The sequence below is a fragment of the Microtus oregoni genome, unplaced genomic scaffold (genome assembly GCF_018167655.1).
Source record: "Microtus oregoni isolate MIOR12 unplaced genomic scaffold, Mior012 000002F_ref0000024, whole genome shotgun sequence".
In the NCBI taxonomy this organism is placed as follows: domain Eukaryota; kingdom Metazoa; phylum Chordata; class Mammalia; order Rodentia; family Cricetidae; genus Microtus; species Microtus oregoni.
Genome location: NW_024543061.1, coordinates 29,125,335 through 29,197,423, shown reverse-complemented (window position 1 = coordinate 29,197,423; position 72,089 = coordinate 29,125,335). Strand labels below are relative to the sequence as shown.

General features: G+C 45.8%; 2 protein-coding genes across 3 annotated transcripts; both read right to left on the bottom strand.

Moving 5' to 3' along the window:
• Window positions 1–18,950: 18,950 nt before the first annotated feature.
• Hmces (5-hydroxymethylcytosine binding, ES cell specific) lies at window positions 18,951–39,205 on the bottom strand. 2 transcript variants are annotated; one of them, XM_041637072.1, is made up of 7 exons: window positions 39,142–39,205; window positions 38,217–38,419; window positions 34,090–34,233; window positions 29,234–29,359; window positions 24,516–24,694; window positions 22,334–22,526; window positions 18,952–20,011 (listed from the first exon to the last, which is right to left on the bottom strand). In XM_041637072.1, exons 2-7 carry the CDS (start codon window positions 38,397–38,399, stop codon window positions 19,775–19,777), a joined length of 1,062 nt encoding a protein of 353 aa, XP_041493006.1. In that variant the 5' UTR covers window positions 38,400–38,419; window positions 39,142–39,205; the 3' UTR covers window positions 18,952–19,774. The 2 variants fall into 2 exon arrangements, with proteins under 2 accessions (XP_041493013.1, XP_041493006.1); XM_041637079.1 differs by lacking the exons at window positions 34,090–34,233; window positions 39,142–39,205 and having other exon boundaries at window positions 18,951–20,011; window positions 38,217–38,763.
• Window positions 39,206–39,471: 266 nt separating this feature from the next.
• On the bottom strand, window positions 39,472–67,075 carry Copg1 (COPI coat complex subunit gamma 1). Its single transcript, XM_041637324.1, has 24 exons — window positions 66,925–67,075; window positions 65,849–65,901; window positions 65,101–65,181; window positions 64,800–64,871; window positions 64,563–64,642; window positions 62,481–62,556; window positions 62,189–62,281; window positions 61,776–61,862; window positions 60,569–60,726; window positions 60,348–60,481; window positions 58,739–58,806; window positions 58,388–58,576; window positions 56,285–56,380; window positions 51,090–51,333; window positions 49,887–49,962; window positions 48,995–49,098; window positions 47,916–48,041; window positions 47,584–47,652; window positions 45,599–45,741; window positions 45,184–45,355; window positions 44,539–44,636; window positions 43,503–43,641; window positions 43,130–43,228; window positions 39,472–41,651 (listed from the first exon to the last, which is right to left on the bottom strand). The coding sequence occupies exons 1-24, from the start codon at window positions 66,959–66,961 to the stop codon at window positions 41,521–41,523; spliced, it is 2,625 nt and encodes an 874-aa protein (XP_041493258.1). The 5' UTR covers window positions 66,962–67,075; the 3' UTR covers window positions 39,472–41,520.
• Window positions 67,076–72,089: the final 5,014 nt, after the last annotated feature.

The following is a 72,089-nucleotide window of genomic DNA, read 5'->3' as shown; positions in this document are numbered from 1 at the left end:
AATGTACACACCAATGTACACACCTGACAATGTACACACAAGACAATGTACACACGAGACAATGTACACACCAGACAATGTATACTCCTGACAATGTACACATCAGACAATGTACACACCTGACAATGTACACACCAGACAATGTATACACAAGACAATGTACACACCTGACAATGTACACACCAGACAATGTACACACCTGACAATGTACACACCAGACAATGTACACACCAGACAATGTACACACCAGACAATGTACACATCAGACAATGTACACAACAGACAATGTGCACACCAGACAATGTGCACACCAGACAATGTACACACCAGACAATGTACACACAAGACAATGTACACACCTGACAATGTACACAAAAGATAATGTAAACACCAGACAATGTACACACCAGACAATGTGCACTCCTGACAATGTACACAGTAGACAATGTACACACCTGACAATGTACACACGAGACAATGTACACACAAGACAATGTACACACGAGACAATGTACACACCAGACAATGTACACACCAGACAATGTGCACTCCTGACAATGTACACAGTAGACAATGTACACACCTGACAATGTACACACGAGACAATGTATACACAAGACAATGTACATACCTGACAATGTACACACCAGACAATGTACACACCTGACAATGTACACACCAGACAATGTACACACCAGACAATGTACACACCAGACAATGTACACACCAGACAATGTACACACCTGACAATGTACACACCTGACAATGTACACACCTGACAATGTACACACCAATGTACCACCAGACAATGTACACACAAGACAATGTACACACCAGACAATGTAGACACCAGACAATGTACACACCAGACAATGTACACACCAGACAATGTACACACCAGACAATGTACACACCAGACAATGTACACACATGACAATGTACACACATGACAATGTACACACCTGACAATGTACACACCAGACAATGTGCACATCAGACAATGTGCACACCAGACAATGTGCACACCTGACAATGTACACACCAATGTACACACCTGACAATGTACACACAAGAAATGTACACACCAGACAATGTACACAACAGACAATGTACACACCTGACAATGTACACAGCAGACAATGTATACACTAGGCAATGTACACACCTGACAATGTACACACGACAATGTACACACCAGACAATGTACACACCTGACAATGTACACACAAGACAATGTACACACCAGACAATGTACACACAAGACAATGTATACACCAGACAATGTACACACCAGACAATGTACACACCTGACAATGTGCACACCAGACAATGTGCACACCAGACAATGTGCACAGCAGACAAAGTTCACACCAGACAATGTACACACCAGTCAAGGTACACACCAGACAATGTACGAACCAGACAATGTATACAGCAGACAATGTACACACCTGACAATGTACACACCAAACAATGTACACACAAGACAATGTACACACAAGACAATGTATACACCAGACAATGTATACACAAGACAATGTACACACAAGACAATGTACACACCAGACAATGTACACACCAGACAATGTACATACCACACAATGTATACACAAGACAATGTACACACAAGACAATGTACACACGAGACAATGTACACACCAATGTACACACCAGACAATGTACACACCAGACAATGTATACACAAGACAATGTACACACCAGACAATGTACACACCAGACAATGTACACACCAGACAATGCATAAACAAGACAATGTACACACAAGACAATGTACACACGATACAATGTACACACCAATGTACACACCAGACAATGTACACACCAGACAATGTATACACAAGACTAGGTACACACCTGACAATGTACACCCCTGACAATGTACACACAAGACAATGTACACACCAGAGAATGTACACTCCAGACAATGTACACACGAGACAATGTACACACCAATGTACACACCTGACAATGTACACAACAGACAATGTACACACCTGACAATGTACACACCAATGTACACACCTGACAATGTACACACCTGACAATGTACACACCAGACAATGTACACACCAGACAATGTACACACCAGACAATGTACACATCAGACAATGTGCACACCAGACAATGTGCACACCAGACAATGTGCACACCAGACAATGTACACACCTGACAATGTACACACCAATGTACACACCTGACAATGTACACACCTGACAATGTACACACCAGACAATGTACACAACAGACAATGTACACACCTGACAATGGACACACCAGACAATGTATACACTAGGCAATGTACACACCTGACAATGTACACACGACAATGTACACACCAGACAATGTACACACCTGACAATGTACACACAAGACAATGTACACACCAGACAATGTACACACAAGACAATGTATACACCAGACAATGTACACAAAAGACAATGTACACACCTGCCAAAGTGCACACCAGACAATGTGCACACCAGACAATGTGCACAGCAGACAATGTTCACACCAGACAATGTACACACCATACAAGGTACACACCAGACAATGTACGAACCACACAATGTATACACCAGACAATGTACACACCTGACAATGTACACACCAAACAATGTACACACAAGACAATGTACACACAAGACAATGTACACACCAGACAATGTACACACCAGACAATGTACACACAAGACAATGTACACACAAGACAATGTACACACCAGACAATGTACACACAAGACAATGTACACACAAGACAATGTACACACCAGACAATGTACACACCAGACAATGTACACACCAGACAATGTATACACAAGACAATGTACATACAAGACAATGTACACACGAAAAAATGTACACACCAATGTACACACCAGACAATGTACACACCAGAGAATGTTTACACAAGACAGTGTACACACCAGACAATGTACACACCAGACAATGTACACACCAGACAATGCATACACAAGACAATGTACACACAAGACAATGTACACATGAGACAATGTACACACCAATGTACACACCAGACAATGTACACACCAGACAATGTATACACAAGACTATGTACACACCTGACAATGTACACCCCTGACAATGTACACACAAGACAATGTACACACCAGACAATGTACACACCAGACAATGTACACACGAGACAATGTACACACCAATGTACACACCTGACAATGTACACACAAGACAATGTACACACAAGACAATGTACACACCTGACAATGTAAATACAAGACAATGTTAACACCAGACAAAGTACACACGAGACAATGTACACACCAATGTACACACCTGACAATGTACACACAAGACAATGTACACACGAGACAATGTACACACCAGACAATGTATACTCCTGACAATGTACACATCAGACAATGTACACACCTGACAATGTACACACCAGACAATGTATACACAAGACAATGTACACACCTGACAATGTACACACCAGACAATGTACACACCTGACAATGTACACACCAGACAATGTACACACCAGACAATGTACACACCAGACAATGTACACATCAGACAATGTACACACCAGACAATGTGCACACCAGACAATGTGCACACCAGACAATGTACACACCAGACAATGTACACACAAGTCAATGTACACACCTGACAATGTACACAAAAGACAATGTATACACCAGACAATGTACACACCAGACAATGTACACACGAGACAATGTACACACCAATGTACACACCTGAAAATGTACACACCAATGTACACACCTGACAATGTACACACAATACAATGTACACACCAGAAAATGTACACACCAGACAATGTACACTCCTGACAATGTACACACCAGACAATGTACACACCTGACAATGTACACACCAGACAATGTATACACAAGACAATGTACACACCTGACAATGTACACACCAGACAATGTACACACCTGACAATGTACACACCATACAGTGTACACACCAGACAATGTATACACCAGACAATGTACACATCAGACAATGTACACACCAGACAATGTGCACACCAGACAATGTGCACACCAGACAATGTACACACCAGACAATGTACACACCTGACAATGTACACACCAATGTACACACTTGACAATGTACACACATGACAATGTACACACCAGACAAAGTACACACAAGACAATGTACACACCTGACAATGTACACACCAGACAATGTACACACCAGACAATGTACACACAAGACAATGTACACACCAGAAAATGTACACACCAGACAATGTACACATCAGACAATGTACACACCAGACAATGTACATACCAGACAATGTATACACCAGACAATGTATACACAAGACAATGTATACACCTGACAATGTACACTAAAGGCAATGTACACACAAGACAATGTGCACACCAGACAATGTACACACCAGACAATGTACGAACCAGACAATGTATACACCAGACAATGTACACACCTGACAATGTAGACACCAAACAATGTACACACAAGACAATGTACACACAAGACAATGTACACACAAGTCAATGTACACACCAGACAATGTACACACGAGAAAATGTACACACAAGTCAATGTACACACCAGACAATGTATACACAAGACAATGTACACACAAGACAATGTACACACCAGACAATGTACACACCAGACAATGTACACACCAGACAATGTATACACAAGACAATGTACACACAAGACAATGTACACACGAGACAATATACACAGGAATGTACACACCAGACAATGTACACACCAGACAATGTATACACAAGACAATGTACACACCAGACAATGTACACACCAGACAATGTACACACCAGACAATGCATACACAAGACAATGTACACACAAGACAATGTACACACGAGACAGTGTACACACCAATGTACACACCAGACAATGTACACACCAGACAATGTTACACAAGACTAGGTACACACCTGACAATGTACACCCCTGACAATGTACACACAGGAAAATGTACACACCAGACAATGTACACACCAGACAATGTACACACGAGACAATGTACACACCAATGTACACACCTGACAATGTACACAAGACAGTGTACACACAAGACAATGTACACACCTGACAATGTACATACAAGACAATGTACACACCAGACAATGTAGACAGCAGACAATGTACACACCAGACAATGTACACACAAGACCACGTACACACAAGACAATGTACACACCTGACAATGTACACACCAATGTACACACCTGACAATGTACACACAAGACAATGTACACACCCGACAATGTACACACCCGACAATGTTCACACCAGACAATGTACACACCCGACAATGTACACACCCGACAATGTTCACACCAGACAATGTACACACCTGACAATGTACACACCAGACAATGTACACACCAGACAATGTACACACCTGACAATGTACACATTAATGTACACACCTGACAATGTACACACAAGACAATGTACACACCAGACAATGTACACAACAGACAATGTACACACCTGACAATGTTCACACCAGACAATGTATACACAAGGCAATGTACACACAAGACAATGTACACAGGACAATGTACACACCAGACAATGTACACACCTGACAATGTACACACAAGACATTGTACACACCAGAAAATGTACACACAAGACAATGTATACACCAGACAATGTACACACCTGACAATGTGCACACCAGACAATGTGCACACCAGACAATGTGCACACCAGACAATGTGCACACCAGACAATGTACAAACCAGACAATGTACGAACCAGACAATGTATACACCAGACAATGTACACACCTGACAATGTACACACCAAACAATGTACACACAAGACAATGTACACACAAGACAATGTACACACCAGACAATGTACACACCAGACAATGTATACACAAGACAATGTACACACCAGAAAATGTACACACCAGACAATGTACACACCAGACAATGTATACACAAGACAATGTACACACAAGACAATGTACACACGAGACAATATACACACCAATGTACACACCAGATAATGTACACACCAGACAATGTATACACAAGACAATGTACACACCTGACAATGTACACATCAATGGACACACCTGACAATGTACACACAAGACAATGTACACACCAGACAATGTACACACCAGACAATGTACACACGAGACAATGTACACACCAATGAACACACACCTGACAATGTACACACTTGACAATGTACACACAAGACAATGTACACACCTAACAATGTACACACAGGACAATGTACACACCAGACAATGTACACACCTGAAAATGTACACACCAATGTACACACCTGACAATGTACACACAAGACAATGTACACACCAGAAAATGTACACACCAGACAATGTACACACCAGACAATGTGCACACCAGACAATGTGCACACCAGACAATGTACACTCCAGACAATGTACACACAAGACAATGTACACACCTGACAATGTACATACAAGACAATGTACACACCAGACAATGTACACACGAGACAATGTACACACCAATGTACACACCTGACAATGTACAAACAAGACAATGTACACACCAGACAATGTACACACCAGACAATGTACACTCCTCACAATGTACACACCAGACAATGTACACACCTGACAATGTACACACCAGACAATGTATACACAAGACAATGTACACACCTGACAATGTACACACCAGACAATGTACACACCTGACAATGTACACACCATACAGTGTAAACACCAGACAATGTACACACCAGACAATGTACACATCAGACAATGTACACACCAGACAATGTGCACACCAGAAAATGTGCACACCAGACAATGTACAGACCAGACAATGTACACACCTGACAATGTACACACCAATGTACACACTTGACAATGTACACACATGACAATGTACACACCAGACAATGTACACACCAGACAATGTATACACAAGACAATGTACACACAAGACAATGTACACACAAGACAATGTACACACCAATGTACACACCAGACAATGTACACACCAGACAATGTCCACACCTGACAATGTACACACCAGACAATGTACACACCAGACAATGTACACACAAGACAATGTACACCCCTGACAATGTACACATCAATGTACACACCTGACAATGTACACACCAGACATTGTACACACCAGACAATGTACACATGAGACAATGTACACATGAGACAATGTACACACCAATGTACACACCTGGCAATGTACACACAAGACAATGTACACACAAGACAATGTACACACCTGACAATGTACACACAAGACAATGTATACACAAGACAATGTACACACCTGACAATGTACACACCAATGTACACACCTGACAATGTACACACAAGACAATGTACACACCAGACAATGTACACACCAGACAATGTACACACCTGACAAAGTACACACCAGACAATGTATACACCAGACAATGTACACAGAAGACAATGTACACACAAGACAATGTACACACCAGACAATGTACACACCAGACAATGTACACACAAGAAAATGTACACACAAGACAATGTACACACCAGACAATGTATACACAAGACAATGTACACACAAGACAATGTACACACCAGACAATGTACACACCAGGCAATGTACACACCAGACAATGTATACACAAGACAATGTACACACAAGACAATGTACACACCAGACAATGTACACACCAGACAATGTACACACCAGACAATGCATACACAAGACAATGTACACACGAGACAATGTACACACCAATGTACACACCAGACAATGTACACACCAGACAATGTTTACACAAGACTAGGTACACACCTGACAATGTACACCCCTGACAATGTACACACAAGACAATGTACACACCAGACAATGTACACACCAGACAATGTACACACGAGACAATGTACACACCAATGTACACACCTGACAATGTACACAAGACAATGTACACACAAGACAATGTACACACCTGACAATGTACACACAAGACAATGTACACACCAGACAATGTACACACGAGACAATGTACACACCAATGTACACACCTGACAATGTACACACCTGACAATGTACACACCTGACAATGTACACACCAGACAATGTACACACCAGACAATGCACACACCTGACAATGTACACACCAGACAATGTATACACAAGACAATGTACACACAAGACAATGTACACACCAGACAATGTACACACCAGACAATGTACACACCTGACAATGTACACACCAGACAATGTACACACCCCAGACAATGTGCACACCAGACAATGTGCACACCAGACAATGCACACACCTGACAATGTACACACCAGACAATGTATACACAAGACAATGTACACACAAGACAATGTACACACCAGCCAATGTACACACCTGACAATGTACACACCAATGTACCACCAGATAATGTACACACAAGACAATGTACACACCAGACAATGTAGACACCAGACAATGTACACACCAGACAATGTACACACAAGACAATGTACACACAAGACAATGTACACACCTGACAATGTACACACCTGACAATGTACACACCTGACAATGTACACACCTGACAATGTACACACCAGACCATGTACACACCAGACCATGTACACACCAGACAATGTACACACCTGACAACGTACACACAAGACAACGTACACACCAGACAACGTACACACCAGACATTGTACACACCAGACAATGTATACACCAGACAATGTACACACCTGACAAGGTACACACCAGACAATGTACACACCAGACAATGTACACACAAGACAATGTACACACCTGACAATGTACACACCAGACAATGTACACACCAGACAATGTGCACACCAGACAATGTGCACACCAGACAATGTGCACACCAGACAATGTATACACAAGACTAGGTACACACCTGACAATGTACACCCCTGACAAAGTACACACAAGACAATGTACACACCAGACAATGTACACACCAGACTATGTACACACGAGACAATGTACACACCAATGTACACACCTGACAATGTACACAAGACAATGTACAGACAAGACAATGTACACACCTGACAATGTACATACAAGACAATGTACACACCAGACAATGTACACACGAGACAATGTACACACCAATGTACACACCTGACAATGTACACACCTGACAATGTACACACCAGACAATGTACACACCAGACAATGCACACACCTGACAATGTACACACCAGACAATGTATACACAAGACAATGTACACACAAGACAATGTACACACCAGACAATGTACACACCAGACAATGTACACACCTGACAATGTACACACCTGACAATGTACACACCAGACAATGTTCACACCAGACAATATGCACATCAGACAATGTGCAAACCAGACAATGTGCACACCAGACAATGTGCACACCAGACAATGTGCACACCAGACAATGTACACACCAGACAATGTACACACCAGACAATGTACACACCAGACAATGTACACAAAGACAATTTACACACAAGACAATGTACACACCAGACAATGTACACACCAGACAATGTACACACAAGACAATGTACACACCAGACAATGTACACACAGACAATGTACACACCAGACAATGTACACACCAATGTACACACCATACAATGTACAAAACTGACAATGTACACACCAGACAATATACACTCCAGACAATGTATACACAAGACAATGTACACAAAAGACAATGTACACACCAGACAATGTACACACCAGACAATGTACACATCAGACAATGAACACACCAGACAATGTACATACCAGACAATGTATTCACCAGGCAATGTATACACAAGAAAATGTACACACCTGACAATGTACACACCAGACAATGTACACACAAGACAATGTACACACCAGCCAATGTACACACCTGACAATGTACACACCAATGTACCACCAGATAATGTACACACAAGACAATGTACACACCAGACAATGTAGACACCAGACAATGTACACACCAGACAATGTACACACAAGACAATGTACACACAAGACAATGTACACACCTGACAATGTACACACCTGACAATGTACACACCTGACAATGTACACACCAGACAATGTACACACCAGACCATGTACACACCAGACAATGTACACACCTGACAACGTACACACAAGACAACGTACACACCAGACAACGTACACACCAGACATTGTACACACCAGACAATGTATACACCAGACAATGTACACACCTGACAAGGTACACACCAGACAATGTACACACCAGACAATGTACACACAAGACAATGTACACACCTGACAATGTACACACCAGACAATGTACACACCAGACAATGTACACACCTGACAATGTACACACCAATGTACACACCTGACAATGTACACACCTGACAATGTCCACACCAGACAATGTATACAACAGACAATGTACACACCTGACAATGTACACACTAGACCATGTATACACTAGGCAATGTATACACCTGACAATGTACACACGACAATGTACACACCAGACAATGTACACAGCTGACAATGTACACACAAGACAATGTACACACTAGACAATGTACACACAAGACAATGTATACACCAGACAATGTACACACCAGACAATGTACACACCTGACAATGTGCACACTGACAATGTGCACACCAGAAAATGTGCACAGCAGACAATGTTCACACCAGATAATGTACACACCAGAAAAGGTACACATCAGACAATGTACGAACCAGACAATGTATACAGCAGACAATGTACACACCTGACAATGTACACACCAAACAATGTACACACAAGACAATGTACACACAAGACAATGTACACACCAGACAATGTACACACCAGAAAATGTACACACAAGACAATGTACACACAAGACAATGTACACACCAAACAATGTATACACAAGACAATCACACACAAGACAATGTACACACCAGACAATGTACACACCAGACAATGTACATACCAGACAATGTATACAAAAGACAATGTACACACAAGACAATGTACACACGAGACAATGTACACACCAATGTACACACCAGACAATGTACACACCAGACAATGTATACACAAGACAATGTACACACTAGACAATGTACACACCAGACAATGTACACACCAGACAATGCTTACACAAGACAATGTACACACAAGACAAGGTACACACGAGACAATGTACACACCAATGTACACACCAGACAATGTACACACCAGACAATGTATACACAAGACTAGGTACACACCTGACACTGTACACCCCTGACAAAGTACACACAAGACAATGTACACTCCAGACAATGTACACACCAGACTATGTACACACGAGACAATGTACACACCAATGTACACACCTGACAATGTACACACAAGACAATGTACACACAAGACAATGTACACACCTGACAATGTACATACAAGACAATGTACACAGCAGACAATGTACACACGAGACAATGTACACACCAATGTACACACCTGACAATGTACACACAAGACAATGTACACAACAGACAATGTACACACCAGACAATGTACACTCCTGACAATGTACACACCAGACAATGTACAGACCTGACAATGTAAACACGAGACAATGTAAACACAAGACAATGTACATACCTGACAATGTACACACCAGACAATGTACACACCTGACAATGTACACACCAGACAATGTACACACCAGACAATGTACACACCAGACAATGTACACACCTGACAATGTACACAACAGACAATGTACACACCTGACAATGTACACACCAATGTACCACCAGACAATGTACACACCAGACAATGTACACACCAGACAATGTACACACCAGACAATGTACACACAAGACAATGTACACACATGACAATGTACACACCTGACAATGTACACACCAGACAATGTGCACATCAGACAATGTGCAACCAGACAATGTGCACACCAGACAATGTGCACACCAGACAATGTGCACACCAGACAATGTACACACAAGACAATGTACACACCAGACAATGTACACACCTGACAATGTTCACACCAGACAATGTACACAGCAGACAATATACACACCAGACAATGTACGCACCTGACAATGTACACACCAATGTACACACCTGACAATGTACACACAAGAAATGTACACACCAGACAATGTACACAACAGACAATGTACACACCTGACAATGTACACACCAGACAATGTATACACTAGGCAATGTACACACCTGACAATGTACACACGACAATGTACACACCAGACAATGTACACACCTGACAATGTACACACAAGACAATGTACACACCAGACAATGTACACACAAGACAATGTATACACCAGACAATGTACACACCAGACAATGTACACACCTGACAATGTGCACACCAGACAATGTGCACACCAGACAATGTGCACAGCAGACAATGTTCACACCAGACAATGTACACACCAAACAATGTACACACAAGACAATGTACACACAAGACAATGTACACACAAGACAATGTACGAACCAGACAATGTATACACTAGGCAATGTACACACCTGACAATGTACACACGACAATGTACACACCAGACAATGTACACACCAGACAATGTACACACCAGACAATGCATACACAAGACAATGTACACACCAGACAATGTACACACCAGACAATGTATACACAAGACTATGTACACACCTGACAATGTACACCCCTGACAATGTACACACAAGACAATGTACACACCAGACAATGTACACACCAGACAATGTACACACGAGACAATGTACACACCAATGTACACACCTGACAATGTACACACAAGACAATGTACACACAAGACAATGTACACACCTGACAATGTACATACAAGACAATGTTCACACCAGACAATGTACACACGAGACAATGTACACACCAATGTACACACCTGACAATGTACACACCAGACAATGTACACACCAGACAATGTACGAACCAGACAATGTACACTCCTGACAATGTACACACCAGACAATGTACACACCTGACAATGTACACACCAGACAATGTATACACAAGACAATGTACACACCTGACAATGTACACACCAGACAATGTACACACCTGACAATGTACACACCACACAATGTACACACCAGACAATGTACACACCAGACAATGTACACATCACACAATGTACACACCAGACAATGTGCACACCAGACAATGTGCACACCAGACAATGTACACACCAGACAATGTACACACAAGACAATGTACACACCAGACAATGTACACACCAGACAATGTATACACAAGACAATGTACACACCAGACAATGTACACACCAGACAATGTACACACCAGACAATGTACACAGCTGACAATGTACACACCAGACAATGTACACACCAGACAATGTGCACACCAGACAATGTGCACACCAGACAATGTGCACACAAGACAATGTACACACCTGACAATGTACACACCAGACAATGTACACACCAGACAATGTACATACCAGACAATGTATACACCAGACAATGTATACACAAGACAATGTGTACACCTGACAATGTACACAAAGGCAATGTACACACAAGACAATGTGCACACCAGCAATGTACACACCAGACAATGTACGAACCAGACAATGTATACACCAGACAATGTACACACCTGACAATGTAGACACCAAACAATATACACACAAGACAATGTACACACAAGACAATGTACACACCAGACAATGTACACCCCAGACAATGTAGACAGCAGACAATGTACACACCAGACAATGTACACACAAGACCATGTACACACAAGACAATGTACACACCTGACAATGTACACACCAATGTACACACCTGACAATGTACACACAAGACATTGTACACACCCGACAATGTACACACCCGACAATGTTCACACCAGACAATGTACACACCCGACAATGTACACACCCGACAATGTTCACACCAGACAATGTACACACCTGACAATGTACACACCAGACAATGTACACACCAGACAATGTACACACCTGACAATGTACACACCAATGTACACACCTGACAATGTACACACAAGACAATGTACACACCAGACAATGTACACAACAGACAATGTACACACCTGACAATGTTCACACCAGACAATGTATACACAAGGCAATGTACACACAAGACAATGTACACAGGACAATGTACACACCAGACAATGTACACACCTGACAATGTACACACAAGACAATGTACACACCAGACAATGTACACACCAGACAATGTACACACGAGACCATGTACACACCAATGTACACACCTGACAATGTACACACCTGACAATGTACACACAAGACAATGTACACACCTGACAATGTACACACAGGACAATGTACACACCAGACAATGTACACACCTGACAACACACACCAATGTACACACCTGACAATGTACACACAAGACAATGTACACACCAGACAATGTACACACCAGACAATGTACACACCAGACATTGTACACACCTGACAATGTACACACCAATGTACACTCCTGACAATGTACACACAAGACAATTTACACACCAGACAATGTACACACCAGACAATATACACACCAGACAATGTACACACTTGACAATGTACACACCAGACAATGTACACACCAGAGAATGTGCACACCAGACAACGTACACACCAGACAATGTACACACCAGACAATGTACACACCTGACAATGTACACACCAGACAATGTCACACAAGGCAATGTACACACAAGACAATGTACACAGGACAATGTACACACCAGACAATGTACACCCCTGACAATGTACACACCAGACAATGCACACACCAGACAATGTACACACAAGACAATGTACACACCAGACAATGTACACACCAGACAATGTACACACCTGACAATGTACACACCTGACAATGTACACACCAGACAATGTACACACCAGACAATGTACACACAAGACAATGTGCACACCAGACAATGTGCACACCAGACAATGTGCACACCAGACAAGGTACACACCGGACAATGTACGAACCAGTCAATGTATACACCAGACAATGTACACACCTGACAATGTACACACCAAACAATGTACAAACAAGACAATGTACACACAAGACAATGTACACACCAGACAATGTACATACCAGACAATGCTCACACAAGACAATGTACACACAAGACAATGTACACACCAGACAATGTACACACCAGACAATGTACACACCTGACAATGTACACACCAGACAATGTATACACCAGACAATGTACACACAAGACAATGTATACACCAGACAATGTACACACCTGACAATGTACACACCTGACAATGTACACACCTGACAATGTACACACCAGACAATGTACACACCAGACAATGTATATACCAGACAATGTACACACCAGACAATGTACACACCAGACAATGTACACACAAGACAATGTACACACCAGACAATGTACACACCAGACAATGTACACACCTGACAATGTACACACCAATGTACACACCTGACAATGTACACACCAGACAATGTACACACCAGACAATGTACACACCTGACAATGTATACACAAGACAATGTACACACAAGACAATGTACACACCAGACAATGTACACACCAGACAATGTACACACCTGACAACGTATACACCAGACAATGTACACACCAGACAATGTACACACAAGGCAATGTATACACTAGACAATGTACACACCAGACAATGTACACACCAATGGACTCATACAAAACACCCAAAAAAGAACCTTATTAGGACGATGCCCTCTCTCACTCTATGTGAGCCCTGCTTGACTGGTGTGACCTGCTTATCCCACCTGAATTTTCAGTATTTCCAATGGGATCTTGTCTCCTTTGGTGGGTACAAGATTCTCAAACCCTGGTACAGATGTCAATAGTACATCCACCTGACATCTGGGCCTACAGGATCAGCTCGAGCTTTTAACAGTACAAAAATCAAAGACAGGAACAGACAGAGACTCAAAGTCCTTGCTTACTGCCCAAATGCTCAGTGCAGTGATGGTCTCTGGGATTCTTGACGAACACAACAAATGCTATGGTCTACAGAACATCCACAAAACAGCAACTCCCATATGCAATCAGCAGGAACATTGTTTATTACAGCATACTGGGTTCTCCAGCCAGACAACAAAATGGCTACAACCTCAAACTGGTGTGGGAGGTCCTTCTGTCTATGTGTTGCTTTCATTGGTTAATGAATAAAGAAACTGGCTTGGCCTATAGCATGGGAGAAGGAAGGAGGATTCAGAGAGAAGCCATGGAGCTGTCACCAGAGACAGAAGCTGGGAACATTACCTAGTAAGCCACAACCATGTGGCAATATACAGATTACTAGAAATGGCTTAAATCAATATGTAAGAGTTAGCCAATAAGAAGCTAGAGCTAATGGGCCAAGTAGTGATTTATTTATTTATTCTTTGTTTTGTTTTGGTTTTTTTTTTTTTTTTTCGAGACAGGGTTTCTCTGTGGTTTTGGAGCCTGTCCTGGAACTAGCTCTTGTAGACCAGGCTGGTCTCGAACTCACAGAGATCCGCCTGCCTCTGCCTCCCGAGTGCTGGGATTAAAGGCGTGCGCCACCACCGCCTGGCCAAGTAGTGATTTAAATAATATGTTTTCTGTGTGATTATTTCGGGTCTAAGATAACCAGGCAGCCAGGAAGAACAAGCTGCCTCCTCCAACACTCAGAGCACGCAGGCTTTTTGTTTGTTTGTTTGTTTTTAGTTTTGGGTTTTTTTTTTTTTTAATAGGCAATCAGGAGCAGGGAGGAAAGGGTTAGGCTATCCTGAATGTAATTGGCAGGGAATTAGTTATCCTGAACCTGATTGGCTGGGATTCTTTTTCCTGCTTTAACAGAGTGCAGAAACTTAAAGTGAAACTAGAAGTGATTGTAAGTGAAATGAAGCTGGGCCTGGGACCAGGGGAGGCTGGGGCAGGACAAGTCTGGCCCTGGAGCTAATGCAATCTCACCACATGTACGTCTGATCTCTTCAGTGTCTCCCTGGCATCTTGCTGGCATAATCCCCACCTCTCCTCTTCCCAGAGTTCTCTCTCTCCCTGGAAATCCCACCTATTCCCTCCTGCCTAGCTATTGGTCATTCAACTCTTTATTAAACCAATCACAGTGGCACATCTTCACACAGTGTAAACAAATATTCCTCAACAGGGGAGGCTCGTTGCCTGGATTGAGAGTAGTGAAGAAAACATCTGGCTTGGTCCTTATAGCCAGGAGCTGCTTGCTCCTTTGCTGGACTACACGGTGTGGTTAGCCAGGAGCTGTTTGTTCCTTTGTCGGACTACACCATGATCACTTCTAATCAAGATGTGAGGTCACATGGCAAAATCCATCCTTCCTAACACGAGCAAACATGGCTGACAGACATGTGGCTGCCCTCATCCTGATGGGAGACAGCAGCTAAGATGGCAGCAGCCACGTTTCCTTTATGATCATCTATGTATAGATTTTTAGCTATCAATTCTGGTGTTATGAATTTTAAGTTAGCCCTTTTGTTTGAGTCTGCCACAGAGCCTGCAGGCCAGATTCACTGGCTTCTCTTTGCAAAGTGGAAAAACCTGAGAATTAAAGAGGCAGTGTGAAGTTCTGGGCAGGTATAGTAATCGCTTGGGCATTTCTTGCTTTCTAGTCTTTTTAGGGAGCTAGGTAACTAGTAAAGGGACTTCATCTCTGATTTTTGGTCTACAATTAGGAAAGGCAAAAGAAGGAAGGGGCACGTAAAAGAACAGCTCTACAGGCAGAAACTTTTGGCTAATGCTATGTGGTTTACACACCTGTAACTGGATCAGTAAGGACATTTTTTTAACAACAAAAGAACAACATAAGAGTATCCTAGCTGGGCAAAGAGTGTGCTGCACAAGTCTTACAACCCGGACTCCAACCCTGGAACCCATAGAGGGGACTGACCCCAGTTTGCCTCTGACCTCCACATGTGTGCTGTGGAAGCACATGGCCCACTTTCCAGAGCTCTATAGAAAGGATCACACATCGGCAAGAAGACAGGAAAAACAGGTCACGTGCTTCTGAAACAACTGAAGATTTGGTGAGCAATTAGCAATGCTCAGTAAAGCTGGTGGCTTAAAGAAAAAGCTAAAAATAAAATGCCTGACGTGTTTCCATTTTCCTATCTGAGAAGTTTTATGACTTGCATGTTTTGTAGTCTCTGTTGGCTAGCCTTGAACTCCTGACTCTGTCTCCATCCTCTACCTGCTGATGATGCAAATGTCTGTGATTCAGTAAAACAAAACAAAACTTAGAGAAATGAGTTCACTCCCTAAACCAGAGCCCACAGCAGAAGTGCAGTGGGCCTGCACCCTCATGTCCAGGTCAGTCTACCTTCTCTGCTTCGCTCAAGGGAAAATTCGGGAAAGGCAGCCAGGGAAGGTATGGGTGATGGGGCCTGCATGCACGTGGCCATGTCCCCAAGGGCCCACCTGCACTTGGTGGGTACCCCCCACACCAGGGTACCCAGACAGCATACGTCCCTAGGCCAGTGCTGGCAGGATTGCAGGATCCCTGAACCCAGCTACATAAGCAGCTGCCACCCACCAGACGATGCCAAGGTTCTTAAGTCCGTATCTTTACCTGAGTGGTCCTTCTGTGAGCCACTCCCAGTGGCTGCCCATCTCTGTACCTGCTTCTCAAGGGGCTTTGCAGATGGGCCCTGCTGGGACACTAGCCCTTTTGGCAGGGGCAGAACTCCGGAGCACTTACCCCGTTACTTATTTCTGAGGTGAGCTGCAGTGCTGACACACAGAAGTGCTCACAGACACCTGCACTTCTTAGGCAGCAGTTACACTAAATTTGAACCAACACAATTAAACAAACACATGGACACTCGGGCAAACACTGACTTTTAATAGGAGAAAACAACAGTGGAGAATCCCTGCTTGCAGGTATCTACTTGTGAAGGGACATAGCATCCCAAGTCACTATGAAGGTATGTTGCCAGGAAAGGCACACAGCAAATGGCTGACTCGGGGTGTGGTAGGGGAGCCATTTCTCCAGCATTCCTCCAGCCGCCTAGTGCAGACTCACCTGCCCTGACTCCTGCACAATGCTGGAGGCTGGGAACCTGCACAGGTCCAGGCTCTCACCAGATCCTTCCCTCTGTGCTAAAGGCAGGGCCCTGAAGGCCTCTGAACCCAATTCTCCCCAAATCACTCAGCTGAGTGTGACAGCCACCTCAGGCTGGATTTTAACTACACACAGAGGACTTCTAAATATTAACAGTGAAAACATCAACAAGGGGCTGCCATGCTACTAAACTGACTCTGATGGATTTTTTCCCTCAGAGGGCCCAGTGACCCACCCCTTTGTGGTAAAACCTACTCTTTAAAACAACAACAAAAAAAAAAAAAAGAGGGAAACTGTGTAAGAGCAGAACTCTTGCCAGCCAAGGTTTATCAAACATAATTTATTTACAACAAAATACAAAGAGCCTAGAGATAGAGAAGAGCCTTCTTCCAGGACCACCAGAGCAGAAGTAAAGCTCCCAGCAGGAGGCAAGACTACCAGGAAGGGTAGAGGCCCCACAGGGCTGGCCATGGCAGCCAGCGTTCTTCTTCTCATGTAGCCATGGTCCTCCTAGGCCCAAAACTGACAAGGTGTTACCACTTTCCCAAGTAATTGGACACAATTCCAGTCAACTGGTGATAACAGTAATTTAGTGTGGCCTAGCTGTGAGACCGCTTGGCCATGGGCTCTTCCTCCTTCTCCTGCTTCAGCCACCGGTCCAGGAGGCTGCTGGTGGCACCTCTTTTAGCAGGCAATGGGCTCTTCTGTAGAAACTGGCTGGACCACTGGGGTACACCTGACTCATCCTTTTTGGGTGACCCAGAGGCTTCTTTTTTGGGTGACTTTGTAGCCAGCCACTGCATCATTCTTTGACTGCTGCCACTTGTCTTGGGCTCCTACGGGAGAGAGAAATCTCTTAACATCCAGGTTTGAGCTTCACAGGAAAGACCAAAATGCAGATAGGAAAAAGCATGCACCCCAACTACCAACCTACACTTGCATAGTGTTACTAAGGGTGCAAGGAAAAGGGGGCCGAGAGTGCTCCCAGAACAGGGGAGGAGCACTTAAAAATCAGAGAACAAGGGTCTGGGTGAAGCTGGAGTCTCCCAAACATGCAGGGAATGAAGTGCCTTCTGGGAAATTCAGCGACTCAATGGCTGGCGATGGGATGCTAGAAGTGAGGCTGCCACCACAATCAGGCTCAACAGTTTTCCCCTGCCCAGTATGTCTTGAATGTCACTACTCCCTCTGCTGCCTGTGTGCCACACCCAGCCCTGAAATGAGAGGTTCTCTGTGAGCAAACAGCACAGAGTACAGACCAAGATAGAAAAAGAGTTCTTTAAGTGGTAACGGCGGCGCATGCCTTTAATCCCTGAACTTGGGAGGCAAAGGACCTCTGAATTCAAGGTCAGCCTGGTTCACAGATCCCAGAACCCACATAAAAGGCGGGCAAAGCTATAATCTCAGCAGTGGGTAGGAGTGTCCCTCAGGTGTCTTAACTGCCATACTAGCTCTGAGTTCACTAAGAGATCCTGTGTCAGCTGGACATGGTGGCATACACCCTTAATCCTAACACTTGGGAGGCAGAGGCAGGCAGATCTCCATGGTTTGAGGCCAGCCTGGTTTGCATGGCATGTTCTAGGCTAGCCAGAGCTACACAGTAAGATCCTGTCTCAAAAAAAAAATCATTCTGTGGGTGCTAGATAGATGGCTCAGCAGCTAAAAGCACTTAGTCACTCTGAGGAGGACCCAGGTTCATTCCCAAGCATCCATATTGGGCAGCTCACAACTCCAGCTCCCAGAGATCAGATGACCTTCTCTCAACTCTGCAGCCACTGTACTCATGCTACAAGCCCACCCACAAACTAACACATGCTGTGGGACAATGGTCTGTACTCTGTCACTTTATAAATGCTGATTGGCCAGTAGCCAGGCAGGAAGCAGAGGCAGGGCAACCAGACAGGAAGTAGAGGCGGGGTAATGAGAATTCTGGGAAGAGGGAAGTCTGCAATCTGCAGTTGTTACCCAGAGAGGAAGCCAGACACAGAGCAAGCAAGATGTGATTGCCTCCCTGAAAAAAGTACCAAGCCACATGGCTAACATAGACAAGAATAATGGGTTAAAACGTAAAAATTAATTAATAAGAAGCCTGAGCTGCTAGGCCAGCCAGTTTATAATTAACGTAGACCTCTGTGTGTTTATTTGGGATTGAATGGCTGTTGGATCGGGCAGGACAGAAACCTCAGTCAACAAATGGTACCCAATGTGTGGACAACTGTATCCACAGAAAACCTGAGAGTAGGAAGTAATTCTAGGCACAAAATAACAGTGTTGAGCATGGATTCTTGGATTCTTGGTAGCAACAACTTCTCGGGTTTGCTCTCTTTGCTAGAGGCAATGCATCTCACTTAAGAGAGGCTTCCTGACTCAGCTTTAGCTGCAAAAACTTGCAGGTCTTTTAAGAGGCCCTTCACGAAACACTTATATGGTGTTGATAAATAGCCAACCACATGCTTTTTGGTGGTGGCAAGGACCTTGAAACTCCATAGCTTGGGGCAATAAACACAACTACAGCCAGTACTTCCACCATGAGGCTAGATTCTCAGAAAGCTAAAGAATGGGCTGGATCCAGCCATTAAAGCCATGGCCTTAATCCTAGTCATATCATTTAGGAAGGAAGTTTCAGTCTGCAGTCATCACCCAGACACAGTACAAGCAAGATGTGACTGCTTCTCCGAAAAAGGTACCAAGCCATGTGGCTAACACAGACAAGAATAATGGATTAATGTAAGATGTAAGAATTAGTTAATAAGAAGTCTGAGCTACTAGGCCAACCAGTTTATAATTAATATAGACCTCTGTGTGTTTATTTGGGATTGAACAGCTGTTAGACCAAGCAGTACAGAAACCTCAGTCAACAAACACACATATACATAAATAAAAATTAAATAAATCTTTAAAAAATAGGAAAAAAAAATCCAGGCATGGTAGTACATACCTTTAATACCGGCAATAGGAGGCTGAAGCAGATGGATCTCTGTGAGTTTGAGGCCAACCTGGTCTACATAGCCCAGTTCCAGGCTAGTCACAGCTACACAGTGATACCTTGTCTAAAATTCAAATCACATAAACTCAAATGAAATAAACATTAAAGGCAAGACAAGGGCATACTCTGAACAACAGGAGTCTCAGAATGGACTACCTTCTTAGTCACCTACCTTCTTAGTCACCAAGTCAGCAGGAGCCAGACATTCAGGAGTGTTGTTTCGGGAGTTGTTCACCACTAGAGAAACTGGATGGAAGGTGATATTGTCTATGGGATGGATTAACTTCAGAGCTTCCTGAGTGGTGACCTCACCAAAGTCAAGCCATTTGGAGACTGCCTCTTCTCCATCTAGTATGGCAGGCATCCTGGTCGGGGATCAGATGGAGAGGTTGGTGAGGGTAGGGAAAGGAAAGAATCTGAGTCAGTTGTTAGTTGAGGCATCACAGGGTTCCTGCACTAGAGTCAACATTCAGTGAAGTTATGAACTTCATGGCACAGGCAGTGAATAGCACTAAGACTGACTCTAGGGCATGCAGTGTACCCCTAGAAAGTTGGTGCCTTTCTCCAGACACCAACTGTGAAAGCCCTCCAGCAAGAAAGGACTGGCCAGGCACTGAAGTGAGCCAGTAGTCACAGCTATACGGGACGCTGAGGTGTGGCTCATCTGAGCCCAGGAGTTCAAGCTAGACTGGGCAACACAACAAGACCCATCTTTTGTTTTGTTTTTGAGATAAATTCTTGCTGAAGCCCAGTCTGGCCTCAAACTCATGATTGTCTTGCCTCTCCTTTCACTCTCTGGGTGTTGGGATTACAAACTCAGTGTTGCCACCAGGGGAGACACATTTCTCTTTTTCTTTTTGGTTTTCCAAGACAGGGTTTTCTCTGTGTAGCCCTGGCTGTCCTTGAACTCAGAGATCCACCTGCCTCTGTGTTAGGATTTAAAATAGGCTTTAAGACACATTTCTTTAAAGGAAAAAAAAAAAAAAGACAGTCAGGATGGCCCATGTACATAATCCCAGCACTCAGGAGAATGAAGAAGGAAGAGCAACAAGAGTTTCAGGCCAACCTGGATTCACAGTGAGTTCCCAGTCAAACTTGGATACAGTGTGAGACTCTGCCTCAAAAAAATGAGAGAACAAAAGATCCTTAAAGTCTCTGAAATCTGGAAATCTGGATGTATTCATACCACTTGGGCTGTATTACACCTTAGTTAGAAATAACAGACAACTGTTTTGGGGTTTTTTTTGGTCTTTTGTTTGTTTTGTTTCTTTTTTTTTTTTTTTGGTTTTTCGAGACAGGGTTTCTCTGTGGTTTTGGAGCCTGTCCTGGAACTAGCTCTTGTAGACCAGCCTGGTCTCAAACTCACACAGATCCGCCTGCCTCTGCCTCCCGAGTGCTGGGATTAAAGGCGTGCGCCACCACCACCCGGCTGTTTTGTTTCTTGAAAGAGGGTTTCTCTGTGTAGCTCTGGCTATCAATTGCTTTGTAGATTCAGCTGGCTTCAAACTCACAGAGATCCAGCTGCCTCTGCATCCTGAGCGCTGGGATTAAAGGTGTGTGCCACCACAGCCTGGCTAGCTTCCAGTTTTATAGCCCACGCTCATATTTTACTGGTTGTTTGACAAAGCTAATTTTAGGAGACAAATGTATAAATATTTATATTAACAGATAAATGCTTTAACTTCAACAAATCAACATGTTTTATTATTTTAAGATTTACTTTTATTATTTGTAATTACATATAGACGTGTGTGTCTACATGTAGGAATGTGCATGTGGCTGTAGAGGCCAGAGTCAGTAGATCCCCAGGAACTGCAGCTACAAACAATTGTGAGCTAGATCCTTTGGAAGAGGACCCACTGAACCATCTCTCCTGTCCTTCAATGTGTACTTTAAAAATCAGTGAGTTGTGAGTAAATCTCAGTGATACAACACTTGTCTAGTGAGTCATATTAAGTACATATTCAACTATGAGCTCCACCATTAGCACCTAAAAATATTTTAAAATCTCAGAAATCCAAATGATTTCATGTGGTTTTTACTATGTAATTTTTTTTAAATATTTATTTATTATGTATACAATATTCAATCTGTGTGTGTTTGCAGACCAGAAGAGGACAGCAGACCTCGTTACAGATGGTTGTGAGCCACCATGTGGTTGCCGGGAATTGAACTCATGACCTTTGGAAGAGCAGGCAATGCTCTTAACCACTGAGCCATCTCTCCAGCCCTTTACTATGTAATTTTGCAAGTATGTCTGTAACAATTTTAGAACTATATATCATGTTTTGGGAAAACGAATTATAATCTGTACAAGTTAATTTCCTACTCCCCAGAAAAAGGTAGTGACTTGCCTGCTGTGGATGTCACTCAAGCCTTTGCAGGAATCCACTGTGATGATGCTGTAGGAATATAGGCGTTCTCCCTCTGGGGGTTCCCAGCAGTCAAAGATCCCTGCCATGGTCAGCAGCCTCCAATTGTCCCAGACCTTTTCCTTGCTGTCGGTGCTGTCTGAAGCATCATTCCCACCTGACTGGAAACAGCAGTTCAGCCCATTATTGAACCTATTTTACCCACTATCATTAACACCAACAGGCTTCACAGCAAATGTCTACTGAAGCTCCAGATTTCGGCTTCTTAACACTTTCAGAATTTAATACCTTCATTTGGTTTCAAGCTTTCAAAAAAATCTAGCTCAGGAAGGGTCTACAGCCAGGGAGAGCTTGGCTATTGGAACAACCCTCTGGTGTGACTGCTCACCTAAAGCACAAGGAAATAATACAAGCCTGTGAGGAATAAAGATAATGAAAACAGCAAATACAACCCAGTTCTATCCTTATGATAGTGACTTGATCTCATATTTAAAGCCATCATAGAAGAATTCCCAGGAATAACATTTATTTATTTTGGTCTCTGCCTGTGGCTAACAACAAGCAAAAATTGGAAGAAGCATAAAAAAAAGCTAAAAGAGCTGAGTGGTGGCGCACGCCTTTAATCCCAGCCCTCGGGAGGCACAGGCTCCAAAGCTACAGAGAAACCCTGTCTCAAAAAACAAAACAAAGCAAAAGCTAGAAGAATCTACTGCCAAGAGAAATTGTCAGACCCAGACTCAAGACATGATTCTAGATGGCTTAGTTAAACCGCTAAAGGCTCTTGAAACCAATGGAGATTACCAAAACTGAAACACAGAAAATTCAGAAGATACTGTTCAAGAACTGTGGAATAATATCAGATAATTTCACACATATAATACATAGATAAGTGCTTTTTCAGACAAATACTACCAGACTTCAAGCTTGGATTAGTGGCACATTCCTTTAATCCCAAAACTCAGGAGGCAGAGGTAGGCAGGTTTCTGTAAATCTGAGGTCAACCTGATCTACACAGGAATTCTAGGACAGCCAGAGCTACATGACAGAGAAACGCTGTCTCAAAAATAAAATGAAACAAAACCTCAGAAAAGTAAAACAAAAAATGCTCAATTAAAAAGCAGCTGGAGAGATGGCTCAGTGAGTAAAGTGCTTTCCACATAAGCATGAAGACCCGAGTTCTCATCCCCCGCACCCACATTAATGCTGGACATGGAGGCATGTGCACATCACCACTTGGGAGCTTGCTAGCCAGCCACTGGCCCAGGCAAATGAGTGAGTTTCCAGTTCAATGAGAGACCCTGTCTCAAAACAACAGGCTGAAGAACAACTGAGGGAGACACGCAACATCAAACTCTGGCCTCTCTCTGCATAAGCACACATGGTCATGTGCAACTAACTGCAAGTAACAGCGTGTGCACTTCTGACCACACACATACACACACAAAAAAAAAAACAGTAGGTAAGTAACAGAAAAGCTATAAAGTTACTGAGACAAATAAAAGACAATTAGCAAATATTTTAACCCAATTATTTCAATAATTAAAGTCAAGGGATAAGTTCCAAACATAAAAGACTTCTTGTCAGATTATTTGAGAAAGAAAGACAAGCTAAGTGGAAAGTCCGTGTATTACTTCCTCTGGAAAGCCTGCCATGATGCCCTAGTCTGAATTTGATGCTGAGTTTGAGTCCTTGCAATTGTACAGGTGCCTTCCATGAGTGTTCATCACTACATTCCTTCATGTTCTCTTCTCTTTCTCCTCCACTACCCCTCTAAAAAAGGGGAAAAAAAAAACATGGAGGTAAGGCTACCGGTAGTGGTGGTGAATAGGAGAAAGTAGAGGGAGAAAAAAGGGAAGAGGTCCTAGAAGGGCTGAATTACACTTAACTGTAATTGCATTTAGAGGATCTAAATGCAAGCTTCAATCTCATCCCTGAAATAACACAATAGTAGGGCAAGCATACTGGCTTGGTGCACAAATATGAGCTAGTAGTGAGGTCTATGACCAATCCTGGCATTAGTGGCCCCTTAAGAGATCAGAAAACAGCCTGGGGAGTCTTTCGGGGAGCTGGACCTGTCTGTGAAGGGGTAGCAGTGAAATGGTATCTCAGATCTCTAGCAGTGGAGGTTTATTTGAGCGGACAGGGGCTTTCTTCATTTTCCTTGGAAGAGGGATAAATATGGCTAATGAACTGACTGGATATCAAAAGAGCTGAAAATGGCTCCACCTTTTAAAGCTTCTTTGCTACCAAGGAAGAACCCTCAGGAATGCGAACACACTGAAGAATGCAGTACTATACACCCAAGCTTATCAAGAGTGACTGGGTAAAGAAAGAGGCTAGCTGAAAAACCCAAATAAATAAAGAAGGAAAATAGTAAGGCTGGTGGCAGAAAGAAAATAACTGTAAGGAAAAGAAGTGAAAGTACTCAGTTCAATTTGGTTTTGAAATGCATGGAGAAAACAGTTAAATTTTTATTTATAGCAAACAGACAAACAAAGCCAGATCAATCAGTGATTGAACATCCTAATCTGTTTAAAAAAAAAAAAAAAAAAAAACATCAATCTTCAGTATTGGCCTGTCAATACACACCATCTTGCTGGGCATGGTGGTGTGTGCCTTTAATCCCAGCATTCCAGGGGCAGAGGCAGTTGGATCTCTGCAAGTTTATGGCCAGCCTGGTCTATATATCAAGTTTCATGACAACCAAATGTACAGAGAAAAAGCCTGTCTCAAAAAAGTAAAAACAATACACATCACCTTAGAACCCAACAACACTCTGCCCATCCTCACTTTTAGCTCTTTTTTGCCTCCTCAAGTTTTCCTAGTGAAACAGAATTTTAGCCAGTGCAAACTATTAAATCTAACTAGGAAGAAAACATAATGCTGGCATGTCTGGTTTATTTTCAACTTTCTAATGTTAGGATGTGAGCCTTTTATATTATGTGTCTTACAACGAAAGTTCAATGAGGGAAATGTTACATACAGAATTACCATGTGATTTAGCAATTGTACTAAGTATATATATCCACATAAAGCCCTCCCTGCATGTGAGTGTTCATAGCAGAGTATTCTAACAGAAAGGTGGAAGCTTAGCATTTTAATATAAAGCAGTTCGCCTGGCATGATGATACATGACTTATTTTGCTTGTTTTTTTCAAGACAGGGTTTCTATGTGCAGCCTTGGCTGTTCTGGAACTTATCTGTAGGACAGGCTGGCCTCCAGCCCAGAGATTTGCCCTCCTCTGCTTCCCAAATACAGGGACCAAAGACATTCACCACTATGCCTGGCTGGTACATGCCTTTAATTCCAGCACTTAAGAGGTAGAGCTGGGTAGATGTCTGAGTTTGCAGCTGCTTGGTCTTCATAACAAATTCCAGTCTGAACAGAGCCACAAAATGAGACTTAGAAGTGGAAGGTAAATCCCTACTGCTGAAGACACCACACAATTCAGAAACAAAGCCCAAAGATTCCTGAGCTGGAACTGATTCAATGCCCTCTCCTTTAGGACTAGTTTTTATGGGACAAAAAGGCACTATGCAAGCTTCCAAAGGAGGGAGGCAACCAATAATCTACACAGCTATATGCTTATGAACCACATCAATGACTATCAAGGTACGATAACCCTAAAGATACAGTAGTGAGACACAGATCTTGGTGGAAACTAACAGCTCTTTAATAGACTTAAGACCCACTCAACAAGAGGGAAATCATGCCTGGTACTGTGAACCTAGTTAACTCAGTACTAGTAAAGTCATGAATACCAGACGACAATCTACAACTACTATCTTACTAAACCAGCATAATCCCTAACAACAATCTAAGCATTTGTCCTCATACCCACAGATAAGTGTAGTCTTCACTCCCTCAACGGGGAAACTTCTTTTTGCAACAGAGACCATTACAGCAAACCACAGCCAATCAAAATGAAGAACTGTGGAGCCCAGTCTCAATGTGTACATCTATAAAACACTCCTGCACCTGAGGCTCAGAGAACACTGCAGAAGACAGGGTGAGAAGATTATAAGAGCCAGAGAATTGGCAGTTGGCTATGAGACTGTATATCCTTAAGATGTCTTAAGCTAAACCCATAAAGTCTCAGCAACATGACTGCTCAAATGTGAGCTGAACAAGGACACCAATGGACATGACAAAGAAGATGGGGAAAAAGTCAACAAGGCCTCAACCCTACACAAACAGAACAGCAACTGAGGAATGCTGGGAATGGAGAAATAATCATTCCCAGGGAGGAGCACAGCAACTGGTGGTCTAGTGCCAGGTGGTCAGCACTGAACACATATTAAATAATGTAAGGACTGAGCAGATTAGACTTAGGAATGTGTGTGTATATATATGTGTATATATTATATTGTATATGCATGCAATAAAAATGAAAAAGAGGTCATGACATGGAGCGCTTATATGGGAGAGTATGGATGGGAGAAAGGGAGAAATGTAATTATATTATTATCTCAAAAATAAATTACAGACATGTAGCAACTTGAGATAGTTCTGAGAAATGTGGCATTAAGAATTTTGTTGTGCTAACAATGGTCTGTACTTAACACACCCTAGATTACATAGCAATGAGTAGGGTCGCTATCATATATGTGCCCTATTATACAAACATTGCTACAGGTACATGACCTTGAGTCAGTTTGTTTATCTTTACCAAGCATGTTGTTCATGCAACTGCTGATACCTTCTCTGTCTTGATTTGAGGAAAATAGATGAAATATGGTTGCCTCTGGTTTGTTCCCTGACACCGCTGCCACTCGTAGAATCCATCAGCTAAAACAACACAACGTCGTCCTTTTCCCAGAGGAACCTGAGAGAGAATAAACAGGATATGGTCAGTGATAGGAGTCCACTACATGGCCTTTCAGGTCCAGCACTGCACTTTGATAGTAGAGGGCTTGCCCAGCTTGTACAAAGTCAGAACCACATCCAATGTTGTGTGTGTATACACATAAACTAAAACACTCAGGTCTCATGTGTGACCCTAGAGGAGTTACCCTTTATCTTTTTAAAGTGTTTGGTAGGGACTGAACTCAGGCAAGTATGCTCCCACAGAGCTACACACCCACAAGACTTAAATTTATCTGCCCCCCAAATCTCAAGACTTGTTTTTTTTTTTTTTTTTTTTTTTTTGGTTTTTCGAGACAGGGTTTCTCTGTGGTTTTGGAGCCTGTCCTGGAACTAGCTCTTGTAGACCAGGCTGGTCTCGAACTCACAGAGATCCGCCTGCCTCTGCCTCCCCAGTGCTGGGATTAAAGGTGTGCGCCACCACCGCCCGGCAAGACTTGTTTTTTTTTTTAAGAGACAGGATCTCACTATGTAGCTCCGGATATTCTGGAACTCATTATGTAGTCCAGGCTGGCCTTGAATTCACAGAGATGTGTCTATCTCTACCTCCCAAGTTCTGGGACTAAAGGCATGTACCACTACACTTGGCCTTAGACATTCTTTTTTTTTTAAAGTACATTTATTTATTTCTGTGTGTCATGGTATATGTTTGTGTTGTGAAATATATGATCACACTGTGAAACATGAGTTTGTGTTTTCATTAATTAAATAAAATCAACTTTGAGTCAGGAGCCAGCAACTAGTAGCGGAAAGTAATAATGAAGAGCCAGAAGGAGCCTGGAAAACAGATAACAAAGATATGCACCGGAAGCAGAAGGAAGGGACTTTGAGTGTGGCAGTACTTTTTGGTTTGGAGCAATGGAAGAGACTCTCTTTCTGAGACTCTGGCGAAGATGGAAGGTCAGCTAGCTGCTCCTCAACTTCTCTGAGCTAGCAAGTTTCACCCTAGCCCCTGACTGCTCCTGAGTCTTTATTGGCAAATGGAATGACAGAGATTTAGCTAAAAACTACATTTGGTAGCAGCAGTTACTGGCTGAAAAAGCAGAAGATTCAGGTGTGGTCACTGTGCTGGCAGAAAAACATGTTTGTAAGTAAAAGGACAATTTGTGGGAGTTGAAGGCGTAAGTCACAAACAATGCCACACCAGTTTGGAATTATGATTAATAGGATGGTATTTATTTAAAGGGGAAAAAACTTACAGATAACCGTCCCAGACAACAGCCCTCTGCGCAATCAGGAAGAAGTCTAGTCGCCGGCGGAGCAGGAAGTGAAGAGAGAGAGGAGAGGGAAGTAGCTGCTTTTTTAAAGGGAGAAAGACCACGCCCCAATGGGCTGGTATCTCAGCGGCTATTGGCTGGAGGAGCGGAAAGACCTCCTGCAACAGGGAGTCAGTTCTCTCCTCCTTCCATGTGGGCTCCAGGGATCAAACTTTGGTTCTTAAGCTGGTGGAAAATGCCTTTACCTCCTGAGCCATCGAATAGGCCCCCATATCATTTGTCTTCTGTATCAAGTTACCACTCAACTGAACAGATGTTATAAAGATTAAATAACGTACATAAAGGCGAAAAGCACTTTCCCCCTAAACAGGTACAACAGCAGCGAGTGTTGTAGAGCGGTTTCCTTCAGGAGTGAAGAGGAGACTCCAGAGGCAAACTAAACAACACACCTGAGGGAGTAGAAACTTGCAAGATTCTAGAAGGCCTCTCCCCAGCTTTGTAAGAGAAAGCAACAATTGTCCTGGGGAAGGTGACTGACCAGCCCACTGCAGAGAGATCCAGGATGGCAGCTTGTAAGAGCTGGGGTGGTTTTCAGTGATGAAGCTGCTTTCTGAGTCATCCCTAGTGGTGTGGGACAATGGTCTGTATTCTGTCAATTATATTTTAAATAATGCTGATTGGTCAGTAGCCAGGCAGAAAGTATAGGTCGGACAACCAGACAGCAAGTAGAGGTGGGTCAATGAGAACAGGAAAATTCTGGGAAGAAGGAAGTCCTATTCCGCAATCCTGTCCCAGCCACAGAAGAAGCAAGATGTGACTGCCCCACCAAATAAGATACCGAGCCACATGGCTAACATAGACAAGAATAATGGGTTAATATAAGTTATAAGAGTTAATAAGAAGCCTGAGCTAATGAGTCAATCAGTTTATAACTAATGTAGACCTCTGTGTGATTTCTTTTGGACTTAACAATTGTGGGAACCAGGCAGGGCAGAAACCCCGACAACAATCCCTGCTCCTATAAGTGACCCCATACCCATACTCCTCTTAGTAACCCCAATAAAAACTCACCAGTTTACCGGGCGGTGGTGGCGCACGTCTTTAATCCCAGCACTTGGGAGGCAGAGGCAGGAGGATTTCTGAGAGTTCGAGACCAGCCTGGTCTACAAGAGCTAGTTCCAGGACAGGCTCCAAAACCACAGAGAAACCCTGTCTCGAAAAAGCAAAAAAAAAAAAAAAAAAAATTCACCAGTTTACCAAGTTGTACTTTTGTCTGCCTTGGGTTCCCTTTCAGGGGTAAACAGATGTGTGTACTGCCACCTCCCCAGTTACGGTTTGCTCCAATTGGACCATGCTTTCTAGTGTTCACGTATATCTCATCCTTTCCCAGACTGAATTAGGCTGGCTCTGAAGCACTGCTATACGACTGGAAAGACCAGGTTTGTAGTTTCTGTTATGCCTTCTTGAATCGTGAGCATTGCAGTAAATGAGGTACCACATTAGAAGCCTGGCTAAGACTTCTTCATGCTAGGAATGCCGAAAGACTTCTAGTTGTTCCAGCCATGCTAGCCATGGTAACAGCCATGAGTGAAGAAACCATTTATCTGTCTTACTTTGCTTTCTATTGATATTGCAAAACACTAAGACCAAAAGCAATTTGGGGAAGAAAGGTTTTATGTGTTTATAATTTATCATGAAGGGAAGTCAAGAGCAGGAACTCAAGAAAAGAACTGAAGTACATGATTTCAGTGTTGTGGTGCACAACTTTAATTTGAGCACTTGCAAGGCAGATGCAGAGGCAGGTAGATCTCTGTGAGTTTGAGACCAGCCTGGTATATATAGTGAGTTCCAGGACAGCCAAGGCTACATAGAGAGATCCTGTCTTAAAATCAGCAATAAAAATAATCAAAGCAGAGGCCATGGAGGAATGTTTACTGGCCTGCTTGACATGGCTCAATCTGTTTATTTATTTACTTATTTTTCCATATAACCCAGGACCACCTGTCTAAGAGTAGAACTGACAACAGAGAGCTGGGTCCTTTCACGCCAATCAAGAAAATGCCCCACAGACATGCCCTCAGGTTAATTTGATGGGAGTATTGTCTCAATCAAGGTTCCTTCTTCCCAGCAGACCCCAGCTTATATCAACTTGACAAAAAAGTAACCAGCACAACTACCACAGCCTGGTAAGTACAACAGACATTCCCAGTAAAAACCACCTCCCTGAGGCCAGGCGGGGAGGCACACACCTTTAATCCCAGTACTCAGGAGGCAGAGGCAGGCGAATCTCTGTGAGTTCAAAGTCAGCCTGGTCTACAAAGCGACTTTCAGGACAGCTAGAGCTACACAGAGAAACCCTTTCTTGAAAAACAAAACAAAACAAAACAAACAAAAAACCCCACCTCCCTGAGCACAATTAGTCCACAGTATATAAGAGATAATTGTATTACTTTTGTTTAACTTTTGGTGGGAAGGGGCTGATCACGCCACAGTGGGCATGTGGAAGTTAGAAGACAACTTGTGGGAATTGGTGCTGTCCTTCAACCATTATGTCCTGGGGGTTGAAGGTGATTAGCTTTGGTAGCAGGTACTTTAACCAGGGAAATTTATAACTGTTACCTTCATCCCCATTTTGGGATTAAGGTCTCATTATATACCTCTGCTTGGTACATGAAGACCAGGCTGGCCTTGAACTCACAGAAACCTGTTGGCCTCAACCTCCCAAATCTGGAATTAAAGGTGTGTGCCACCACACTGGGCCAATTGTTTTATGTTTTAAACATTTCTACTGCTGTGATAAAACATCAGGACCAAGGCAACCTATTAAAAAAAAAAAAGTGTCTTAGTTATTTTTCAATTGCTGTGGTAAGGCACCATGGCTAAAACAACTTGAAGAAAGGGTTTTATTGGAGACTTAGTTTCAGAGGGTGAGTTCATGACCATCATGGTGGGGAACATGGCAACAGGCAGGGTGCTGGAGTAGTAGCTGAGAGCTTATTAAATCTTGAGGCACAATCACCAGACAGGCAGGTGGATCTCTGTGAGTTCGAGACCAGCCTGGTCTACAAGAGCTAGTTCCAGGACAGGCTCCAAAGCCACAGAGAAACCCTGTCTCGAAAAACCAAAAAAAAAAAAAAAAAAAAAAAGCAAAAGCAAGAGAGACAACTGGGAATGTCATAGGCATTTGAAACCTCAAAGCTCACCCCACATTGACACACCTCCTCCAACAAGGCCATACCTCCTAATCCTTCTCAACCAGTTTCACCAACTAGAACCAAGTATTATAAGCCCATAGAAACTACTTTCCTTCAAACTACAATAACCAATAAGTTTGGGCATTGTTGGTCTGGAACACAGCAATAAATTGAATAGGACTCGGCATTAACAGTTGGGACTAGCCTTAGAAACCTTATTTATCAGGCATACAAAATATGAAACGGTGTTAGAAGTGCCTTTTCCCTAGATGGGCTCCTACCTTGAATGACTGCTTTTCCAGGATGGTATCACTACGACAGTTGGTAGTGTTGAACTGCAGCTTGGAAGGATCACTTTCTTTGAACCAAGATGGAACCAGGCCCCATCGCATGGGAATAATTATCTGCTCTGATGAGTCTACACCCTATCAGAGAAAAGCAGATTCAGCACCTGGATTCGTGGTGTAAACTTGTAATCTCAGCATTCAAAAGGCTGAGGCAGGAGGATTACCGCTAATTTAAGGCCATCTTGGGCTACACAGCAAGTTCTAGGCAAGTCTGGACTACATATAGAAATCCTGGTTCAAGTGCTAGAGATGATGCAGTGGTTAGGAGCACTTGCTGCTTTTATGGAGGACTTGAATTAAGTTCTTAGCACCCATGTCTGGCAGATCCAACTACACGTAACCCCAGCTGTGGGGATCTGAGGCCCTCTTTCCGCTGGCATACACTCAAACAGATGCATAAACACAGATTTTTTTTTTAAAGGCTGACAAGATAAAAAATGCAATTAATTATTTTATACTATATATTGTATTTCTACATAAATTATTCTTTATATTGTATATTAATAAAAACAATTGTTTTGATATTACATATTCATATTATATATTGTATTTATATAAAAATACAAATACAGGCTCAGATACAGCAGGTAGACCATAATCATTATATACATTACTGTAAGTAAATGAAATACAAACAATACAAGGTTATTAAGAAAAAAAAAGTCAGCTGGACATGGTCGTACAGGTTTTTAGTCCTGGTACCTGGGAAGGAGAGGCAGGCAGATCTCTGTGAGTTCAAGGCCAGCCTGGTCTACATAATAAGACCCTGATAATAAGACCCTGTCTCGATAGATAGATAGATAGATAGATAGGAAGGAAGAAAGAAAGAAAGAAAGAAGGAAGAAAGAAAGAAAGGAAAAGGTCGACCAGGTGTGGCGGGTAGAAAAAAACCTGTAATCCTAATTAACACCTGGGAAGCTAATACAGATGCACTGTAAATTTCAAGCTAACATGGGCTACATTGCAAACCCTGTCTGAAGAGGTCATAGGTCCAGAGAGGGATATCATTAGTCTTCTTTTTGATAAATGGACCGGTGTCAAGCTAAATATTATTTTAAAAATATGTATTTATTTTTATTTGCATTGGTGTTTTGCCTGCCTGTATGTCTGTGTGAGGATGTTAGATCTTGGAGTTAGACAGTTGTGAGCAGCCATGTGGATGCTGGGAGTTGAACCCAGAACCTCTGGAAGAGCAGCCACTAATCTTAACTGTCGAGTCATCTCTCCAGCACCAATATTTACAATTATACCCAAAGATCAGTGCTGTTCTCAGCCTTGGTCAGAGAAGCTTCCATATGCAAGGGCTGATGGTTAATGCAGAGACTGACAGAGGGTCAAAGTGCTGAGAATAATGACTTTTTTTTTTTTTTTTTTGGTTTTTCGAGACAGAGTTTCTCTGTAACTTTGGTGCCTGTCCTGGAACTAGCTCTTGTAGATCAGGCTGGCCTCGAACTCCCAGAGATCCGCCTGTCTCTGCCTCCCGAATGCTGGGATTAAAGGCGTGCACCATCACCGCCCAGCTGACTTCTTTTATTTATTTATTTATGGTTATTTTTTGAGACAGGGTTTCTTTGTAGTTTTGGAGCCTGTCCTGGAACTAGCTCTTGTAGACCAGGCTGGCCTTGAACTCACAGAGATCTGCCTGACTCTGCCTCCCACTTGCTGGCATGCTGGAATTAAAGGCGTATGCCACCACCCCACACTAATATAAAAATGAAATTGAGTCATAATGTAAGATCCCAAATATGTGATTCATGTATTTAAAAAAAAGTACAGTGAAGAGTGGTGTGTGAGAGAGAGCAGAGGAGGAGGGTGGAGAGTCTTAACCTGGGTCTCATTACAGGTGCTAGACACCGACAAGAGAATGGAGAGCAGGCAGAATGAGTAACGGGTCCACAGCAGGAATGCCCAGAGCATTCGTTTTGCACAGAGGTTAATATAGCGGGCCAGAGACTATTATTTTTAGGAGGTCAGCTTCTAAGGCTGATCTCTGGTAGGCATTTTGGGATTATTCTGAGTGGTTTTCCTTTCCCTAGCTGATAAGGGGGCTTTAATGAAACAATGAAGTCAATGCTCAACACGTATAAACCCTTAAGACACCTCAGGTAATGCCTGGGGATGCTTAGTTTTTCTGGCTTGAGATAGCTACAGGTATCTAGTGGGTAGAGGCCAGGGGGCTGCTAACCATTTTACAATGTACTGGACAGCTCTCTACAACAAAGAATTATCCCACCCATTAAAACTTCAGCCCTGGGTCTGGTAGATTGTTCAGTGCGTAAAACCACTGGCTTTGATTCTAGTTTTATTCCCAGCACCTGCATGGTGGCTCACAAGTGTCTGTTAACTCCAATTTTGCTGCCTTCTGGCCTCCACAGACACTGTATGCATGTGGTATAGTCATTCATTCAGGACAAACACCTATTCATATAAAAATAAATATAACATTTTTTAAAATGTCAGTGACATTTTAAAGGTTGAAAAATCTTGTTCTCACAAATTCTACTGGTACCCTTGTGAGGGTTTACATCATTGCACAAACCAGCCCAAACACTAGCGCAGCGGATACGAAGAGGCTGAGAAGTCAAAATACTGCAAGCATTATTGCTCAGTATTAGTCATCTTCTCCTCTACAAGTTGTGACTTTGGAATAGAACAGCTGGTCGCACTGTGGTCGATGAAAAAAGAAAGAGGAAGTATTTTGCAAATCAGTGGTTTCAGATACAAATATTGCTACCTATACATACACACTGGCAGTTGGACTGCTGAAATGCTAATTGTTTTAGAATTTATAGGTTTGAGGAAAATAAAGTATCAAATATTTACCAAATTAAGAAACCCTAGCAACCTAAGCAAATCATATTATAGATGTGCAGTCAAGCACTACATGGGCAAACTCAAATGACCCAAATGAGGGCTATGTGTGCTTGGGGCTCCATTTTCCCATTCCTGATCCTCAAGAGCCATCCACTGGAACAGGGACCGTGGTCTGTTCAGCAGTTAAGGCCACTTAACCTCTTGGAGAGGACCTGGATTTAACTCCAAGGACTCAAACAGTGGCCTTCTGTAACTTCAGTTCCAGGGGCTCCGAAGCCCTGACTTCCGTGGGCACCAGGCACACACTTGCTCCACATACATACATGTAGGCAGGCAAAGCATTTGAATAAATAAAAAAATAGTTCAATTTTTTTTTTAAAAAAATAACTTTTCATGTGCTAGTACTGAGCCAAAGGCTCTGAGAATATGAAATAGGCTTTATATTCCCAAGCAACATTACCAGCCTCAATTACATTAAATTCTTTTTTCCGTACATTTATTTGTGTTATATGTCCACTCTCTACCACAGAGAAGGAGTGGAGCTCAGAGGATACCCTGCAGGAGCTGGTTCTCTCCGACCAGGTAGCATTCAGGGATCCAATCCAGGCTGTCAAGTTTGCCAAGCACTGCCACCCACTGTGCCCTTTTACAGAGTTTCTCTAAGCAGCCTCGACTGGCCTGGAACTCACTGTGTAGATCAGGCTGGCCTCCAACCCAGAGATCTGCCTGCCTGTCTCCCTAGTGCCGGGATTAATGGTGTGTGCCACCACACTTGGGAGGTCTTTTGTTGTTGCTGTTTGTTTTTTAAAGACACTCAGATGACGCTGATAGATCAGTAATACTTTAAGGCTGCTATCTAAAAAAAGATCCACGCTGGGTAGAGTAACACACACCTGTAATGCAGAACTCTGGAGACAGAGAAGTTTGCTGTAGGTTTGAAGCCAGTCTGGCTTATATAGTGAGTTCCCAGACAGCCAGACTACATATATAGTGAGATTCTGTCTCAAAATTTTTTCAATGTATTCAAATATGAGGTTCATATGAATTGGGCAAGCATTCCAACAGTTTGAGATTTACTCCTTACCAAGGCCCAGAGTGATGTTCAATTAGGGCCTGGATCTATCTGTAAAGGCTACTTGGCTACTTTCATGCTCACTGCGGGGGCTGGACAGACATCAAAGGAACCAGGAGTTGGAGGAGCATCCCAATGCGGGGCCAGCAGCCAGAACCGAGCTGACAGTCCTTACCTTCTCAAAGTGCAGCCGGGAGAGAAGCACTGGGCTGCTCGACTGGGGGCTCTTGTTGTACGAGGGGCAGTATTTATCGGGGTCCCTCCACTCGGGGAGCCGCCGCCTGCCCTGACGATCGTGATAGGCACAGGCCCTTGTGAGAACATCTCTAGGCAAGTGACAGGATGTTCGCCCGCACATTCTGCAGCACCGCCTCAGACCTACAGCCACAGACGTGAGGTTTTATTCCCTAGGCCACAGCGTCCTCCCTGCCATTCCCACTGGATCCTCCGACGCCACAGCTTTCACCGAGGGCCCATTAGCGCAGGGTCACCCTGTCGCTGCCACGGCAGGGCCCACAGCCCAGCTGAAAGGCTTCAGGTGTTAGGCGAGAAAGCAGTGCTCTCCGGGGTTCATCTCGATGGATTAATAATTCGGCAAAGAAAGGAGAGAGCTCTCCCTGTTCACGCCAACAACCCTCGCTCGCCGCAGAGACCGCACTAGCGCCCTGCGCGCAGCCGCTCGGCTCCGGGGGCGGGGCCTGGTCGACGCCGAGCCCGGCGACGAACCCGGGCAGCCCTGCGCCCGACCTCCCGCCCGTCTCCCCTCCAATAGGACCGGGTCCTCCGCCCGCCCGCGTCCCCTCAGCGAGGCCCTCTCCTCTCCTCCGCCCGCCCGCGTCCCCTCAGCGAGGCCCTCTCCTCTCTTCCGCCCGCCCGCGTCCCCTCAGCGAGGCCCTCTCCTCTCCTCCGCCCGTCCGCCCGCGTCCCCTCAGCGAGGCTCTCTCTTCCTCACAGCCAGACTTTCCTGAGCGGGAACCGGGTTCCCCGCACGCCCGCCCGCCCGCCCGCGTCCCCTCGGAGGGCCCGTCCCCCGCTCGCGTCCGTCCCTCGCCCGCGTCCCCTCGGAGAGCCCGTCCCGCGCTCGCCCGCATCCCCCTCACCGCCAGCTGGTAGAAGCCACGCTTCAGCGCGTCCGGCGTCCTCCTAAGGGACACCCGCCCCGCCCCCGCCGTGACGTAGGCGCCGTCGGGGTTTCCTCCCCGCGGGTGGGGCTGCGGCTCCTCCCTGATCTGAGCCAAGGAACTTGGAAGACACTAAGTTCCTTTGATGCCCCCTCATAAAGCAAAACAAAACACACGCACCCGAGACAAGCACTCAAGGCGACCCTATCTTTCCTCCCTCCCAGACCAGAACCTGTGTTGGACTAGATGTCCAAACATCAGGGAGGAGTTGCTCCAGACACCATTCACATAACCACAAATTGATGCGAAAGCAAGAGGATTTTTATTCTGTCATGACAGGGTCCTTCAGGTTCAGGATATGAGGGACATCGATAGCTGTTACAGTCCATCTTTTAAAGCGAAAAGCCACAGACACAAGGGGGGAACCTGAAGGTTGTTTTCCAACTTATTGGATTGGCTTATTCAAAGGGTTACTAATAGTGATTGGTCTATTCCAGGGCCGGAGAATAGCTGTGTGGTCAGGTGATAAGGGAGAGCATCTGACCATTGGTTCAGTGACTAAATCAACACATCAGGAACTGAGTCAACATCTGTGGGTTGTATTTGCCTCAATTCCCAAAATGGAGTTACGTTTGAAGATTATTCTCAAGGGCACAGGGGGATGAGCAGTCCAGCACGTGGTTATTTACAAGGACACAGGAGGATAAGCAGTCCAGTGTGTGCGTGTGTGTGTGTGCGACTGTCCCTTTTCCAAGACAGAGTGAGTGTAAGGTTTTAGAAAAATGTCTTAGGGTTGAGGGGGGCTTACAAATGCATTTAGAGTCTTTCACCTGAAATCAGGAAAGCTGTCTGCTTCCCAGTCATTCAAGTCACCCTCAAACATAGATGGCCACCAGATGAGACTTGCTAGCTCTCCAGGGTCAGGAAGTCCCACTTGGTTTCCTTTTGACATTTGTTTTGTGGTGTGTGTGTCTTCACAAAAGGAGGTTGACACACAATTCCCTTTAGTGAGGTTTATTAGAATGGAATGGCATCCAGGCTATGATCAGGCCGAGAGGGGTGGGAGGGGAGGTTATTAGCAGAAAGAATACAATAATGAAGGTCTAAGTATGTCGGGCCTTAAAGGGAAGGCTTTCCTTTAAAGCCTGGAGAGGCCCTCCGTAATGGCTGGAGGGAGAAAGGAGGGAGGGGGGGGGCAGGCAAGAGCAGCTGCTCCAGAGTGTCCCTGGCAGAGGGATGAAGGAGGGTGGGGGCAGAAGGGGAGCAGCCTTCAGCAACCTCCATGAGCAAATCCCCCCAAACAAATAAGAAATCTGACTCTAAACCTTTTAAGGGTGACAGAAAATTTCACATCACATGATTTAGTTCGAAACAGCAGGCAAGATCAAGCACAAGGAAAAGCCACCACCACCGTAAATCACGAGTTACTGTTAGGCCACACCACAGCTTCTTAGCTATGCTCAGGTGTAGCCTGATCTCTTCAGGTAATGGGATTCAGCCTAAAGGGGCAAGCCTATGTTCTAACATGCACACGTGTATGTGTATGGGCATACTACATACAAGCTACGCATGAGGAGGTCAAAGGACTACTTTTGGGAAATGGTTCTCTCCTCCACCACATGGGCAGCCAATCTTGGCAAGTGCCTGTACCTGCTGCGCCATCTCAGCGGGCCCCAGAGGAGGTCCACTCACAAAGTTCTACTGCTGTTTCCAATCGTTTAAAAACACCTGACTTGAGTTTAAGGTCCATGACCCTTGGGGAATACTCCAGCCAAAAGAGACTGGTCTTCCCACTCACAGACTGACCCAGAGCAGACACTCTGGAGACCCCCGTTCAGAGCTCCTCAGGTAACATCCTGGTGAAGGACACCAGCCCTCTGGAAACTACCCATCTACAAATGCCTGAAGATGAGTGGCTCATGGGGCCTGCTGGCGCTGTCACTCAGCCAGCCTTTATCCCCATCCTAAGCTTAGCACTGACACAGCCCCAGCGGGTACCTGCACACTCCGCTTGGGGAAGGGAGGCCTCAAGGAGAGGGGGAGGCCCTGAGCACAAGCCTGCAGAAGCAGCTGTAAGAAATACATGCTGACTTATTATAGGGTAAAACAGTTTCTTTGGGGATAAATATGCAAGAAAGTCTGAACATTTTATTCATTTGTGATGTCTCCTTGCAGGCAGGGTGAAAAAAATTTACCCTAGCATTCCTGGGTTATAGGATGGAATTTAAAAAAATCTGTATTGATTTGTGATTGTTTCTGAATACAGAGGTGTGGGAAAGGGTTTCCACTGGCTTGGTGGGGAAGAAGCTACTTCAACGTAGTGCTGGAAAAAGGAGTAGGGCCTACTCAGGCCAGACTTTAGCCCACTGAAGCCAAGATGATGTCTACTGGCAGTTCCTCTGAGCTTCTGGCTGTCACCTGCATCGTAACTGTGTCCAGAAGCAGAAGTCGGGAGCGCACGAGGATGTCATGACCACCCCGGAAGACCCCTGGAAGAAAGAAGAAGCTGAGTTTGTGGGGCTGAAGGGGCTGTGGGTCTCACACTAAGGGTGACACAGGCAACGAATGACCAAGGCAGTCGCTCTGCTGAGGCACAGTTGGGAAGCCTGGGCAAACCTCACTGCTTCTTTGAACTCTAGAACCCTTAACAACAAAGCATGGCAGTAAGAATGTTAACTATTTCACGTTCCTGCCAGACTCAAGTGAGCACACAGATACGAAAGGCTTAAACCTCACATTAGAGGCTCACACACAGCAGCAGAATCTGAAGAGTCCTGATGAGGGGGAGAGTCCCAACAAGAAAACCCACAAAGCAGATGTTTGACAGACCCAAGGGACTGTGGCGGTGAGCTGTGAGGACGCACTGAAGCAGAACATCTTCCCAACCCTGTTTGTAAACTCATTCACCTCACGCCCCCAAACAACGAACCATGAGCAGGAGGATTACTTACAAATTCAAGGAATCTTGGGCTACACAGCAAGACTGTGCACCAAGAATCTGCCTAACCTCAATCCCCGAGTTTCCCCTAGCCTCAGTCCATCCCCAAGTTTCCCCTAGCCTCAGTCCCCGAGTTTCCCCTAGCCTCAATCCATCCCCAAGTTTCCCCTAGCCTCAATCCCCGAGTTTCCCCTAGCCTCAGTCCCCGAGTTTCCCCTAGCCTCAGTCCCCGAGTTTCCCCTAGCCTCAGTCCCCGAGTTTCCCCTAGCCTCAGTCCCCTCAATGTCCAGCTCCATATCCACACCTGTCTCAGGGCAAACGATCCATGGCCCTTTTTGAGTTAAACATAGGATATCAAGTATTTACATATGAATTACACAAATGATTTGCATGAAATACTCCAGGGATGAGTGGCACAGGTGCTCCGAGTGTGGGGTAACAGTTAGTGCACTATATGCACTATTTAAATTCTGTGTCTGTTTGAAAATTTCAGAGACGAAAGAAAGCTTAAGCGTCCATTCTTTTGTTTTGCTTTGCTTAGGCATTTAAGCCCTTGGCCTTAAACTTACACAAAAGGTCCTGTCTCTGCCTCTCAAATGCTGAAATTACACAGTGAGCTATCAGGCCAGGCCCCATACCCGTTTTTCTTAGAAAAAACAAAAACAAAAAAATAACCAATAAAGTTGATAATTAGACAAAGGAACATCAGACAAGTCACCGAAAAAGAAATATGAACGGAAGACACTTCGTTCAAAATGCAAAAAACTTACGTTAGAACTACACTGGGGGCTGGGGAGACGGCATTTGGGTCCCCACTGTTAGATCACAGACCTGCTGCTTTAAGAGACCAGCGGTCAGGGAGAAATGCTGGGCCATCATGCATGCCCACTGCAGCATCTTCTCACAGGAAAAAGGACTAGCCCCAGCCAGGACTACTAGAGCACACGGTGTGTGGGGAAGATGGGGCAATAAAACCCAGTGCCAGTTCCTCCTGTAAAGCACCCAGCCCTCCCCACAGACGTTTCTTACCAGCTAGCAGCAGCGTGTGAGTGTTCTTGTTTTCTGGCACTTTGTCTGACCTCTCACAAGGATGCATGCCCAAGAACTTCACAATATTGCCCACAGCCTCTGTAGGAAGAAAGCCCAGCACATCAAGTCACGGGGGGATGTGTGTTTGTGTGTTTATTTTGTTGGGTGCTAGTTAAATCCCGGGCTTCCTATATGCCAAGTGCACTTTCCCACTGAGCCACAAGCCCGCTCCCAAGACTCTGCCCCAGCACTCAGCATGTGGGCTCTAGATGTGGCCCTGGATTCTTGGTGGGAAGAGGGGTACACGGCAGCTGCTGTACAGCTGAGGGTTCTGAAAGGCAGCCAGGTCAGAGACGGAGCCACCAGCATTTACCTTCAAGTGTCTTGACGGTAGACAGGGTGAATGTTTCCTCCTTCTCAAACTCATCCCCAACCTCATCCCAGGCTGCTTCAAAGTTCACTTTCATGACTTTCTGGATGTGATCAGCCACGGTAACTTCTAGATCCTCCAGCTGGAGATGGGGGGACAGAGGTTAGACTTCAGGAAGAGACTTCCTGTTCCACTTTCCAGGTCCCTGCTCTGAACTCCTCTGCTTATCCCTGCCTTCCCGCAGCTCACTTAGCAGATACCTGCCAATGTAGGGACATGGTGGCTTCCGGACAGAGAACAAGTTATGTCGGTACTCAGTAAAAGCACTCCTGTTCAACAGGCAGCAGCCATATCCCCAGCAGATTGTGTACTTTAGCTGTTCCCTCTAGGCCCAACATCGGCTGGACCCTATTGTCACCTCAACTGTGAACTGACACTTAGTACTCCCATTCAGCCATCTCAGACCGTGTCCACACGGAGGCATTCTCCCAACAGACCCTCACAGAAACGTTCTTGCCGGTGTTATAGTACACACGGCCACTGCTACAGTGAGGAGTGCCTCAGCTACGGCTCCCAGAGGAGAAAAGCCTCAAGGCTCAGGAACGGCCCTTTTCTACTACGGTTGTTACAATACACACCACGGGACTCTGTGGTCCAGAGTGAAGGAGTCCAGGCTAGAAAGCAATTTGACTATAGCAGTTAAAGTCTTCATGCTTTCCTTTTGAGCATATAGGAATTTATCCTAATAATCAGAAATGCATGTAAAAATTTGTATACATGTATATGTGTGTATATATATATATACACACACATATATATATGCGCATGTATGTGTGTGAATGCGTATGTGTGTGTGTCTGTGCACCACAGTTATGCAGTGCTTGCAGAGGCCAGAAGAGGCCATCAGAGCCCCCGTAACTGAAGTTGTAGACAGTTGCTATTCACTATGTGGATGCTGGGAATTAAACTTGGTCCTGAGAGAGCGCCAGCATTCTTAACCTCTGAGCCAAGTCTTCAGTCTCTGGTGCCGTTCTCTTACCACATACTCATCCTCGTAGCCCTCTTCATCAATCTCTCCAGTGTTGGGGTCACAGTCCTTAACGGTGAACTTCATCACACAGCTGAACGTGCATGCCACTGTGGGGAAGAAGGGCTGGATGAGTACGAGCGCCTCACGATCGGGTAGACATGGCCCGCCCTTCAGGCAGCACTAATAACAGCTAACATGCCATCAACCCCAGCATGCTGGACAGAGAAGGCACCACCTCATAGGACAGGATTAAGTCACAGGTCCAAAGAAAAGGTCACAGAAACAGAGACAATGCAGTGTGGGAAAGACCATGCCACAGCTGCAGGTCACTGTTCATGGTAGAAAAAAAAGCTGGTAATATCTTTGGAAAACTGAATTTGCGATGTTTGGGTGTTTCTGCCTGTCTTTGAGCACTAACTCATCTGAAGACCAAACAGGCTTTGATTCTAAACTTAATACAACCCACTTGGCTTAGGCATCGATTTCCTCATCTATGAGCGAGAACAGGCAGTGCTTATCCTCACAGAGCTGCTATGAGAATACATGAAAAGAACTTGGGCTTCAGCAAGTCTCATGTCTGAATCAAGCAGTTTCTGCGCCATCCTCGATGCATGGACTCCCATGGAGCCTGGGTGGCATCTACAGAGAGCTCACCAGCTGTAGGGTCTTCCTTGGGCAGAGCCACTAGTGTGTAGCAGGTCCCAGGCTGGTTGTAGGGCAAACTCCGGGCAGGGACATAGGAGAGTACTTCATATGCCTCGGTGGGCTCCATCTGCACTGTGACATTCTCCAGGGTCTGGTCATTGAGGGTGTTTGTGCAGTCAAACTGGAGAAGGAGGAGCGGGGCTCAGGTGTTGCTACGGGAAGAGCCAGGATATACCCCCCAACCCCAGCCCTCTGTCTGGTTGACATTCACAGGCTAGAGGAGTCCTGGGCAAAGAGGGATGAGACGCACTGGCTGGTAACAGGTATGGTCATCAAGCTGTGGTCCCAACCATGTATGGACCCATCTGATCTGGGACTGTTCCTGGGCGCAGGCAGCAGTGGGGTCTCGGGCCACCGTGCTTACCTGAAACACCAAGTGGTCAGAGAAGGTGTGTTTGGTGCATCGGATGACATACTCAGTCTCAGATTCGGTGAGGGCCACTGGCTCAGGTGAGGACTTGAAGAGGGGCCCAAGCCCCTGGAACTCAGGCACCGCCGCTAACTGCTCTGAAATCCACAGACCATATTCACTTGGTTTCTGGATCTCCACACCAATCTGTGTTGAGCCCCCAGGCCTCATACCCCTCCCACAGAGGGAGGATGTATGCACGGCCACCTGGCTGTTCACTCTTCTTGGCACACTCGCACACTTCTCTGTCTGGTTCAAGCCCTCCAAGAAGAAGCCTCTCTGTCTTATGCAAGACCTCTAAGCAATTCACCATGCAAGACCCCAATGTGCCAGGCCTGATCCATCTGAAAACCCTTACTTTTAGTTCATCCATGGTCCTCCCTTCTTCCCTCCCTCCCTCCCTCCCTCCCTCCCTCTCCTTTTCTCTCAAGATTGGAGGTGACAGCTGTTAGCCCCTGGACACAGATGTTAGGAACTGAACTTGGGTCCTCTGTACGAACAGCATGTACTGCTGAGCCACCTCTCAGCCTCAACAAGGATGCTAAAGGGTGGCGATTAGAAAAAGACTACGAGAATGGGGCCTGTACTGTTAGTTATAAACTTGGGTGAAGGACAAATCCACCCATGCACTGGTCAGTTAAGGCATATGGCCAATGACTAGCTACTTCTTCTTTGGAAGGCCTAACTCTTTAGCCCAGACTAGCTTCAACTTTGTGATTCTTCTGTCTCAGCTTGCTGGGTCTTGAGATCACAAGTGAGTGCTATTATGGCCAATGACGAGCTACTTCAGAATGCTGCAGAAACACCAGACGTGGTAGCACAGGCTTGCAATCCCAGTTACTTAGGTCAAAGCAGGCGGGTCCAGTTCAAGGCCAACAGGCAACTAGTCAGTGTGATTCAAGGCTAGTCTGTGTACCTCATTAAGGTGTTGTCTAACCTAACGAAGATAACAAGGCCCTAGTGCAGTCTGGAACACTATACCTAGCATGCTTGAGACCCTAAGTTTGATCCCAGCACCAACAAATAAGTAAATAAGTAAAACTTTTAGGGTCTATGGGTAAGACTCCTACTATGTACCATGACCAGGTCTTAGTAGCCCAGGGTTACCCTGACTCCACCAGGCTAATTCTGCTAATCCTCACAGGCTGAAAGCAGGTGAAGAGGCACATGCCCGGTGTCTGGAAAAGATGTCTGCCTCCAACAGCTTCAGACCCTGCTCTCTTCCCTTCTCTAAGGCAAGATTTCTCCCCGAAGTCACTGGTCAGCTATGTGCACCATGACGCTTGAGGAACTGTTAGTGCAGCCATGAGGAACAGAACAGGGCAGAGGGTTTGGAGGTGGGCTGAGCTCAAGTTCCTTGACAATACTCTCCGTTTCGAAACCAGTGCCTAACAGCAGACACACTTGTCAGGCAGCATGGACTGGACACATAAGGAATCAGAAACACGGCACCAGCGTCTCTGAGCTCTGGCTCCACTCCACCAGGGTCCCGGAACCCAGGCCACGAGCACGCACAGTCAAAGAAGCCCCAGTACTGTCAATCACCCGGCACGCCGGGGAATCAATAAAGTTCTAGTTCTCTTTAAAAATTATCGGTACTGCCGGGCAGTGGTGGCGCACGCCTTTAATCCCAGCACTCGGGAGGCAGAGGCAGGCGGATCTCTGTGAGTTCGAGGCCAGCCTGGTCTACAAGAGCTAGTTCCAGGACAGGCTCCAAAGCTGCAGAGAAACCCTGTCTCGAAAAACCAAAAAAGAAAAAAAATAAAAATAAAAAAATAAAAATTATCGGTACTGGGCTGAAATGCAGGGTACTCTACCACCGAGGCACACACATCCTCTGAAGTTCTAAATCTTAAGCAGAGGTGGCGACTGGGTGGATGTGATCAGGAGCTGCAGGCTCTGCAGTCACCTAATTTCTGACCATACTGACCATTACTCACCCTGGAAGATCTCCTGCCGAGTGGCTGCCACTTTCTCTGGCTGTTTGGCCGCTGCGGTGGCGGTGCTTTCTGCAAGAACAAGCACAGCCAGTGACCCACGGCTCCAGTCACAAGCAGCATGGTGCTGCTGACCCCGCGTTATTACTCAGACCCTGTGAATGCCAACCCTCCTGAGAGAGAAGCATGCAAGGAGAGCAAGCATGCAGCATGGCTGTCCCCGCTGCCTGAAGCAAGAGGTGCAAGGGCTGCTCCCCCTTCTCAGCACACCCCCCATCCTGGTTACTCTGCAGCCAAGGGAGACACATGGGCCTTGGGCATGAGCAGGGCCTTACCTGGTCTCTGCTCTGCCATAGGGGTGGTGGCTAGAGGCACAGACTTGAGGTCAAATGGCTTTTCTGATGGTTCTAATGTATACTGCTGCAGGGCTCTCTCCAGACCAGGGATAGACACAGTGAGACCTAAAGCCGGTGGAGAGATCATTAGGCACGCGCACATAGGGAGGACAGAGGCCCGGATGCCCAGTATCAATGCTAGGTGTGCCAAAGCTGAGAAAACCATGGAACCGCTGAGTCTTACTCTTACTCTCCTTTCCAGAGGGTTGCTGCGTAGGTAAATACAAAGGGACTTAAAAAATGACTAAGATGGGGCTGGAGAGGTGGCTCAGAGGTTAAGAGCACTGACTTTTTCCAGAGGTCCTGAGTTCAATTTGCAGCAACCACGCGATGGCTCACAACCATCTGTAATAAGATCTGGTGCCCTCTTCTGGCCTGCAGGAATACATGCAGGCAGAGAACAACAATGTATACATAGTAATTTTTAAAAAGTCAATAAAAAAAAAAAATCACTCAGGCAACAGAAGCTTCCACTTATTGCTTTGTTTTGCTTGAAATGTCACTTTGTTGTGTAGCTGAGGCTGACTTGGAGCCCCCTATCCTCCAGCCCAGCCTAGCCTCCTTGGTGGGATGGGATAAAGGCATACGCCATCAGACCAGGCTGAGAAGGTTTTATTAATGAGTATTTTCAACTCTGGACATTGAGCCAAGAGGATTGTCATCAATTCCAGGCCAACCTAAGCTGTATAATGAGAGAATACCTCAAAACAACAACAAATGTTTTGGACTGAGGATACAGCACAATGGTGGAGACATGTGTAAGGCCCTGGCTTCAAGCCAGAGAACACATACAGAGTACTTTAATTTACCTGGCCATTTCCCCGGACATGGGTTCAAGCCTCGTGACCCTAGGGTTTCTGAGGTCATATTAATCCGAAGGGAGGGTTGCTATACAAGGCCGAAGAAGCATGTGTGGTCTTGGCTGTCTTGGCTCAGAGATGGCACACCTGCTCTAAGGCCACAGGAAGGGCCAAAAGCTCCAAGGGGGGACCGGGCCCTGGGCAGCCAAGAAGACTCACCATTCAGTATGTAACCCGCGTTGAGGGCCTTCTGCTTCTGCTCCAGGACATTCAGATAGAAGGTAGCTCTGTCTCTCACTTCGTTGTCGTCGTCCATCACACACCTGTGCCCGGGATGCAAGGGTGTCAAAAGGACCCCGTAGGGCTGTATGAGGGTGGCGGGGAGATGCCGAGCTCTTCAAGCTGAGCTGTCAGGAGTGGAGGCTTTAAATGACAGCATAAAACACCAGGGGTGCCGGGCAGTTGTGGCACTCCTTTAATCCCAGTATTTGGGAGGAAGAGATGGGCGGACTTCAGTGAGTTTGAGGCAAGCATGGTCTACAAAGTGAGTTCCAGGACAGCCAGGACTGTTACACAGAAAAACCTCTGCCTCAAAAAAACAAAACAAAACAAAAACAACAACAACAACAACAAAAAAGAAGAAACAAACAATCAAAAAAAACCCCAAACACCAGGGGCTGACAGACAGTAATATCCGGCTCTCTAGTAAAGACTTCACACAGCAAACAAGACAAACCAAGAGACAAATACACAGTACCTTGGAGCTCAAAGACTGCTTACACCTTCTTCTGGACTGAGCAGGTACTAGATACCACACACAGTGCATAAATATACACGCAGGCAAAACATCCACACAAATAAGATAAAATAATTAAATCTTTGCTGGGCATGGTGGTGCACACCTTTAATTCCAGCACTTGGGAGGCAGAGGCAGATGGGTCTCTGTGAGTTTGAGGCTAGCCTAGTTTACATGTTAAGTTCCAAGACAGCCAGGGCTATATAGAGAAACCCTGCCACAAAAAAACAAAAACAATAAACAACAAAGGAAAAGACAGAAAAAAAAAACCAAGGGAACACTGTTGGGCACGGAGGCTCCTGGGCCTAGACTCACCTCTTCAGCAACACCAAGATGCTTGGTAACATCTCTTCGTTCTGGGCTCCAAACTTGGCCAGAGCACTCACTGCACCTAGTTCCAAGGTAAATTGGCATCACCAACAGCCCCTGAGGCCCACCTGCCAGAGAGCTCAGGGGTGCCCTTAGTGCTCAGGGAATTCCAGCAGAAGAGCTAGCAGGTGGTACCCCACCATGATCATAGAATAGCTCCTGTGCAATCCCGGCGGATCCTGGCGCTACCCAGCCCCTACTTCCTCTGCCAGTTGCTGGAGAAAGGGGGTGATAGATCAGTGGCTTCTGTTCTAGGACTCCACAGGCTGTTCTCAAATGATAAGGCCACAGATGCTATCAACACTGCCAGCTATTCACTTCAGAACAGTTTCATTTGTAGCTAGGTCTGAGAATAAAACATGAGAAAATAAACTATCACTTAGTGAATATCAACTGCTAAGGGAAGAAAATCTTCCTAAGAGAGGCACAGAAGCAGAAAATGGAAAATAAGATGAAATTTAGAACAAGATGGTAGACTGTTAAATCACTGCCTCATATAAAAGTATAAAAAGGTCAATGTCATGGTGTGCATTATCTCGAGTTGTTTTTTTTTTAAAAAAAAAAAAAAACAGGTACAGGGGTACATGCTTGTGATCCCAGCATTCAGAAGATTGAAACAGGAGGCTTTCAAGTATGAGCCAGCCTGGCTATATAGCAAGACCCTATCTCAAACAAACAAACAAACAAACAAACCAAAAACACTCTAACCACTAATATACAGCGAACTTTAAAAAAAATTAAATTGTAGAAAGTCCCTTATCCAAGCTGGGCAATAGTGCACGCCTTTAACCTTTAATCCCAGCACTCAGGAGGCAGAGGCAGGTGGATCTCTGTGAGTTCAAGGCCAGTCTGGTATACAGAGCTAGTTCCAGGATACCAGGACTGTTTCACAGAAAATCCCCGTCTCAAAAAAAAAAAAAGAAAGAAAGAAAGAAAGGAAAAAAGAAAAGAAAGAAAAAAAAAGAAAAAGAAAAAGAAAAGAGAACGGAAAGAAGAAAGTACTTATCCAGATGACATCTAAAGTCCTTCTGACAATATGAAAAACAGTTCATGAGGCCATGTCCCCTGGGGAAATAGTTTAAGTCCCTTTGCTGGCAAATCCACTGCAAAAGAAGTTAGGAGTCCAGGACCACTGCAGCTCAGACCTACCTGCCCGAACCTCTTCATGTTCCAAGACCACACGGTTGTAGATAAAACGAATGTACTTGGAGGGGTTGTTGGTCTTGGGCCCCTCCTGGCCCAGCAAATGCAGGATCCGGGTGGCCAGCACAGTGAACTCGCAGTCCTCAATGAACTCGCACAGGTGCGACAGCCCCGTCTCCTTGCTCTCTGAGTTCTCCTCAATTATGCTGATGATGCAGTCCACGATGGCCCGCTTGTACTCGAAGCCTCCCTGCAGAGACAGACGTCTAGCTGAGCAAACAGCTCACATCCTCTGGAGACCAGCTGACGCCTGGAGCCTAGCCAGGCCGAGACACTGTTCCACAGCCCATATCTTTGTTGCCTAAAACAGAGGCTTGGCCTGGAAGCTCACTAGGACCTTTAAGTCTAACAGCAGAACAGTTTAATGGGGGGAACATTTTGAACCCCAATTTTCTTGCAGGGAGAAAGATACACTCTGAGTGAACTGCCACATGCTTTAGAGCTCACTGAGGAAGTATATGAGCTTTTTTTTCCTTTCTGGAGGAAGCACTGCTCCCTACCCCAACCCCAGCCGCAGACCCAAGCATGAGTTTGTCTCCCAAGACCCTTGTCCAGGGATGATTGTCACCTGCCCTATGAGAAGACGAAGGAGAACAGCAATACAGACAGAGTGGAAACAGCACCACTGAGAACAGGAGAGGAAATCGGTGAAGTAAAAACACCGCGGCCCTGAAGACAGCCGAGCAGCGCATTCCCAGGCTCCTTCCCAGAGAGAAAGATTCCCCCGCTGCTTGTCTCACAGGAAAAACACCTGGGGTGGGAATAGCTCACTAAAGTCACCTAGCAAGAAACAGTCTGCAGGAACCCTCTGTCAACAAGGACCTCTGATGACTCTTTCTTCCCATGGCTTTCCTAGACTCCTGCAGGATGGTGTCTACTGCCTACTCGCTGTAGACCTCACAGCCTCACTCAAACTGAAAGCCTGGCTATGGGAGACCGTTCTCCACGTGCCATCGGGACATGAAAAAGGCAGAATGGGTGGCACACCCCATGTGGAAAACGGTATGGTGGTTCCTCGGGGAATGGAGCAGAGAATTACCATCTAGTCCAGTAACTCCAGCCCTGGATGTCAAAAACAGCTCCCTACACTCATGATCTCAGAAGCACCTGTTACAACAGGGGCAGCACAGGAGCATCCCAAGTGCTCACAGGTGGATGAGTGGGTAAACAGAGTGTAGAAAATGGGGCTGGAGAGATGGCTCAGTGGTTAAAAGCACTGGCTGCTCTTCCAGAGGTCCTGAGTTCAATTCCCAGTAACCAAATGGTGGCTCACAACCATCTGTAATGAGATATGGCGCCCTCTTCTGGAGTGCGGCATACATGGAGGCAGAATAAATAAATCTTTAAAAAAATTAAAAAAGAAGAAAATAATGCATGCTATAACATATATGAAACCCGAGGACATTTCTAAGTGAATGAGGGAGGCAGAAAAAGAACACTTCATGATTCCCCTCAAGGTAACTGGAACAGTCAGATTCATACGCACACAAGAAACGTGGGTGAGAGGCTAGATGGGGCAGATGGGGGGGAGACAGTGTCTAATAGGTACAGTCTTAAAAGCTCAAGAGCTGGAGCTGGAGAGCCTCAGCAGGGAAGAGCACTTGTTCGTACAAAGGACTCAGGTTTGGTTCCCAGTCCCCACACGCTGACTCACGACCATCCCTAACTCCAGTTCCAGGGGACCTCATGGCCTCTTCTGATCTCTGGGGGCGACAAGCATACTCATAAAAACACTCACACATAAAATTAAATGAATAAGTCTAACTGAAAAAAATTTAACAGGGGGGTGGGCTGGAGAGACAGCTCAGTGGCTAAGAGCACCTGATATTCTCCCAGGGGACTAGAGTTCACTTACCAGCACCCCCAGCAGGCAGCTCACAGCTGCCAGTAATCCAGCTCCAGTGGATCTAACACCCCCTACTGGCTTGACATGCACACACATCCCACAGAACTAAACACAAAATAAATTTTTTAAAAAATTAAAAATTACAAATCTAGACACAATTGTGCAAGCCTGTGATTCTGACTCACAAGAACACATCCCAATAGCCCCATATATATATATATAAATAAAACTAAATCTTAAAAAAAGAAGATCCCAGGTGAGGGTAGGGTGTAGGTGATCTGATCCCCAGCACACTTCCATCCCAACGTTGTGTTTTGCGGACTGTGATGACGCGGGAAGGGGCTGCTGGGCTGCTGGTGAGAAGTGTCATCCAGCCTGTGTGCTCACAAGCATGCAGCAGAGCAAGCGGACGTCAGAAGACAACGTGTCTCCTTCAGCCATGGCTCTCTCTGCTTTATGAGTTTCAGTGGTGGACTCTGATCTCCAGCCATCAGGCTTGGTGGCCGGTGCCTTTAGCCACCTCACCAGCCCCTCACTTAACGTCTAAGGGATTCAGCATTGGTGTGCCTGCCTCACAGGGTGTTCTGAAGAGCAAACAAAATTCAGTCTGAATCAGGCATGGTGCATGCCTGTAGTTCAGGAGCTCAAGATGCTGAGGTAGGATAACCTAAATTTAAGGCTAGTCAGGACTATATAATAAGGACTAATCTCAAGGGGAAAAGAAGAAAAAAAGTACTGTCTGCTCAGTGTGTGAGCTACGGTCAGTAATATATCGTCCACTACAAACCCTCAAATGCTGTTTCAATCTCCCCGCTGCAGCCAGCCACTGGCTCTAAGTAGATGGCAGATGTCAGCAGGAGCAAGGCAAGTTCTCAAGTCTGGGTGCTGCAGCCCCTCGGTGAAGCCATTCATTACCCTGACTGTTGTGGGAAGCATGTAGCTTTCTGGGAAGCAGCCAGAAAGCTGAGGAGACAAAGCCTGGGCTTTTTCAGGGAGAAAAGCAAGGGTTTCAGGGCCAGAGGCACCTGGGCTCGGATGCAACTAAGTTTTCCTTGCTCTTCAGAATAATCTGGAAGGCAAGTCATTGTACTCAGGTCACATTAGCCTCAGATTCAGGGTCTTTTAGATGGGACTAGTGTATCTCAGGCTAACCTCAAAATCACTATGCACCCGAGGATAACCCTGAACTCCTGACCTCATTTCTATCTTTCAAGTGCTGGGATTGTAGGTATGTATCAGCTACCCGGTTTATACAGCGCTGAAATCAAAATCAGGGTTTGGTGCATGCTACCAACTGAGTTACACCTCTAGTTCTCAGAGTTCTCTTCCTTCCTGATGTGTAGGAATAAGCCCAGCCCCTTAGAAGGCGTGTTTGCCTCTGGCGAATGTTTACTTATAAATCGGGCAAGTGGGAGCCCAAGCCGGCGCGCCCCTTCTGCTTTCCTGGTCTCCGCAGGAATGGTGGTTCTGTAAGTCTATTTCCCCATTAAAGCTGTATATATTTTTACAATCTGTCTGCATTCATTTACGCCGTTACACTGATGGTCTTATAGGCAGTTATGAACTACTAAATATGAGTCCAAACCTAGCTTCTCTGCAAGAACAATATGGGGTTTTGTTTGTTTGTTTTGTTGTTGTTGTTTGTTTGGACGCAGAGTTTCTCTGTAGCCTGTCCTGGAACTCTGTAGCCCAGGCTGGCCTCGAACTCACAGAGATCCACCTGCCCTGCCTCCTGAGTGCTGAGATTAAAGTCATCTACCACCACTGCCTGGCAAGAATAGTATGTATTCTTAACTACTAAACTCTCTCTCCAGTACTTCTTTTAAAACACACACACACACACAATCATCTTGTAAGCATGTATAATACACCGTGTGTGAGTGCAGGCCTATACACACCACATCACAAACACAGAGGTCAGAGGACAGCTTTCAGGAGTTGGTTCTCTGCTTCCACCATGGAATCCAGGGATTAAAGTCAAGTCAACAGGTTGGTGTGGTAAGCACTTCTACCAGCTGAACCACCTCATCAGCTCCAGATTCCCTCATTCTTAAAACATTAGTGACAAGGACAGTAATCAGGAGACCTCACATCCCACATATAGTCTTTAACATACTGGGCTTGCAGCTGAAGGCACTTCGGGCATTAACGCCTTATCCATATGTCTTTGAGAAGACCAAGGAACCAATGCAAAAGCTGCTCTCTTGTTGGCCCTTGGTTCACCTTGGACTGGAGCAAAGGGCTCTGTAGAGTTTGTGGGCCAAATCTGTTCCACTTTTTTGTAAAACAAAAAAAGTTTGTTTTTTAAAAATTATTTTATTTGTATAGCTGTTTTGCTTGCAAGTATATCTGTGTATCACCCGCATACTCGGTGCCTGCAAGTATATCTGTGCAGCACCTGCATCAGATCCCCTGGAACTAGAGTTACAGAAAGTTGTGAAATGTCACACGGGTGCTAAGAATTGAACCCAGATCCTCTGGAAAAGCAGCCAGTGCTCTTAATTACTGAGTTGTCCCTCAAGTCCCCAATACACACTTGTTTCTGATCCTGTGAAATTGGCTGGTTTTGTTGAGACAAAAACAAACAAACCTGGAAGTGGTTCACGCCTTTAATGCCAGCACTTGGGAGGCAGAGGCAGGAGGATCTTTGAGTTTGAGGCCAACCTGGTCTGCAGAGTGAATTCTAGGGCAGCCAGGGCTACACAGAGAAACCCTGTCTCAAAAAACAACCAACCAACCAACCAACCAAACAAACAAACAAAAACATGGATTCATGTCAAGCACAAAAACAGAACCAGACAGGCACAGTGGAACACGCCTTTAATTCCAGCACTACGAAGGCAGAGACAGGTGAATCTCTCAGTTCAAGGCTAGCCTTGTCTAACTTAGTGAGTTCCAGGCCAGCCAGAGCTGGGTAGAGACCCTGTCTCAAAACAAAACAACAAACCCCAGAACCAATGTCATGTTCTAAGCACCAATTTCCCCAGAGCTCCTGAAAGGTCCGCAGCCTTCTAAGCTTGACTTTGTAACAGCTTAGACACGTCCTCCTTTGTGCACAAGCACTGCCTCAGGGCACCCGCTGGACTTGGTGCTACGCTGGTGAGTCACACATTACTGCTGTAATTACAGCGGCTGGTGCCGTTGCAGCATCTGCTCATGGGAGTTTAAAGGGCCGCAGGCTCCAGGAACTAGCTGTTTAACGGTGTTCTGAGCTTAAACCAAGCAAAGGATCTCAGCAGCCAGGCCATTCTCTGCACCAAAAGAGCTAGCGGGACCCCAGTCGCTCCACTCTTACCTCTTCCCTTAGCATGGTGAACAGGAAGTTCATGAGTACGGCATGTTTGCGAGGATACTTCTGGCACAGGGCACTGATGGCCTGGACAACCACCACCTGGGGTAAAGAGACACGCATGAATAGCAGACCCTGACAGGGCTGGTGACTGGCCCACTAAATGTCATAGAGTCCCTCCTTATGCAATATCATGTCCTAGGCCCAACACAAGAGCATGAACACTCCATGCGGAGGCACATGGTCCTCAGGTCACCCAGGGCAGGAAAACACAGCAGTCTCAGTAGCCCAAAAGAGGGTCTGGGTCCCCAAACCCTGCCTGGCCTGCTCCCTCCTGCCTTGTACAGTTTCACTCAACACTGTTTTCTTCTTGAGGTCTCTGCATACTATTTCTTCCCTCTGATTTACCCTCTGTTTCTTTCTTTAATTGGCTCAAGACCCCACACTCTTACACCAGCCCTCTTGCTTGCTCTTGTGTCTGTCTTCTGAGATACGAGTCTCTTCAAACTCCTCCTTCACTGTCCGAAGGGTTATTCTCGTCTGCAGATCTCATTGCATCATCGGCCAATTCGCCTTCATACAGCCCACAGGCAGAGGACATTTCTGTCCACTCTTCACAACCCACACTCTAGAATTTATCCTGCTATACTAAAAACTGTTCCTTCCACTCTCTGCTCTGATGAAAACTCCCCAGCGACACGTTTCATGACTGTTTATGTAACACTGAAACAATCTAACTATGGGAAATAAGAATAGATTAGTGACTGTCAGGAATCAGGATGAGGGGCTGGGAATGGAGGGTACAAACCCCGTCTAGTGACGGAGCTCTGACTGTGGCAGCGGTCTTGAAGGCATCACATGTGCCCCGCGTAACCAATGAAATCTGATTAAGTGCTCTAGCCTATACAACTGCTGGTTTCCTCACTGACACCGCACTCGACTATGTGGGACATGGGCACTGGAGTTTAGAGAAATGCCCAGGACCTTCCCTCTTATTTATTTATTTGCAAGGCCCTGTGAAGTATTTAAAAGTAAAAGTTTAAAAAATACTCCAGGGCTGGAGAGATGGCTCAGTGGTTAAGAGCATTGCCTGCTCTTCCAAAGGTCCTGAGTTCAATTCCCAGCAACCACACGGTGGCTCACAACCATCTGTAATGGGGTCTGGTGCCCTCTTCTGGCCTGCAGGCATATACACAGACAGATCATTGTACACATAATACATAAATAAATATTTTTAAAAATTAAATAAATAAATAAATAATAAAAAATACTCCAGGTAGTGGTGGTGCGCATCTTTAATTCCAGCATTCAGGAGGCAGAAGAAGGCAGATCTCTGTGCGTTCTAGGCCAACCTGATCTACAGAGCAAGTTCTAAGACAGCCAGGGCTACACAGAGAAACTTTGTCTGGAAAAAGCAAAACAAAACAATACTACAAGCCAGATATGGAGGAGGCATCTTAACCTCAAGCACTTGGGAGACAACAGAAGGAGAACTGCTCCAAGATTGAGGCTACTGAGTTGCAGGTCATCCGGAGCTACAGAGTAAGAACCCTTTCTAGAAAAATCAAATCAAAAAAAACAAACAAACAAACAAACAAAAAAAAAAAAACAGCAAAAGCCATGTAGGCAATCAGTGATACACTCAGCAATCCCAGGAGCAATGAAGAATAACGCAGGAGAAACTTGAGTTAGAGGCCAGCATGGGCTACATAGGAAGACCCTGTCTTAATTTAGAAAACAAATCCCAAACCACAACCTTTCCAAATGTTCTTTTTAGCCGGGCGATGGTGGCACACGCCTTTAATCCCAGCACTCGGGAGGCAGAGGCAGGCGGATCTCTGTGAGTTCGAGACCAGCCTGGTCTACAGAGCTAGTTCCAGGACAGGCTCCAAAGCCACAGAGAAACCCTGTCTCGAAAAACCAAAAAAAAAAAAAAAAAAAAAAAAAAAAAAAAATCAATAAACAGACTTCTTCCTAACCTAAAGGCTAAAAGGGACAGAGGGCCAAAGACTTAAAGGTAGGCCTGTACACCCCAACCCAGCGGCGTGGACAACAGGTTGAGAACATCTCCGTTGCTTGGGGACTACAAGCTGTGAGGGCACGTGGTACCTTGAACTCATCTGAGATCTCCGACATGAAGGAAGAAATCTGCTTCATAAGGCGGTCAATGCTGCTCTCACTCCCGGTCTTAAGGAGGGTAGTGATGGCCAGTGTGGCAATGCTACGGTTGGAGTCTGTGACCAGGTTTTCCAGATCCAGATTGCAGGCAGTCACTGCCGATGGGTGCTTCATGGCCACCTGCAGAGGGAGCACAGAGACCCGGGCGGTACTCAATTCTGATTCCACCTACAGGGTGAGCCTGGCCAGAGGTCGTTTGGGGACCGCGCCAACCCCTCTCCCAGATCATTCAGAAGGAGGAGACCTGCTATCAGCTAGGCCAGCCCCTCCCCCTCCTCTTACCTTATTGAGGGTGCGGACAGCAGCATAGCGGAGAGCGGCCTTGGGCGAGCTACAGAAAAGCTGGAGAACTGCAGGGAGACAGACACACACGTCAGGCTGCCCTTGATGCCAGGCAGTGGAATACTTGGGGCCCTGGGGCAACAGCATGGGATCAAAGATGAACAAGTTCTCAGGCCTGTCGGACACAAGCCCTCTGCTCAGCAGAGACCAGCAGAACTGCCTTGCCCTGAACTTTGTTAGCAAGGGCTCCTTAGCTGTCGCTGGTTGATATGTAGTAAGCACCTGCCATGTGCTAGGCCCTCGCTGTGCATGTCATGCCTGGTTCTCCCAACTCCCAGGGAATGGCGGCAGAGCAATTAAAGTGACTTTGAGTTACCATCCACCCGGCAGGAGCAGAACTGAAGCCAAGGGCTGCCCAAGCAGTTAGCCACCTCTCTCCTTCCACACTCACAGACCCAGTGGAACATCCCTCAGCACCAAGCCAGGGAGCTCAGTCCTCCCTCAAAGACCAAGTTTATTTCTCTCTCTCTGGGACAGTCCCAAAGAGTTGACCCCTACTGAGTATATCAAGGACACATTTTCCTCAACCCTGGCCACCCAACGCTCACAGTTAAAGTTCATGTAAAAGTATAGTCTTGGATGGGACTGAATTCTGGAATAGTTGAGTTCCTTTCTTTATTGCTTAGCTTTTATTCTCTTGTCATTTGTTTAGAACTAACATTTGTCTTAAAATAGGGTAACATATCTTTTAAAGCCTCTACTTTATGTTCTCCATTATTCTGGAAATATGGGACTATCATAGGAGAACATTAGTCAGTGAGTGGATGCACCTGCTCTTTGGTTTGTCCCCGAGGAGGGAGACTGCTCCTTCCATACTCAAACCCCATCTTTCCACCAGGTTTATACCACCACTGTGGGGAACCCTCCTGTCATGCTTTGCCTCCGGGCTGGTCCTAGTTAGGCACTCATCCCTCTCTCCAACTCTTGGGACTCAGCATAGACCCCTTCTGAACTCTCAACATAGCCGCTGTTCTGCACAAGCCCCTTGGCTCTTCACGCTCTGGGTGCATATTCTCTACTCCCATCCCAACACCAGCTCAGAGCAGGTGGATGTGGCACTGACTTGACGGCTGGAGCAGAAACGACACAAAGCTGCTGGATTCTCCTTAGGAACACACTGCATCCATGCTAGTGCCTCATTCTGGGCTGGGAGGCTTGTACAGACCTGCCTTCACTACTACAGGAAAGAGAGCTAGTCATGCTTCAGAGGGAAGTGAGGCCTGGAGAGGAAGGTCAGAGGACAGGGGCTTGCCCACCTGCTGAGAGCAGTGCCAGCAAGTCCAGCTGTGAGCTCCAGTGCTATCCCATGAGCACACGGGGCTTTAGGAGTCCTGGGCCCCACCCCTAGATCCTCCTCTGGAGCCAGCATGCCTAGCAGTACTAGTATGGACCACATACTTATCTCTTCAGCAGAGATGGAACTGAACAGTCCACCTCAAAAGCAATGTCTGTGACACCCCTAGAGCATGGTCTATCTGGAGACAAGCTCTGGCTCAGGGCCTGGGCCTAGCAGGCACACTACGCAGCAGGCACGGCGACGCATAGACACCTGATACAGCAGGGGCCAGCTCTTTAGCACTGCAGCCGGGCAGGTTGACGATGGCTGAGGCGGCTTCATAAACGACCATTTCATGCTTGTTCCGCAGGCAGCTCTCGATGAAGTCAAACAGTGGGCTGTCACGGCTACAAAGGAACACAGCAACGGGAAGCTGGGGACAATCCAGCAACGCGGGAGGCACCATCTGGCTGGCAGGAGGGCAGCACTCTCACCTGCCATCTTCTTCCTCCAGTTGCTTGCTGGCCACTCGGATCATCATGCAGTAGGCGAAGGGGGACTTCAGGCCATGCCGGGTGAACTTACTGATCATCTTACTCACAGCCAGGCGGTCATTCTTCCGCACATGGTACAGCAGTCCTAGTGCATGGTACTACAGGACAGAGGCGGCACGGGAAACGAGCACATCAGGCCACACCGAGGCTACCGTATGTCTCCGGCTTCACCCTTCTTGTTTAAGTATAGCAATCACATCCACACAGAGAGGCTGCAGCAATTTCCCCAGGCACTCTGCAAAACTAACTCCAGCAAAATGCTCAACACACCACACACATGATGTTCTCATTTGCACTGGTTTTGGCAAGAACCCCGCAGGCATCCTGACGATGTGGGACAAGACACCAGAACTGAATGAGCTACCCCAGAGATCTGGGGGCAGGACCTGAGCGTGGTCCTGTGGGACACAGGACACAAAACCTCCCAACACCCAGAGGACTGGCCTGCTTGCCCTGCTTATCGGTCCCACTCATGGCCAAGCTGGCTCTGGGGGCTAGAAACCCAAGAATGCCACTTGTAGAGAAGTATGGTACCAAGGTCACTTCCTGTTCTTTCTGTGCACTCTTAGCCAAGTGGCATTTGAGGGCCAAGGTATGGGTAAGGGTCTCTGACTCTTAGAGATGGGCTGAAGAGTCAGTGCTGACCCCAAAGGCAAGAGCCACATAGAGAACAAAGAGAATGACAATCACTAAAGGAAAGGGACAAACCAGCCTTCCCATCCCTCATGATGTGTCTTTCCTTATTTAAGTCTTACTCTTCCAACATTCCAAAGAAACTGAGACCCGGAGGGAGGCATACCAGGTTAGGTTACTAAGGAAAGTTTCTCAGACGGGAACCTCACGTCACTGAGCCTGCTCAGCAATGGTTTGGATGGCCATCGGCTTACCTGAGCCAGGTGGGCTGTAGCAGCCTGTGTTCCAAAACATCTCATCTTCCTGTAGTGCACCTGGCTATTACAGCAGCTCCAGGGAGGAACTGTTTTCCAAACACCCATGTGCTGCCCTGGCCGCTTCTCCCAAGTTCCCATTCCTTTCCCAACACTCAGTGACAAAAGGATGAAAGCCTGTCCCAGCCAGAGGCCACCAGTACTTGTGGAGCGGGGACAACGACAGTGTGGTGCATCTGCTTGTCCAGCACCATTCTCACCTGGACCATGATGTTATCACTGGACGCCGCCTCCTGGGCCTCGTTCACCCAACGCTTGACCACATCGAAGCTGCATTTCAGCAGATGCTGGGGGCAATGGGACTTGTTAAAGGGTCAAAAGGGAGGGTGCCCTTCTTGTCACACCCATGTCCCCTCTGAGATGCAGTCAGAGCCTCCTCACTGTCCTGATCCCATGGACAAACAGCACAGCTGCCACCCTCATTCTCCCGGCTTGGCAGATTTCCTTCCCAATCCTGGTCCTAACAATCTGCCATCTAAGGAGGTGAGGGTGTCAAAGACACTCACCCCAGCTCTTCCCAGTGGACCCAGAGTTTCTGGATCTCTTCTAACAAGACTTTCAGTTTATTCTACCTTCAATCCACACCCCTGCAGATCCAGTCACAGCTACATACCAGGGAAGACACGAGGGCAGAGCTGGAGACGCTGGGTACCTTGTCCACAATCGCTTGTTTCATGTAGCGCTCAACAGCCTGGAGCATGGTGCTCTGTAATAGTAGAAGGTGATGGAGCTCAGGCATGAAAGCCGTGGAATGCAGAGCAAAGTAAACACATTCAGAAGCTCCTATGAGATACTCCCACCCCGCTCCTCTACTCCATTCAGACAGCTGCAGATAACCAAGAGTGTGCTTGGGACAAGGCCTCACTTGAGAGCCTGGGAAGCAGGCAGAGGGTGGAGGAACTCACATCAGTGATCTGGCAGAGGGCTCGCACAGCGGGGCCGCGGTAGTTATCTTCCTTCCCGGTCATGTCTTTTGTCAGGCTGCCGTGGAAAGGAAGCACTGTTGACACGTGGGATCCCGGGCCATCCTCCTCTAGTCTACCCCATCCCCACCTGGATTTACCACACCAGCCTCCTAAGTACTGCTCCCTTCTGTTCTCACCCCTCCAAGCCAACCTCCAGAGAAAGTTACAGAACTCAAAACAGAGCTGGGCACGGTGGCACACACTTGTGATCCCGGCACTCCGGAAGTACAGGCAGCAGGATCACCACGAACTCAAGGCTTCCTAAAACATCACACTGCGCAGCTTCCCAGTGAGCTGTCCTCTCCTCTCAGGCCTTTTCATGTGGGATTGTTCAGTCTGGACCTCAGCCCTGCAGAATCCAGACCATTCTGGAGGCCTTTTGGGGTCAAAGCCAAGCTGGTGTGTCCTGTTGTGCTTTCACAGCCGATTGCAGTTGCACAAACCATGCTGAAGTCCATCTTATCAGCCTGGCTGCCTGGTTATTTGCTTGTAAACCATGAGGCTGCAGAGGCTATGTTTTGCCTAAGTTTCCTCCAAAATTGAAATACTCCATCTTGCAAGGAAGCTTCTTAAGCAGGAAGGGAAACAACTCAGAATATATTCAGGAAGTCCCCGAAACTGACCAGATTCACTAGGCCCTTCCCTGCCAGAATGAGCAATAAAAGCCGAGAGTCCCTCTCAGACCAAGAGCTGAACTGCACAGAAGACACTCAGAGCAGACCGGCTGCCTGGAAGAAGCAGAAACCCACCAAACTGCCCGGAAGAGGTAAACCAACTGAGGCACCTGGAAAACATACTCTAACCTGCTGACCTGCCTACAGGCTATGCAGTGTGCTCTGGGTTCCCAGCTTTGGGAGCTGTCACCCATGCTGGGGTGGGCTTTGGTGGTAAAGCTGTTTCTGAGTCATTTCTGCTCCTGTAAGCAACCCCAATAAAACTCATTGGTTCACCAAACTGGACTTTGGATGTTTGGGGTTTCCTATCTTTTTTTTTTTTTTTTTTTTTTTGGTTTTTTCGAGACAGGGTTTCTCTGTAGCTTTGGAGCCTGTCCTGGAACTCCCTTGGTAGACCAGGCTGGCCTCGAACTCACAGAGATCCGCCTGTCTCTGCCTCCTAAGTGCTGGGATTACAGGCGTGCGCCACCACCGCCCGGCCATGGGTTTCCTATCTTGGCTGAGTAGGTAAGTGTGTTACGTTTCTCCAGGAAAAGCTTTGCCACATACACCATGGCTTTCTTGTTTGCTACTATACTGCCAGAACCACACAGGGACTGATAAACATTCAGCATCATCTTTCTAAAAAAAAAATTTAGGATTTACTTTTATTAGTTTAGTAATGTGCAGGTGCCTGTGTCTGCATGTGATTGTGGATAAATGAGAGCAGGTACCCTTCAGCACATCAGATTCCACAGAAGCCGGAGTTATAGATGGTTCTACACCTTCTGATGTGCGTGCTAGGAACTGAACCCAGGTCCTTTGAAAAGGCAGCAAGTGTTCTTAACCACTGAGCCATCTCTCCTGCCCCAGTAAATATCAACATAATGCAACTGACCATGGCTGCATGGACCCCTCCTTGCATAGCAGTGTCAAGAGAAATAGGAGTTTTGTAGTATTTTGTGTGATTGTTCTGTGTTTTGGTTGGGGGTTTTGTTTTGGTTTTTTGTTTTGTTTTTTGTTTTGAGACATCTTGCTGTGTAGACCAAGTGCCATGATTACAAGTGTGCACGATCGTGTCCAGCTTTGACTCCCAGTTCTCAAGGACATCTGTATTAGTGTCATCTGTCCCTAAATTACTCGGCCTAATGCAGACACCAGTGCTTGGCAAGCAGACAACTTCATAAACTCCTTGCACTGTATTTCTTTCCCTTAGTTCATTAAAGACTTTCTGAGAGCCCATGCTGGCTGAGCTGCCTAGGTAGGAGGAAGGGAAACAGAGCCAGAACACTCTTGAAGCTGGCATGGGGTGGGTCTAGGAGGAAAGGGCCCTGGCCATCAGAGGAGCCATCCCCTGCCCAAGACTTGCCTGCTGGTAACAATGATGACATCCTCTGCAATGCAGGACATCTCCTTGATGGTCAAGTAGCACATGCGGCGGAGTGTGGGCTGAAAAGATAGAGTTTGCCCTGTCAATCCTGCTCAGTGAGAAGGTCAGAGTCAGGAGAAACCCACCGTCCGTGGATGGCAGTCATGCTGATGGGCAGTCCTCCCACCACCAGCACAGGTGTCACATGTCCAGAGAAGCAGGGACTGATGTACTTACATCATTGGACTGAAAGAGCTTCGTCATGGCGAAGAAAGCCTCGGTTGCTTCTGTGGTCCCCAGGTGCTCCCCCTGTGGTAATCATAAAGGAAGCCTCAGTTTTAGACGGATCAGTCAGGGTAGACCTCTAGAGTCTGCGGAGGGACTCCAGGCAACAAATCAGAGCTGGAAACTCAGAGGACCCAGGACTGGAGTTTTGGTTCCAACCATAGAGTTGTCAGAAGCTTAGGGTACATCCCCATTTACAATCCCCCATGCCCACCCCCCATACCCATATTCCCTGCCACCCTCATCTTGTTACCTGGTTTATGAGGTAAAGGATCTTGGTGAGGATATGGGCACATTTCCGAGGGTTGATAGGAGTTTCGTTAAAGACCCGAGCCTGTGAGAAAGCAACAGTTACCTCCAGCCTACTATACTTTCCTTCCTTCGGCAACCCTCAGTTCATGAAGGGTCTGGAGAACCACAGGGTGTATATTAACTCATTAGTCCAGATAAATGTATTCTCCAAATAGTAAGAGTTTATTTTTCTTCCTTCCTTTCTTTTTTATTTTATTTTATGTTTATTTTATATTTATTTATTTATTATGTATACAATATTCTTTCTACATGTATGCCTGCAGGCCAGAAAAGGGCACCAGACCTCATTACAGATGGTTGTGAGCCACCATGTGGTTGCTGGGAATTGAACTCAGGACCTTTGGAAGAGCAGACAATGCTCTTAACCACTGAGCCATCTCTCCAGCCCCCTGTTTATTGGTGCCTGTGAGGATGTCAAAAGCCCTGGAACTGGAGTTACAGACAGTTGTAAGCTGTCATATGGGTGCTGGGAATTGAACCCAGGTCCTCTGGAAGAGCAGTCAGTGCTCTTAACCACTGAGCCACCTTTCCAGTTCCAAGTTCATTTGTCTTAACTCATCTACTAAGCATACAAACAAGTCTTTGTGCCTACTGACAGCGAATATAATGAACAACCAACACTCTACACATTAGTATTCTGACAGCATGGCAGGTGTGTCTGACCAGACAGACAGGTGTGATGAACTTGCCTCTTGGAGTACTGCACTCTTCTCCAGGTGCTGAAGGGGGTTGGAGCCTCCACCTACAGTGAACAGAGAAGACTGATTACAGGTTGTGATCCTGAGTTAATTTCTTCCTATTCTTTTTTGAGACGGAGTCCCATGCTGGCATTGAATGTAGTGGAGGACAGTCGTAAGCTTCTGATCTTCCTGCCTCCACATCCTGGTTTATGTGGTGCTGTGGATCAAACACAGGGCTTCATGCATGCTAGGCAAGCACTCTACCAACTGACTTACATTCCCAAACTGTGACCCTCAACTTCAAGACTCTGCCAAACACAGGGAGGGAGAAGAAGTCTCTATTATCTACCAACAGCCATCCAGGTTCCACTATGTCTATAAATCCTGTAAAGGGAACTCCCCTCACAATCACCCGGCACCTCTCATGATGCCACGTTTTGCATTCATTCATTCATTCATGCAACCAGAACCTGAGTGAGCTTATGTGCCAGTGACAACCAACACTAACTAACCTGTGGCGTGAGTATCCCTGACAACAGATGCTACATGTCTAATTGATTATGTGTGTGATTATATGGTTGCTATCTGGTCCCTCCACAATATAGCCATTCTAACATTCCTACTGCAGGCACCAGGCGTCCCACTGGTTTTAGCTACGGCAATATCAAGATCCGTGAGGTGCCTGATGTTTATTATATGTAGTTTATTGAATGAATGAAACAGGGTTCTTAGCTTCAGGACTGGTTACACCCAGACTGGATGGTACCAACGCAGCTCTGGCAAATATCAAAAAGTCGGATGGAAATACAAGGGAGCATCCAGGCCGGGACCCTCCTCTTATCAGATGGGGAAACTGAGGCCCAGAGAGGAGCGTGACCCGCACAAGGTCACGCAGCAATCCTGGCCAGAGCTGGCTAGTGCGAACAGCATGTCCCCTCCGAGGACAGCTACGGACCTGTGCACAAGCCCCTGCCCCTTTTGGGCCCCGGCGCTGGTTCTGACAGTGGCCCGGAAAAGGGCGCCCAGGAAGGTCCCAGGAATCTGTGCGAAGATCTGGCCTCCCCAGGCTTTCAAGGATCCCTCACCCGACTCCTCGTCCTTCTTGTCGAATTTCTTCAACATGGTGCCAGCGGAAGCTCCACGCAGCAGGGAGATGCTCAGAGAAGCGGTAAGTGCAGCTTCTCCCAGCGGCTTCCGTACTCCCGCCCGCCACGTAGCCCTGAGCACTGCGCTGTGGAATGCGCCTGCGCGCTGGGTGCTTTGCGCCTGCGCACGACCGCGCCCACCTTACTCTTTAGGCCCTGGGACAGCTGGGACGACCGAGACCTGGCTGCGTGGAGGAGGGCGGAAGGGGAGGGCTGAGAATGTTGATCAAATGGGCGTGGCTAGGCACTGGGGGCGGAGCCCTGGACCTGAAGTTGAGGGCGCTCCACCTCGGCGCCCCCGTGCGTTCCTGGTGCTTGCAGTTGCCCTGGCTGAATTTAAAGGGCGTTCTGGTGTGGGAGTTACAGCACAGCGCGTTGGCCCCATGAATGTTCCCTGTTATTGTTTGTAGTCTTTTTCCGGAAGCCTCACCAACTGTTCTGCTTTGTCAGTCCCTCTCTCCTGTTTGTCCTTCCTTTCTGAGTCCCCGTCCAAGATCTTGTATTTTAATTTCTTGCTTTATTGATTTTCATGCACTACCGTAGATAATATTGTGTCTAGTAGTTGCTCAGTAAGGTTTTTTTGTTTTGTTTTGTTTTGTTTTTTGGGTTTTTTTCGAGACAGGGTTTCTCTGTGGTTTTTTTTGGAGCCTGTCCTGGAACTAGCTCTTGTAGACCAGGCTGGTCTCGAACTCACAGAGATCCACCTGCCTCTGCCTCCCGAGTGCTGGGATTAAAGGCGTGCACCACCACCGCCCGGCTCTCAGTAAATTCTTGTTGAGTGAATTCATGCATGGAATTGCTCACATCTGCCCGTCCTGTGCAGACTGCTGTACTTGGCTAGCCGTGGGAGGAGGATCAGCATCACACCTCGCTGCTGCATTTGGACTTTGAGTGTTTAACTGCTCCTTCCTGTGGACTCAGGGAAACTCCAGTGAAACGAAGGTCCACACTGCTCCACAATGATAACACAGGCCACGGGTGGGTTAGGGTGGCAGGATACGGTGACTGGCAGAGACTGCGGTTGGGTGGTCCATCTGATGCCTAGGTGAAATCATCCAACAACAACAGGTCAGAAACCTGTTTACCATCTTTAATCCAGACCCCACTCCTTATCTAGTGGAAAGCACCCAAAAAAGTAATCAAAATTGTTCAGTGCTGGGGTTTGATAAAAGAAATTGTGGCACATCTGCCTCCTTTAGAAGGGATCCTTTGAACTGGTCTTGGAGATTGGTTAAAGCCAGGGCTACACAGAGGAAACCTGTCAGGAAGGAGGGAGGGAGGGAGGGAAGAGAAAAGGGAGGAAGAGAGGGAGGGAAGGAGGAAGGAAGGGAAGGAAAGAGGAAAGGAGAGAGAGAGGGAGGGAGGGAGGGAGGGAGGAAGCCAGCCAGCTTGTTATCCCATTGGTGGTGGTGGCAGCTCATGCCTTTAACCCCAACACTCCGGAGGCAGAGGCAAGTGGATCTCTGTGACTTCAAGGCCAGCCTGGTATAGGGAGAGAGTTCCGGGACAGTAGGATTACACAGAGAAACCCTATTACCAAAAAAAAAAGGGGGGGGTGTTTTTGTTTTTTTTCTTTTGGAGGGGATGTTCGAGACAGACAGGGTTTCTCTGTGTAACAGCTCTGACTCTCCTGGAACTTTCTTTATAGACCAGTCTGGCCTTGAACTCACAGAGATCCACCTGCTTTTGTCTCCCAAGTGCTGGGATTAAAGGCATGCGAGACCACCACCCCACAACAGTATATATATATATATATATATATATATATATATATATATAAAAGTTTTTTATATATATAATAAAAACTTAGAGTTTCTCTCTATAGATCTGGCTGTCCTGTAGGTCACTCTGTAGACTAGGCTGGCCTTGAACTCATAAAGATCCTCATGCCTCTGCCCCCAGAGTGCTGGGATTAAAGGTTTGCACCCGTGCATGGAATAAAAAAATTTTAAAGAAGGGGAGCGATGCACATGCATGGGTGATAGCATGAGGAGCTGAGTCTACACGTGCCTAGTGATGCTTCGCATTACTTAAGATTACCTACTATTGTAGAGCTGTCCATATGGGACTAAAGTTGCCTGCTGATTCCATTGTCATAAAAGCAACTTGGATGTACAACAAAAACTTCAATTAACTGGCCCCAGGATGGTGAGGATGAGGGAGAGCTGGCCTGCTGACCAGCTCAGCTACCATTCAGGCCCAGACCCAGGGCTTTGAGTCTGCACACCCCAACAACTACCCCATCTGTGAGCATCTGGAACTCCTGAAGGGCGGGTCCTAGAGAACCAAAGCCCCAGGATCTCCATGACTCAGGGCAACAGGAGGATATCAGAGGAATCTCTGCGAGGGTTCTGTATCAATGGTGTAGCAGAAGACAGAGGACTGGAACCAGACCAATGACTCACGGCAATGAACATCTGCAAGGAAAGCTGGTTGGACAAAAAGGCAGACTAGGTGGCACACCCTGATACACTGCAGCTTCCCCAGTGAGACTTTTTTCCTTTTTCTACTCTCTTCTTGCGGGGAGGTTGCAAAGTCAGAGGGCAGATATGGAAGCACTGGGAAATGAGTGGTATTGAGGCACATGATGTGAAAGAATAAAAAAGATGGGGAAAAACTTCAATTAACAGACTAGACATATTATAAATTGAGGAATCTTGGACCAATCAATAATGCTTCTGATTTTATTAACAGTTTAGTTCTGCAAAATATTCTGTGACTCTCTAGACTCTAGATTGTGAGATTCTACAGTCTGTATCTGTGACTTCATAGACTCTCTAGATTGTGAGATTCTACAGTCTGTATCTGTGACTTTGTAGACTCTCTAGATTGTGACATTCTACAGTCTCTATCTGTGACTTCTTAGACTCTCTGGATTGTGACATTCTACAGTCTGTATCCGTGACTTTGTAGACTCTCTAGATTGTGACATTCTACAGTCTGTATCTGTGACTTCGTAGACTCTCTAGATTGTGACATTCTACGGTCTGTATCTGTGACTTCCTAGACTCTCTGGATTATGACATTCTACAGTCTGTATCCGTGACTTTGTAGACTCTCTAGATTGTGACATTCTACGGTCTGTATCTGTGACTTCCTAGCCTCTCTGGATTATGACATTCTATAGTCTGGATTAGACATGCTGGTTTTTTTTTTCAATGTTTTTCTTCTGCCTTAAGATTGTGTTTTTTAGAGCCGGGCGTTGGTGGCGCACGCCTTTAATCCCAGCACTCGGGAGGCAGAGGCAGGCGGATCTCTGTGAGTTCGAGGCCAGCCTGGTCTACAAGAGCTAGTTCCAGGACCGGAACCAAAAAAGCTACGGAGAAACCCTGTCTCGAAAAAAAAAAAAAAAAAAAAGATTGTGTTTTTTAGGCGGGCGGTGGTGGCGCACGCCTTTAATCCCAGCACTCGGGAGGCAGAGGCAGAGGCAGGCGGATCTCAGGACAGGCTCCAAAACCACAGAGAAACCCTGTCTCAAAAAAAGCAAAAAAAAAAAAAAAAAAAAAGATTGTGTTTTTTAAATGTATTTTTTGCCCTGAAGTATGTGTTAATTTGACGGGAACTCTGCTTTTAAAAATCAGCGCTTAAAAGCCGGGCGGTGGTGGCGCACGCCTTTAATCCCAGCACTTGGGAGGCAGAGGCAGGCGGATCTCTGTGAGTTCGAGACCAGCCTGGTCTACAAGAGAGCTAGTTCCAGGACAGGCTCCAAAACCACAGAGAAACCCTGTCTCGAAAAACCAAAAAAAAAAAAAAAAAATCAGCGCTTAAGCCGGGCGATGGTGACGCACACCCTTAATCACAGCACTCGGGAGGCAGAGGCAGGCGGATCTCTGTGAGTTCGAGACCAGCCTGGTCTACAGAGCTAGTTCCAAAGCCACAAAGAAACCCTGTCTTGAAAAACTAAAAAAAAAGAAAGAAAGAAAGAAACAGCTGATTGAAAAAAAAGTAAAAATCAGCGCTTAATTTTCTAATTAATTATAAGTTCTAATAAATTAAAAGTTAAATTTTTATGAAAGGTTTTTTAAAGAAGGAAATTTGTGAATTATCTCTCTTTCTTTTTTAAAATTTATTTATTTTATGTATATGAGTGTTTTATCTTCTGCATACCAGAAGAGAGTATTGGCTATCACAGAACTACAGACACAGGCAGTTGTGAGCTGCCATGTGGGTACTGGGACTTGAACCCAGGACCTCTGGAAGAGCATCCAGTGTTCTTAACCGCTGAGCCATCTCTCCAGCCTATCTGTTTTCTCTCATTGCAGAGCTTTTGGAATCATATCCAAGAATCATTGTTTAAACCAAGATAAATCTCACCCCTGTTTTCTTCAAATAGTATTATAGTTTTCCTCTTACATTTAGTTCTTTGAGCCACTTTTATTAGTTTTGATGTATGATATGAGGTGCAGGGAAATATTAGAGGGACCAGGGAGAAGTGGGAGGCAGGTATTAAGATTGTGTATGATCAAAATACATTGCTTACATATATGAAATTGTCAAAAAACAAATAAAGAAAATTAGGAGCTATAGAGATGGCTCAGAGCAAGTGCTTGCCACTCTTCCAGAGGACCAAGAGGCCTTTTTTCAGAACAAATACCATAGGCTCACAACTGACCGTAACTCCAACTCCAGGGGATATAATGCCCTCTTCTGGCCTCCAGTGCACCTACACACATTTGTGCACATGTATACACACAGACAACATAAATATAAAGGAAAATGAAACCTGGAAAAGGGAGTGGTTATTGTTATAGCATTTTATCACCACAGTCCCCAACTTAAAAAGAAAACCTAAAGTGTATTGTATATTCAGGTCTTCCTCTGACCTTATGAGCTCTTTTCTGTCTTGTTTTGCAGACGCCAAAAAGTGAGATAGGAAGCTAGGCCCTGCCAGTCCAGCAAAATGACTTGGAGAGAGTCTAAATGTCTCAGTGTAATTTAGAGAAGGCTCAGGGTCACCCTTGTTTCAGGATAAGACTCCAGTCCCGAAAAAATAATGCTTGTTTAGCATGCACGAAATCTAGGGTTTGTTTATCACATTATCACATAAGCTGTGCAGGACACACACTTGTAACCCCAGTACTCAGGAGGGAAAGGCAAGCCTGGAA

Excerpts from the sequence above, each read along its gene's own strand:
- Hmces (XM_041637072.1), bottom strand. The coding sequence starts at position 38,399 with ATGTGCGGGCGAACATCCTGTCACTTGCCTAGAGATGTTCTCACAAGG. Across the intron at positions 34,234-38,216 it reads CCCGGCTGCACTTTGAGAAG|GGTGTAGACTCATCAGAGCA; the intron begins GTAAGGACTGTC and ends TTTCTCTGATAG. Across the intron at positions 24,695-29,233 it reads CTCAAATCAAGACAGAGAAG|TCAGGTGGGAATGATGCTTC; the intron begins GTATCAGCAGTT and ends TGCTGTTTCCAG.
- Copg1 (XM_041637324.1), bottom strand. The coding sequence starts at position 66,961 with ATGTTGAAGAAATTCGACAAGAAGGACGAGGAGTCGG. Across the intron at positions 56,381-58,387 it reads AGATCTCAGATGAGTTCAAG|GTGGTGGTTGTCCAGGCCAT; the intron begins GTACCACGTGCC and ends TCTTTACCCCAG. Across the intron at positions 43,229-43,502 it reads TACCGTCAAGACACTTGAAG|AGGCTGTGGGCAATATTGTG; the intron begins GTAAATGCTGGT and ends TTCTTCCTACAG.